Consider the following 63,090-nt stretch of genomic DNA (forward strand, 5'->3'; position numbering starts at 1 on the left):
GTAATTAACACTAAAACTATCGAATTTTAATAAAAATTTTGTATCTAAAGGGAAGAAATCTCATAATAATTCTCCTTTTCATATTTTGCAAATATCTCAAATAAGTTAAAAAAGTTTTGTGAGGCGAAAAAAACTTGAGATTTGAAATTGTAAACGAGAGAATTAAAATTCTGATTTACTTGATATATCTTAACTTTTCCTTAAGGAAATCAATTTCAAAAGACGTGGATTTAATGCCATTTTAAAGATGTCACAATGAGGGCTTTGAATTTTGTTTTCCTTAATATCTATACCAGGATGCACTACTTATTACATCATGATCTATACGATAGCCACGGACTATTAAACAGACTAGTTCATGTACTAGTCAATAAACTAGTTCATAGATTAATCAACAGACTAGTTCATAGACTAGTCAAGAGACTAGCTTATAGATTAGTATAATGTAAAGATCACGAATACGGCATTTCAGCAGACAATCAACTTTCTTAAGGGGTACTATACAAACTCGACTCTGAACTAATTTCCGTGCCCGTAGTGTCTGCTGGCGCATAGTTGTAAACATTTTTCAGAAGTTAAGTTGATTTGAAAGTTTTCTTTGGATTATACATTTTGTTTAATAAGTGCCACTCTTTTATTAGTATTAATAAGAAATTAGTTAGATTAGTTAGTCCATAGACAATTGACTAGTCAACAGACTAAGTATTCTTTCATAAACTTGTGAATGGACTAGTCCATACACAGGACAAACGATTATTATATAGACTGGTCAATAAACTACTACTTAGTTTCATAAATCTAATTCATAACTGATCGATAGACTTGTTCAGGCACTAGTCACAAGACAACAGCCTAGTCAAAAGACTAGTCCATAGAAAACTTAATACACTAGTCAACAGATTAGTTCATAGACTAGTCAAGAGACTAGTTTATAGACTAGTCAGCAGACTTTTCCATATACTAGTTCATGGGCTAGTTCATAGTCTCTCCAACAAACTAGACAACAGACTATTTCATAGATTAGTCAACGAACTATTCATAGACTAGTTCATAGACTACTCCATAGACTAGCTTATAGACTAGTTAGCAGATTAGTCAATAAACTAGTCCATAGACTAGTTCATAGTCTTGTCAACAGACTAGTTCATAGACTTGTACAGAAACTAGATCATAGACTAGTCAACGGACTATTAAATAGTCTAGTTCATGAACTAGTCAATAAACTAGTTCATAGACTAATCAACAGACTAGTTCATATACCATAGACTAGTCAAGATATTAGCTTATAGACTAGTCAGCAGACTTGTCCATATACTAGTTCATAGTCTAGTCCAGAAACTAGTTACAGTCCAGACAGACTATTTCATAGACTAGTCAATGAACTAGTTCATAGACGACTCTATAGATTATAAACTAGTTCATTGACTAGTTCATAGCCTTGTCAACAGCCTAGTTCATAGACTAGTCCAGAAACTAGTTCACTGTCCAGTCAACAGACTATTTCATAGACTAGTTTATAAGCTAGTCAAGAGACAAGCTTATAAACTATCCAGCAGACTAATCCATAGACTAGTTCATAGTCTTGTCAACAGACTAGTTCATAGACTTGTACAGAAACTAGATCATAGACTAGTCAACGGACTATTAAACAGACTAGTTCATAGACTAGTCCATAGACTCGTTCATAGACTATAAACTAGTCGATAGTCCATGGACTAGTTTAGAGCCTTGTCAACAGACTAGTCCATAGACTCGTTCATAGACTATAAACTAGTCGATAGTACATGGACTAGTTCAGAGCCTTGTCAACAGACTAATTCATAGACTAGTCCAGAAACATGTTCATAGTCCAGTCAACAGGCTATTTCATAGTTCACATACTAGTCAAGAGACTATATTATAAACTAGCCAGCAGACTTGTCCATAGACCAGTTCATTGTCTTGTCAATAGACTAGTTCATAGAATTGTCCAGAAACTAAATCATAGACTAGTCAATGGACTATTAAACAGACTACTTAATGGACTAGTCCATAGACTAGATTAATCAACAGGCTAGTTCATAGACTACTCAATAGACTATTCCATAGACCAATCAGCAGACTAGTTCGTAGACAAGGCAGAAGACTAGTTCATAGATAAGACAACACACTAGTCTATAGACTAGTCCACAGACAAGTCCATAGACTACTCAATAGAATAGTTCATATATTAGTTCATAAATTAGTACACAGACTAGACTAGATAATAGAGTAGTCCATAAACTAGGCAATATAATAGTCAATAGACTAGTCCAGAAGAAAAGTAAAATTTGTCATTCAGTTTAAAATGTTATTCTTTTTGTAATTTTTCATAAAAGATTTTGTATTTCAAAATCAAAACCTTGTAAAAATACAATCCAAAATCTGTAGAAACTAAACTAAATTTGATTTGAACAAAAAAAATATAAAACTAAAATCTCGAACTGAATGCATGACAGTGTTTAGTTAGGGAGTTATTGTTAGTTATTCTCAAAACATATTGAATTTTGAGCGCAGAGTTATTAACAATTTTTTTAACTAGAGATAAACTAATTTAAAATTTTGTTATAAAAGTTTTCTTAAAATTTCAAAGCTTTAATTGATAGTTTTAGTGTTAATATTATAATATATTTAAAAATTCTTAAATTAAAATCTTTTTTTTTTAACAAATCATATAATTGAATACATATATGAAAAAAGCAAATTAAAGAAGAAAAAAAAAAATTATTAAAAAAATAAATTTATTCATTAAACAAAGCGTATTTTTTTATACATTTATTTAAAAAATATATATATTTAAATGAGTATTTTTTGTTTGTAGCAATAATTTGAGTAAATAAGGAAAAAAATGAGAAAAAAAAAACTTAAATAAAAATCTCTTAACAAATATAAAACAAAAGTTTTAAATTGAAACTTTTAAAGATAATAATAAAAATGAATTAATAATAAAAAAATAACATAAAATAATGAGTATTTTGTAAATAGTTGCCAAATTAAAGTATAATAATAATTTTTTTCTAAAAAATATAGATTTTTTTTTTATATAAAAATAAGGGCTGCCTTGTTTTTTGCTAAATATTAAATTACAAATAAAATATTTTTTATATAATTTTATATGTTTTTAAACATATGTTTAAAGATTTTTATAATTTTACTTTTTTTTTAATAAAAAAAAAAAACAAAGATTACTTTTACTGTTGCTGAGTAAGAGTGTGTGTGTTGTTAATAAATTTTTAACTTTATTAAACTATTTGTTTAAAAGAAAAATCTTTAAATTTAAAGTTAGTTTTAAATGAATATTTTTTGTTGTTATATTAATTTTCCCAAAAAAAAAAATTTTTTTTTTTTAAGAAAAAGGAAATAATTTTTTTTTAGTTTTAAATCTACTACTGACTGTTTTTCATTTAGTTAAGAGAAGCCCTAGAAATTTTGGTATAAACTTTTGTTTTTGTTTTTTTTTGTATTAAAGAATTAAGGATTGTTTTTTTGTTTAAATTTAATATTAATTCTAGAAATTGTTTTGCAATTATCTTGTTTTTTTTTTTATTAATTTGCTGGACGACATTGAATTTGAACAAAACTACTTGTATTTTTTTTTTAAACTGTTTTGTAATCTAAATATATAATTTCCTTTTCATGTTTCTTTTTTTTAATAAATCTTACTAAAATTCTGTTGAGACTTCTGACTTTCTTTATATAAATATTTTTCTTAATACAACAACGCACTTTAAACGTGTGTTTTTGCTTTTTTTTTATAAAAATGTTTGGTATTTTTTTTTTTTTTTTTTTAAATTATGCGTTTTTTTAAATGAGTATTTTATCATTTCTTTTTAAATTGAGCATTATTTTTTAAGATTTTTGTTGTTTTCTTAGTTCTTTGCAACCCCTGTTCTTGATGATGAGTATTTGAAAATGTTGTTTTGTAATTTTTCCATTAAAATTTATGAGTATTTTGAAAATTATATGTTGATATTTTCAATGATGAAACATTTTATTGAAAATTTAATATGGCGTAAAACGATTGAATCCTCCACGATATATGGTTGCCTAAATGGAAAGATAAAAGGAGATTATTAAAAAACTATTTTTACAAAATAAATATAACAAAGATAACTTTATCAAACAGTTTTTTGAAATTTGAAAAAATTTTTTAAAATTTTCAAAATTTCCAGAATAAGTTGTACAATGAAGTCTGCCACATCTTCTTTCCCCTAATTGTTTTACACATTTGAACTATGTTTATAACTTACCCCATAGCCGGGCACAGGTCCAATACCATGTCCTAAATAAGGATCAGCATATTCTCGGGCATAGCTATTATAATAAAAATTTAAAGCAAAAAAAAAAAAAAAAATATTTCAATTAGTTTTAATTCAATTTTCATTCGTTACTAATCGTTTAATAAATTCGTATCAGTTTGCTTTTTTTGTAGTTGTTATTCAAATCTTGATTAGTAGTGGTAATAGTAGGTTCGGTCCATTAAATTTTTTTTAATTAGTAGATTAGTTTTTGTTTTATGTTATTAATATGTTAGTTATAATTATTAAGCTTCATTAGATATTTGCAAAAGTTTTCAAGTAAAATTTTCAGATTTTCAGTTTTTCTTATTTCGTTTTTTCTAGAAAATAAAAAAAGAAAAATAAAAATGTAAATAAAAGAAAAAAATGTTAAAATTGTAATTATAAATAAAAAGAAAATGAAAATTAAATTTTTAAAAATGAAAGTGAATATTAATACAAAATATAAAACAAATTTTCAAATACTTAAAATAATGTAAATCGAAGTTAATTTTAGAAATTTGATTACAATAAGTATGTTTTCAAAGAAAATTATAATTATAAAATAGACTAGTCCATAGATAAGAAAATAGAGTAGTCCATAGAGGAGTGAATAGACTAGTATATATACTAGTTCATATAATAGGCAATATACTAGTTATTAGGCAAGTCCATATACTATTCTAGAGACTCTGGAATAGACTAGTCCATGAATAAGACAACTTCATAGACTAAACAATAAATTATTCAATAGGCTAGTCCATAGACAAGATAATAGTCCATAGATTAGGAAATACACTAGTTAATAGTCAAGTCCATAGACTAGTCAACAGACAAGTCTATAAACTCTTGAATACAAGAGTATATGGACAAGACAAAAGATAATAGACTAGTTCATAGATTAGGAAATACAATAGCTAATAGGCTAGTCAATAGACTCTATAAACTCTTGAATAGTAAATAGACTAATTCATAGACTAGTACTTAAAGTAGTCAATAGACTAGTTCATAGACTAATCTATAGACTATTCAATGAGTAATCCATATACTAGCCAATATATTAGTCCATAGACTAGACAATACAGTACAGTAGTCAATAGACTAGTGAATAGATTAGGTAATAGATTATTACATAGACTAGTCCATACACTAGTCAGTAGTCTAGTCAATAGACCAAACCATAGACTAGTCCCCAGATTATTGACTAGTTCATATACTAGTTAACAAACAAGTTGACAGATTAGTCCATAGAATACGCAATAGATTAGACCATAGACTAGTACATAGACTAGTCTAAAGACAAGACTATAGACTAGTATATATAATAGTCTATACATTTACTAGTCAATAGTCTAATCCGTATACAAGTCAATAGTCTAGTCTATAGTCTTCTACATAGATTATTCCAAAAACTTTAGAATAGACTAGTCGATGGACTAGTCAATATACTATTCCATAAACTTTTTGAAAAGACTCAATAGACTTTGTCAATTTATTAGTTCACAGACTAGTCAGTAATCTAGTCAATAGACCCATCCATGTACTGGTCAATAGACTATTTCCTAATATTTTTCCGTAGACTAGGCAATAGACTAGTCCACAGGCTAGTCAGTAGTTAACAGACAAGTTAACAGATTAGTATTAATAATAGGCCATAGACTAGTCTAAAGACAAGACTTTAGACTAGGATATATAATAGTCTATAGACTAGTACATATATTAGTCCATAGACTAGTCAATAGTCTAGTCCGTAGACAATTCACTAGTCTAGTCTATAGGCTAGAATATTCTATATACTTAGTAGTTAATAGATTAGAATAGACTGGACTTAAATAGACTAGTTAACTAGTTATTACACTATTCCAAAAACTTTTTGAAAAGTCTAGTCCATAGACAAAACAATAAAACTAGTCTAGAACAGTTAATTATTGTTCAATTTACAAAAATGTTCCGCTTGATAAAAGTTAATTGTTTAAATATTATTATTATTATTATTATTTAATACTCTACACAATTTACAACTTATAATTATTAATAACTAAATATTGTTAACATTAATAATAATTATACACTTCGTAAATAATCGTTCACATACGATCTCCGTAAAACAATATAAATAAGCGGATACATATCGAATCAAAAATAAATTCGTTAAAAAAATGAACAGATTTTTAATAATAGTAACGGTTTTACAAATATTTACAGCAACCAGTGTCAGTGTATTAAAGAAACGAAATCGAAACCTTTCCGATTTTAACTTATTTTTTCATTTCAAATATATTAATTATAGTTCGCTTTTAAATATGGCATTGTTATAAGAGACGAAGAAATATTTTCGCCCTGCAATAACCCGAACTATCATTTTATCGAAGACTATTTAGACATATCCAATTTGAAATATGAAACCTTAGCGAATGGTTCGGTCTATGTTAATGGTGATATCGTATTTATACGGGATATGAAAGGAAATGTGAGAATGTTGTGGTTATATTATTTTACAAAAGATTTTTGACTAATTTATTTTTTTTTATTTAGAATCCCGCTACATTACAAGCGTTTAAGAAACAACGCGGTAATTGGGTCAGTACTGTTTACAATTTAGGACGCCCAGATGCTTGTAAGCATATTTTCGATCACAGCGAAATATGGGCCAGTGTATTGGATGTTATACCGGAGGAGGATCGAAAATGTCCATTTTATAAAGGTGTATGTTTTATTTGCATTTTTATTAGGTATTTTTTAACTAGAAATTTTTATTTTTTTTTTTTTTTTTAGCAAAAGTTGCATTTTGAAGTTGTAGCCGATATGTCAGTCTATGTACCTGATCCTCATGGTGCTGGTGAATATATGCTGCAACTAAAAGTTGAAGTTAAAGAGCACAATGAAACTTTTTGCACCAATTTGTTTGCGGATTTTTATAGAGCCTAATCCATTTGGAATTGAAAGTAAAAGCAATATAATTAGATTTAAATAAAAATATCTCTCAAATTCGCTTCACCTATAAACTAGTTTGTTTTTATAAAAAAAGTCGAATATGTGGGAGCTATGGCCAATATTGATTTGTATAAATAAGAATTGTATTTTGATATCTTAGTTCATGAACAATTTTCGATTAAGTAATTTTCTGAAGTGGACCTAATATGAGATCTACAGGGAGTTATTACCAATTCAATATTTTCTAGCAAATATTACATCTGTATCTTGTGGCAGACTCATCAATAACTATACCCGATCCAGCAGCTGATGGATCTTATAAGGTAGTAATAAAAATAGAATTAAAAGATCTTAATGAAACTTTCTGCACCAATATGTTTATGGATGCTTATAGAGTTTGATTTGTAAATGAAAGTAAGGGAATAAGTAATTAAATACAAATCGGTTAAAGAAATGTAGTGATTTTTGAATTGGTTTTTATATATTAATGATCATTCTTATAAGTTTTTGTCCCGCCAATATTCTAGACAGTATTTCATTGAGGTTTTTGGAGTCATATTACTTAATTGATCGAATCTTATCACGTTATAACAGATCGTAGTTACATTTATTTATAACATCAGAAAGTCCTATATATTCTTTGAGATATTTAATTTAGAGTTTGAAACAACTATTTATTAGAAAATATTGTTTTCACGATATCTCAGCAAATAAATGGGGTATCAAAACAATTCAAAACTCATTTTTATGGGGATAATTAGAACAAGTTGCGACTTATAAGTTTGTCGTGAAATCAAGTAGAAATGTGACAAATAATCGAATTTAATTGTAGCCAATAAGTGGGGCATACAGACGGCATATTTTGCGCTTTTATAATATTGCGTTTTTTTATCCTGATTTATCTCGAAAAACCTGATGTGATGGCTTTCAGATTCGGTATCAATTAAGCTCAATCCTTTAGAAAAGTAATCCCAAATTTTGTACACAAATTGTTAAGATATGAGTAAATTTCCCAAAAACCCATAGATCTTTTCCCCACACAGTATGGATATCAAAGGAAAGGTCTATGAAAAATAATTATATTTAGAACCGTATATTTCGAAATTCATCATATAAATATGATTTCTCTCTCTCTCTCTCTGACATGATTTCGAGCTTCGCTGATGAATGTATTTCGAACTAATTGACAAACTTAAGCCGTTCCGTTAAATATTGTATAATCTTTCTAATAGATTTTGAAAATGTTCCTCAAAAAAATTTCTGATCAAGATTACATTTCTATAAACTATGGATCAGTTTATGCTAAAGGTTATCTTGAATTTATAAGAGATCTTGGAGAATGTGAGATATATATTTTATTTATATTTAATAATATTTTCTAATATTTATAAACCAACATATATTTAGAATCCTGCCACAATTCAAGCATTTAAAAAACAACGCGGCACTTGGGTCAATACTATATACAATATAGATCCGTGTAAGCATATCTTAAATCGCATATCTTTAAAAAATATGCGAAAAATGGACTTAAAGTGACTGCACTAGGGGTTTTTTTTAATCTATTAGAAGTATCTAATTTAAATAATAATACAGAGACTTTCTAAATTTATCGAAATTTAACTAGTTTAAATAAAGTTTTTTCAAGCAATTCCAAAATTTTAATGAAAAACCACTTTAATTTTGTAATAAGTTCGAAAATTTAGAATAAAAAGAGGAGGTTCCAACTTCCGATACCACAATTTTATCTTTGAATTTAGAATAAAACTAACTGTTGAATAACATTTGATAGTCTTTTAAAGATTCGCTAAATAAAGTATACCAGGGATGGTAAATACAGTAGTATTACAATTTAACGTTTTGACATCACAATATTCCACAATATTCATTATGCTAAGAGTAGTATAGTAGACAATTTAATAGACTATACACTAGACTAGTTAAACTGTACCACAGTTAAGTACATATACTAGTCCATACACTAGTTCATAGAATAGTCTATAGACTAGTCCATAGGATAGTCAATAGACTAGTTCATAGAATACGAAGTCTGTAGACTAGTCCATAGACTAGTCTGTACACTAGTTAATATACTAGTCCATAGACTAGTCCGTAGAGCATAGAATAGTCAATAGACTAGTACGGGACTAGTACGATCCGCTACTGAAAATTTATCTTGTATGAGAGGCACATTCTATGTATTAAATATTCTTTGCTAGTATATAAGTAGAATAGTCACAGACTAAGCCATGGAGTAGACTATAGACTAGTCAATAGAATAGTCCACCGACTAGCCTATAGAATAGTCCACAGACTAGTCCATAGAATAGTTCACAGACTGGTCCATAGACTAGTCAAATATAATGACTACTCGTCCATATAATATTGAATATTCAAAAGACAAGTCCAAAGGCTAGTCCATATACTTGTCTACCTTCTAGTTCATAGACTAGTCTATAGTCAAGTCCACAACCTAGTCTATATATTGGTTAACAAACTAGTCAATAGACTAAACTACAGTCAAGTACATACATATGTTTGTTCACTGTCTAGTCTAAATCAAAAAACCGAAAAGTAATTTAGTACTTTTAATCCTAAGAAAGTACTATTTTTTCCATGACCGATAGATAATGCCTTCCTTTTAATGGTCTGAAGAGTAAACAACTTTTAAAAAGTTATACAATGTTGATTTTTTAACATGATTCTTAATAATTCTTTTATTCTTAATAATAATAACAGTTATTAGTTAACAGAATGTCAATTACTTTGTAAAATTTACAATTTATAATTATTATTTACAACTAAACATTTAATATTGTTAACATTGTAAAACTACAATTGTAAATAAATTGTAATGAAATCCACAAACAAATTAACAATTTCTTGTAGCTTGAAATATATATAAAATCAAGCATTTTATAAACATTCCAAAAGTATTTGTTTTCAAAATGATTTTGAAAGTAATTTTAAATTCTGTGGTGATTTTTCAATTTGTGGTATTAATAGTGAGTTAAAAATAAAATAAAAGTAATAGTTTTTAATTATTATCTTTGCAGGTCAGCATTAAATATGATATTGTTCCCAGAAACGAACAAATATTTACACCTTGCGAAAATCCCGATTTTCATTTTCACGATGATTATATTGACCTTTCCAATATGAAATTTGAAACCTTAGCGAATAACTCTATATATGTTAAAGGTGATCTTATATTTATACGAGATCTTGGGATATCAAATGTGGGAAAGTTATTAAGGTTTATTAAAATGTTTTTTTAATTTTTCTAAATTTCTCTAACTGTTTTATTTAGAATCCTGCCACCCTGCGATCGTTTAAAAAGCAACGCAATAATTGGGTCAGTACCATTTATAATCTAGAACGGGAGGATGCTTGTACGTATATATTTCAACCTAATGAAATTTGGTCTAGTGTTCTGGATAGTGTACCGCTAGAATATCGCAAATGTCCTTTTTTTAAAGGGGTAAATTTGATTTGATTTTTATTTAATCTAAAAGTTGTATTTGTTGATTAATTGTTTTTAGCAAAAAATCCATTTTGATGTTGTAACAGACTTGTCATTACATATACCTAATCCACAAGTAGCCGGTGAATATAAGATACAAATACATGTGGAAGCAACAGAACTTAATGAAACTTTCTGCACCAATATATTTATGGAAGTATATAGAGCTTGATTTTATTATTGTAAATAAAATTTTGTGGAAAATGAAGAGGAAAATGCTTATTTTAGAAGTTAAGAATAATTATAACACAAATCTAGACTACAGTCCAGAATATAGACCGTAGTCCAGACAATATATATCGATTATAATTCTGACTGTAGTTCAGACTATAGACTATAATTCGGACTATAGTCCAGACTATAGACTATAGTCCAGACTATAGTCCAAACTAAAGACAATAGTCTAGACTATAGACTATAGCCTAAACTATGGACAATAATTCAGAATAATGTTCAGACTATAGTCCATACTATGGACTACAGACTATAGTCCAGACTACAGATTATAGTCCATGCTATACATTATAGTCCAGACTATAGTCCAAACTAAAGTCCAGACTGTAGACTAAACTATGGGCAATAATTCAGAATAAAGTTTAGACTATAGTCCATACTATGGACTACAGACTATAGTCCATACTATGTACTACAGACTATAGTCCAGACTACAGATTATAATCCAGGTTATAGATTATAGTCCAGACTACAGATTATAGTTCAGACTACAGATTGTAGCCCACACTAGAGACAATAGTCCAGATTATAGCCTAAACTATAGACAATAATTCAGACTATAGTCCTGACTACACACTATAGTCCAGACTACACACTATAGTCCAGACTATAGATTATAGTCCAGACTATGGTCCAGACTGTATACTATAGTCCAAACTATGGACTATGGTCCAGACTAGAGATAATAGTCCAGACTATAGCCTATAGCTTAAACTATGGACAATAATTCAGACTAATGTTTAGACTATAGTCCATACTATGGACTACAGACTATAGTCCAGACTACAGATTATAGTCCATGTTATAGATTATAGTCCAGACTATAGTCCAAACTAAAGACAATAGTCCAGACTATAGACTATAGCCTAAACTATGGGCAATAATTCAGAATAATGTTCAGACTATAGTCGATACTATGGACTACAGACTATAGTCCAGACTACAGATTATAGTCCAGGTTATAGATTATAGTTCAGACTACAGATTGTTGCCCACACTGGAGACAATAGTCCAGACTATAGCCTAAACTATGGGCAATAAGTCAGACTATAGTCCTGACTACACACTATAATCCAGACTATAGACTATATTCCAGACTATAGATTATAGTCCAGACTGTATACTATAGTCCAAACTATGGACTATGGTCCAGACTAGAGATAATAGTCCAGACTATAGCCTATAGCTTAAACTATAGACAATAATTCAGACTATAGTCCATACTATGGACTAGAGACTATAGTCCAAACAAGAGACAATAGTCCAGACTGTAGGCAATAGTCCAGACTATGGATGATTATCCAAACTATAGATTAAAATCTAGACCAACAATTTGTGGAGAATTTCAGCCCTTAGATCTTTCCGTTTTCTTTCGTGCTCTCCACAGAGTGATATGACTAGATTGTCTTAGAATCTAATAAGGATCCAGAATATATAAGCTTTTATGGGTTTAAGACCAATAATTCGATGTGTTATATACCGAATGACAAAGTCAAAATTATATTCTTTTGATGGTGGGTATTTATTTTTTGAACTGTTTTGTTCTTAAAATGTAAATGAAAAAAAAAAAAAAAAATCGGAAAAATTATGAAAAAGAAAACGTTGAATATAAAGAAAATCTGAAGAACTCTAATAGATTAGTAAGTTTTTAGAGGTTAAGGAAACTTTAACAAGTTTTGTTAGTAAAAAGTTCGTTAAGTTTTTAAATCGAAAATTGAGTTTCGAATTACTGTTAATTTGGGTTAGTAAGCCATGTCTTTGTTAATCGTTTATGTACGATGCTGTCAGACTTACCCCGCAACGGTGGCATAACCAGCCAAAGCTGGCTGAGCTGCTGCAGCAGCAGCAGCACCATAAGCTGCTCTAGCTGCCACAGCAGTATATGTAGTTGCAGCAGTAGCATAAGCTTGTTGAGCCTGAGACAAGGGTGTCTTTAACAGAGGACCAGTAGCCTGTAAAATTCGTCGCAAAAAGTAAAGAGAGAAAAAAAAAAAGCAAAAATTAACAAACTTGCAATTCAAATGGCTGCTGGAAAACAACCAAAAGAAAGTTAAATAAACAGAATACGTTTTGTTTTTAGAAAGGTGAGATTTTACAAATAATTTTTTTGCATTATTTTTGAAATATTAGTGTGTGATTTAATCAAACAGTTCATATAAACAAATTTATAAAACATTTTGTATGAACTGACACCTGTCAATTACACAAACATTCTTAAATAAAATGAAACACATTTTCATCTTAAAAGATTTCAGATAATATAAAAAGAGAACATTACACATATGTATGTAACTCTGACAATGACAGTTAAATAAATCCACACTTCATATTCAAAACTGAGGGGGGTGCATTAAACTAGTTTAGATAAATTTTTCCAAAAAAGAAAATTAAATTTTGCTTCAAACAAACAAATCAATCAATCAATATAGACAGACAATACATACATTAACAGTTAAATTTTAGGTGCTTTGTTTAAATATTTTAATAAAATAGTTAAATAATTTCAAAATAATGCGTTTTTTTTTTTAAACATATACTTTTAAATAGAAATTGTAACCAAAACCGTTTTAATTGTTTTAACAGGTTTTTACTTAAGAAATGAAAACAATTTACCAGAAATGAAATAAAATACATGCTAAAATATTTTCAAAATTATTTGAGTTTTTGTTTGCTTTAGATTTCAGTTATTTTTAAACTGAAATTTAATTAAAATACATAATTAATAGTAATTTAATATTATTAAATTAAAGTAAACTAAAATTCCAACACACAGCAACACCTGTAAAATATTTAAGTTTTTAAAAAGAAATCATACAACACATGCTTAATAGAAAACAATTTTAGTAGTTTTTGTTTTAAAAAGCTTAAAAGTAAATCCTTTAAAGGGTGTATGAAAAACAAAAATTATATTACAATAACATTAAGCTATAACAACAACGAAAATAACAGCAACAATTTTAACAATTAGTCTAACACTAAATGATAAAAGTGGTAAAATAACATAAATTCATGTAGATTTCTTTAATTTTTTACCAAAACATTCTGTGGTACCGGTATGCGGTTGATCGTATGTGGGTTACTGTTTAGCGTTGTCACAGTGCGGCGCTGTAAGTTTTTAAGTAAATTTCGTTTCTTATTTTTGGGTATTTTCTATTTCGTTTTTTTTTTTTTTTTATTTTTTTTTTTATAATCAAATAAATGTTAAGTATATTTGTGAAATAAATTTTGGTGTTATTATGAGTATAATGAAGTGTAATGAACATAACTATAAAAAAATTAAGGCTCTAAATGTGTTAATTAACAAACAGAACAAATAATTAAACAAAAATTACAAATCATAGTTTTTGTCTGCAAAAAGCCCTATAGTGTTTTTTAAGAACTTTATGCAAAATTTTAGGATTAAAAAAAGTTTTAAAAAATGGCACATAAGCCCTTTTGCAGACAAGATAATGGACTGTGAAATAAAATTCTGTTAGTCTAGTGAGACAATTAGTGTTATAAATTTTGAAATTTTAAATGAGAAAAAATTATGATTTTAATAAAATTACATAATAAACTATGTTAAGACTTTATTGACCTAACTCGACTTTTCCTGTGTGATAAACTGTGGCTTTAAGTAACTTATCCATTATTCAGACGGAATAGACATTAACGATCTGTTAATAGATCCTTCAATTTTCCTCCATTCTGAATTCTGCATACTTTTTCTAATATCGTATAAAAGATAGAACTGTTAGACATCCATAATTGTTAATCCGATCAAAGTCCAGACTCTTGTCCAAATTATTGACTATAGTCCAGACTGTAGACTATAGTCCAGACTGTAGACTATAGTCCAGACTGTAGACTATAGTCCAGACTGTAGACTATAGTCCAGACTGTAGACTATAGTCCAGACTGTAGACTATAGTCCAGGCTATGGTCCAGACTATAGTCCAGGCTATAGTCCAGACTATAGACTATAGTTCATACTACAGACTATAGTTCAGACTATAGACTATAGTTCAGACTATAGTCCAGACTATAGACTATAGTCCACACTATAGTCTATAGTCCAGGCTATGGTTCAGACTATAGTCTATAGTCCAGACTATAGACTATAGTCCATACTACAGACTATAGTTCAAACTATAGACTATAGTCCAGACTATAGACTGTAGTCCAGACTATATCCTATAGTCCAGACTATAGATTGTAGTTCAATCTATAGATCCAGACTGTTGCCCAAATTATTGACTATAGTCCAGACTGTAGACTATAGTCCAGACTGTAGACTATAGTCCAGACTATAGACTATAGTCCATACTACAGACTATAGTTCAAACTATAGACTATAGTCCAGACTATAGACTGTAGTCCAGACTATATCCTATAGTCCAGACTATAGTCTATAGTCCAGACTATAGTCTATAGTCCAGGCTATAGTGCAGACTATAGACTATAGTCCATACTACAGACTATAGTTCAAACTATAGACTATAGTCCAGACTATAGACTGTAGTCCACACTATATCCTATAGTCCAGACTATAGATTGTAGTCCAATCTATAGATTATAGCCCAGACTACAGTCAATAGACCAGGATGTAGACTATAGTCCAGATTGTAGACTATAGTCCAGACTGTAGACTATAGTCCAGACTGTAGACTATAGTCCAGACTATGGCCTATAGTCCAGACTGTAGACTATTGTCCAGACTATAGACTATAGTCCAGACTATAGACTATTGTACAGGCTAGAAGCTATCGTTCAGACTATAAGCTATAGTCCAGACTATAGACTACAGTCCAGGCTACAGACAAGAGACCAGACTACAGACTATACTCCTGACCATATACTATAGTTCAGACTATAAACTACAGTCCGGACTATAAACTACAGTCATGACTCTAAACTATATTCCAGACTACAGAATATAGCCCAAACTACAGACTATACCCCAGACTATGGACAATAGTCCAGACTAAAGTCTACTTATTGCATCCTAAAGTCTACTTATTGCATTGCATCAAAACCTGTTTCTTATCTTTCAAAATTCAATATTTACAAAAGCACTCTATCTATGTGTTTTTAAGCTAATCGCTACACATTTCCTCTCAATGCACACTCTATTAAAAACAAATTAATATTAAAATATTTCGCTCTACTATAAAAATACATAAAATTTTCTATTCATTTTCGCATTTCTTTAACTCAAGAAGGGTCACTTAATATTCATTACAGTCTTTCTAACGAAAGGGCAAACAATTTCAAGTTTTTCCTTTGACATGAAATTACAAAAATATAGTGAAGAAAGTGGCGGAAAAGTCAAATAAGTAAAACTGCCATCATCATATTTGCATGAAACAAATTGTTTAAAAAAATATTTTAAAGAAATAAAAAAAAATACCGTGAAGTAAAATGTTGTTAAATAAAAAAAAAACGATGTATGGATGGCTGACTAAGTGAAAGATGAAAAAATAAAGTTACAAAAAATAAAGAAAAACAGCATCATGCTTTTAAATGAAATTCGTTACAATACTAAGGAAAATAAAAAAATGCTATATTTTGTACAGAAACCAAAAAGTATTTTTCCTGTACAAGTATTTTTTTCCAAATACTAAAAAAAAAAAAAATTAAATTTAACAGAATTTGTGTAGATGGCATGAAGGAATAAAAATGCGTATGAATGACAGAAAAAACTAAATATATTTTTTTGTTGAAGAAATGCACAATCAAATGGATTTTTTTTTATGTGGTGGTGGTATATATTTTAAAGTGGTACAATTAACACTATATAAACTAGAGAGGAGAGTTTTTTTTCAATTGTAGGGGCTTGTGGTAAAAATTGTAATTTTTAAGAATCAAAATTGAATCAAAAATTAAGTTCGTTCTTCGCAGATGAACCTAAAGCTAATCTGCATATTCTTATTCACGAACTCTCTATCAACCCAATCAACAACTCCAGAACAATTAACCGTTTAGTGTAGTTTACACGATTGATGAATCATGGGACCTTAGTTCTAGTTCCAGTTCAGTTCTAGTTCAGTTCTAGTTCAGTTCTAGTTCAGTTCTAGTTCAATTTTAGTTCAGTTCTAGTTCAGTTCTAGTTCCAGTTCAGTTCTAGTTCAGTTCTAGTTCAGTTCTAGTTCAGTTCTAGTTCAGTTCTAGTTCAGTTCTAGTTCAGTTCTAGTTCAATTCTAGTTCAATTCTAGTTCAATTCTAGTTCAATTCTAGTTCAGTTCTAGTTTAGTTCAGTTCTAGTTTAGTTCAGTTCTAGTTCAGTTCTAGTTCAGTTCTAGTTCAGTTCTAGTTCAGTTCTAGTTCAGTTCTAGTTCAGTTCTAGTTCAGTTCTAGTTCAGTTCTAGTTCAGTTCTAGTTCAGTTCTAGTTCAGTTCTAGTTCAGTTCTAGTTCAGTTCTAGTTCAGTTCTAGTTCAGTTCTAGTTCAGTTCTAGTTCAGTTCTAGTTCAGTTCTAGTTCAGTTCTAGTTCAGTTCTAGTTCATTCTAGTTCAGTTCTAGTTCAGTTCTAGTTCAGTTCTAGTTCAGTTCTAGTTCAGTTCTAGTTCAGTTCTAGTTCAGTTCTAGTTCAGTTCTAGTTCAGTTCTAGTTCAGTTCTAGTTCAGTTCTAGTTCAGTTCTAGTTCAGTTCTAGTTCAGTTCTAGTTCAGTTCTAGTTCAGTTCTAGTTCAGTTCTAGTTCAGTTCTAGTTCAGTTCTAGTTCAGTTCTAGTTCAGTTCTAGTTCAGTTCTAGTTCAGTTCTAGTTCTAGTTCAGTTCTAGTTCAGTTCTAGTTCAGTTCTAGTTCAGTTCTAGTTCAGTTCTAGTTCAGTTCTAGTTCAGTTCTAGTTCAGTTCTAGTTCAGTTTAGTGTCAGTTCTAGTTCAGTTCTAGTTCAGTTCTAGTTAGTTCAGTTCTAGTTCAGTTCTAGTTCAGTTCTAGTTCAGTTCTAGTTCAGTTCTAGTTCAGTTTCTAGTTCAGTTTCTAGTTCAGTTCTAGTTCAGTTCTAGTTCAGTTCTAGTTCAGTTCTAGTTCAGTTCTAGTTCAGTTCTAGTTCAGTCTAGTTCAGTTCTAGTTCAGTTCTAGTTCAGTTTCTAGTTCAGTTCTAGTTCAGTTCTAGTTCAGTTCTAGTTCTAGTTCTAGTTCAGTTTCTAGTTCAGTTTCTAGTTCAGTTCTAGTTCAGTTCTAGTTCAGTTCTAGTTCAGTTCTAGTTCAGTTCTAGTTCAGTTCTAGTTCAGTTCTAGTTCAGTTCTAGTTCAGTTCTAGTTCAGTTTCTAGTCAGTCTAGTTCAGTTCTAGTTCAGTTCTAGTTCAGTTCTAGTTCAGTTCTAGTTCAGTAGTTCAGTTCTAGTTCAGTTCTAGTTCAGTTCTAGTTCAGTTCTAGTTCAGTTCTAGTTCAGTTCTAGTTCAGTTCTAGTTCAGTTCTAGTTCAGTTCTAGTTCAGTTCTAGTTCAGTTCTAGTTCAGTTCTAGTTCAGTTCTAGTTCAGTTCTAGCTTCAGTTCTAGTTCAGTTCTAGTTCAGTTCTAGTTCGTTCTAGTTCAGTTCTAGTTCAGTTCTAGTTCAGTTCTAGTTCAGTTCTAGTCAGTATTCAGTTCTAGTTCAGTTCTAGTTCAGTTCTAGTTCAGTTCTAGTCCGTTCTAGTTCAGTTCTAGTTTACTTCAGTTCTAGTTCAGTTCTAGTCAGTTCTAGTCAGTTCAGTTCTAGTTCAGTCTAGTTCAGTTCTAGTTAGTTCAGTTCTAGTTCAGTTCTAGGTTCAGTTCTAGTTCAGTTCTAGTTCAGTTCTAGTTCAGTTCTAGTTCAGTTCTAGTTCAGTCTAGTTCAGTTCTAGTTCAGTTCTAGTTCATTCTAGTCTAGTTCTAGTTCAGTTCAGTCAGTTCTAATTCAATTCTAATTCAGTTCTAGTTCAGCTCTAGTTCAGTTCTTGTTCTCTCATTTGCTTAGGAGTCTTTTTGGTTAGTTGCAATATTGAGTGTTTCAGATTAATAAAACTTATTATGCAATTTTTTTCAGCGGTGTAATTGTTATTCATGTAAATTCCAAAACCAAATAAAAATAAACCACTTTAGCACCTACAAAATAAATATAAATTTTGTGCGAGTTAAAAAAAATATTTCAATTTATATAGTGTTAAATGTACAAATATTTTCTATGAACGTGTTCACACAGTGTGAGAGTATTTAAATGAGATATGTTTTATTAACAATATACAAAATACATATTGTTATTAACAATATTTAAATATAAGCCAGAATGAAAATAAAAGTTAGAAATATACAAACTAAAATCGATTGAGGCATAATTATCGTTTTATATTATTTTTATAGTTAGAACTAATAAGATAACAACAAATATTGTAGAAAGTTTAGTTCATTTAAAAAAATATTTAATTAAAAATCAATTAAATAAATGTTCGTTTTCGACACTAAGAGTACAAAAGAGCGCGATAGTAAAAGAGAAAGAAGAACAATTATACTCAAACCAAAAAAAAAAAATATATAAAAATCAGGGCAACCAGGGAAAACAATATACATAAAAAAAGAAAAATATATAGTATATTACTAACAAAAACTAGATTTTATACAAGACTTTCAAACGAAAAGAAAATTATGTTAAACAAGAAAAACAAAAGAAAACGAAATTAATCAAAAGAAGAAAATGAAGCATACTCAAGGGGACCAAAGAGGTGAATAAGAAATTAATAAAAATAGTTACAAACAAACAGTAATAAAAATGATAGATGGTAAATAAATATTTAGTTAAATAATTTTTTTTTATATATAATAAAATTATTATTGTTTATAAATTTTATATTAAAATATAAAACAATGATTACATTTATAATTGCGGCTGGCTGTGCTGCTGGAACTTCTGTGACCGGTTTCGCTGCCTGTAAAATTTTATTTTTAGTTTTTTTTCTTATTTATTTTTAATTATTTATTTAATAAACTTAATTTTATTTGCTTAAAACTAATTATATTTTAAATTTTATCATAAATCTAGCCCTTTTCAACTAATTTAAAGAAAAAACATTTGGCTTTTTTTGAAACTAAAAACATATAGAAAATACAAAAATTATCTGTGTCTTACCTGAAAACGTAAATTGGGATCAGCTTGAGCTGCAGCGGCTGCTAAGTAGGGATCAAAGTAAACACTGTGAAAAAGTTCAAGAGAGAGAAAAAGAGAAAATTGTTTTTTGTTGGTTTTACTCATCATAAACTTCTCAACTTAATACGTTATAGTTTTTGTAGACACAAAAAAAGTCTAAAATGATCTGAGTTCTTAAAAGCAAAATTCATTTCAAATTCCGTTTATTTTGGAGATTAACGTTTTTTTTTTTAATTCAATATTTCGCATTTTTTATGTTTAGCTGTTTTAGGAATTTCTTAAATTAAAATCTTAAAACGTAATTTTTTCTCGATCATACATTCATACATTATTATCACACACATTCATACTCATTTAAAAAGAGATTAGCTAGCTGATCACTGCTTCTTAATTTACTAAACTTGACAATATTGTATTTATTGGTCTCATTATAATAATAAACTTAATAGAGATGATATAATCTGAGAGAAAGAGAGCTGTTGGAAATAAAGCTAACGTTCCAACTGATCTTGCTTGTGTTTATGTCATAATTTGGAATATGCTAGGATCTTGTATAATTGGTAATTGAGAGTGATAAATCTGTTTATAATGAAAGAGATTTGATAGGACCAGTATAAGGTATAATTCTCTGTTAATGCAAATTGATCAAGTTTAATGATCATATTTGAAAAATCTACATTTTCAAGCAACATGAAAGATGCTGATTCGAAGTATTTGTGTTTCAAGTGAGTGTAGTTAAACGGGCATCCAGGGAAATTTAATTTCTGAAGAATTTCTAATTACCAAAATAGGTGAGTTATGAGAACGATCGCATCATTGTCAACCGTAGAATTCTCTGTCATTTTGCCTTTGATAAAAACTTGGTTACCTTACACCACCTATGTCTTCTACAACTGGGATAAGACAAGATTCTATCATGATCTGAACAATTTCAGATATTCATTAATATCGAATCATATTAAAAGTTTTCGGATTATGGAGGAAAGTTTATCAAGAAGTTTTTCATAAACAAGATGAATATCAATATTATAAAGATAATGTAATAAATTAAAACTGCTCTCATAGATTAGTAATTCGTCGGAGAAAGGAGAGGCGTTTGTGAACCATGTAGCACAAAAGGTTTCTCGTCGATTGCTGAAGGATATTTGAATATCTAGTTCCATTAAGTTGCATTAGAACAAGATCTGTTGAAAGCAGTCGCAATTCAGACCCGAATTAACGGCGGTCCACAGATTTGCGTCTCACACTGGCATCATTATTACTCCATATTACGTTTTGACTGTTAGAGGCTGTAAAATACTTGCATTATACCCTGGTAAAGACAATGTAAACTCATTGAAACTCTAGAACTTCTAACTGGTGGAATTCCATTAAAAACTCAGGTTCTTATATGAAGATATGGGGCGTCCAGAAGATTTTCTTCGAACCATCGTATAACACACTGGTGTTTCGGTTATGTGACTCAAACATTATTCTAAAATAAAAATAATTTTGTTGAAGGCAAATTTCGTAAATCTGGAAATTAAAACTATGATCAATTGACATCGATATATGTAGAAGAGTAGTGGAATATTGGGTCTAAGGAATTGTTCACTGGTTTCGCGCTTGTTGTATTCAATATGAAAAGATGGAGTCTGACATCTTAATTTAATATAATTTTTTCTTCAGTCTTGCTTTTCGCATAGGGAACTGAACTAGAACTTAACTAGAACTGAACTAGAACTGAACCAGAACTGAAGTAGAACTGAACTAGAACTGAACTAGAACTGAACTAGAACTGAACTAGAACTGAACTAGAACTGAACTAGAACTGAACTAGAACTGAACTAGAACTGAACTAGAACTGAACTAGAACTGAACTAGAACTGAACTAGAACTGAACTAGAACTGAACTAGAACTGAACTAGAACTGAACTAGAACTGAACTAGAACTGAACTAGAACTGAACTAGAACTGAACTAGAACTGAACTAGAACTGAACTAGAACTGAACTAGAACTGAACTAGAACTGAACTAGAACTGAACTAGAACTGAACTAGAACTGAACTAGAACTGAACTAGAACTGAACTAGAACTGAACTAGAACTGAACTAGAACTGAACTAGAACTGAACTAGAACTGAACTAGAACTGAACTAGAACTGAACTAGAACTGAACTAGAACTGAACTAGAACTGAACTAGAACTGAACTAGAACTGAACTAGAACTGAACTAGAACTGAACTAGAACTGAACTAGAACTGAACTAGAACTGAACTAGAACTGAACTAGAACAGAACTGAACTAGAACTGAACTAGAACTGAACTAGACTGAACTAGAACTGAACTAGAACTGAACTAGAACTGAACTAGAACTGAACTAGAACTGAACTAGAACTGAACTAGAACTGAACTAGAACTGAACTAGAACTGAACTAGAACTGAACTAGAACTGAACTAGAACTGAACTAGAACTGAACTAGAACTGAACTAGAACTGAACTAGAACTGAACTAGAACTGAACTAGAACTGAACTAGAACTGAACTAGAACTGAACTAGAACTGAACTAGAACTGAACTAGAACTGAACTAGAACTGAACTAGAACTGAACTAGAACTGAACTAGAACTGAACTAGAACTGAACTAGAACTGAACTGACTGAACTAGAACTGAACTAGAACTGAACTAGAACTGAACTAGACTACTGAACTAGAACTGAACTAGAACTGAACTAGATCTGAACTAGAACTGAACTAGAACTGAACTAGAACTGAACTAGAACTGAACTAGAACTGAACTAGAACTTAACTAGAACTTAACTAGAACTGAACTAGAACTGAATTAGAATTGAACTAGAACTGAACTAGAACTGAACTAGAACTGACCTAGAACTGAACTAGAACTGAACTAGAACTGAACTAGAACTGAACTAGAACTGAACTTGAACTAGAACTATAACCAATTACATATGTCTCTGGTTTCATATTCGAGATCTTAACAAACTTTATTTCCAACAGCTTCTCTCACTCTCCCTGAAAATCCTATAACTCTTAATATCTAACTCAAGATCGATAAGTATGTAAAACTCTGTTCTATTCTCATCCATCGAATAATAAAAAAGATCATTAAAAATTATAACTTAAAATATTAAAAACATTCTAAAAGTATAAAATAAATGCAACTAGAGCGAAGCTGCATGAGACATGAGAGCATAATTTATAGAAAATCGAATACGAGGCCTTTGTAATAACTCACTGATTTTCTTTGGGCGTAAACTAGTGAATTAGCATTAAAAACTTAATTGACAGGTGTTTTAAAAGAGATTAAAGGCTTTAAAATCAATTAAAATATATAAAAAATAATTTATATAACTGAGAGAAAAAAAGAAAACCTTAAAACCGCAATAAATTAAAAAAATAGAAATAAATATAAACAAAAATTTACAAAAACAAAAATAGTAGAGTATAAAACTAAAAATTTCAAAACAAAATGTTTGTTGTTTATAAACATACACTGACATGCGCCTAAAAGTATGCAAAAATATTTATTCAAAATAGAAAACAAAAACCAAAAATAAATAAAAATTTTGCTGTTCCAAAAAAAATTTAAAATTTTTTATAATTTTTATACACAAACAAGAAGGCCATCATCAGCATTCATATTTAGTTTTTAAGAAAATTCTCTTGTATTTTTTTTGTTCTTTTATAAATTATATTCTATTTTTAGGTGTTTTCTTATTTTAAATCATAGAAAGAGCGAGAAAATTTTAACATGCATACGGTGGGTCCCCAAGAAAAATAAATTGAAAATTTTTACACACACACAAAGTAACTTGTCGTTTCTGTTGCCAATAATTAATGTAAAAGAGAAAAATTATAAAAAAAATTAACAATATTACAGCTATTTACAAAAACAATATTATTTTGTCATTATCATTATCAATCAATCAGTATAAATTTTGTTTAAATATGTAGATATGTTTGTACGATATGTTGTATTATTTATTAATAGTTTAAGCCTAAAAAGATGCTTTAGTACAAATGTAGATAATAATTGTATGGTTGGTAACTAAGCTAAACAAATTATTGTTGTTTATATTGAGATATAATCGAAATTATTATAGTTTTTTTTTTTTTTAATTATAAGGGTGTTAAAAGTTTATTTTTTTAAAAAAGGGGAGCGGTGAGCTTTAGTGACTTTATATTTTATGTAACAATACGTAGTTCTAGAACCCCTTTTTTTATAAAATTCAAAAATTCGTTTACCAAACATGCTTTCTGATAGAAAAAACACACATACACACAAAAACCTTTGTAAAATTATTAATTTTTTTATATATATATATATATGATCGCTTTCAATAACCAAACTATATTTACTGGTAATTTTTTCAAATTATTATTTTTTTATAACAAAAAGCTATTATTAAATTTTTTTTAAATGCAGTAATATTTGAGAGAAAAAAATTAATGGTTATTTTGTTTTTAGCATTGAAAATGTGCTAAATATTAAATTACATTGAAAAAAAGAACCCAAAAACATTTCTTTTTAAAGACTACAAAACAAATAAATATTAGTAAAGCAAACTACAAACTAAAAAAAAATTAAAAATGTTAGTAGAGAGAGAAAATGTAAAGTTTTTGTTTTTTTGGCGGGAGGCATTTTTTTATTATTTAATATAAAAAGGATGAAATTTATTTTAATTCATAAACAACTGTTTGATCTTAGACTTGAACCACTCTTTTTATATCACTGATCTTAATTTAGCCTAGACTCAAGCCTTAAACTCTTAACCCTATTTTTCGTATCAGAGACTTGTCATTACGATTTTACATATTTTTTCTAAGCATTTATACGAATGGAGCTTCGGTGGTAACCGAGGACTAGAAGATTTGATCTTCATAAGAATAAAATCGTGATACTCATGTGCAAGACTAGACTATAGGCTAGACTATAGAGCAGACTATAGACTAAACTACAGCCTAGCCTAAACTATAGACTTAACTATAGACTAAACTATAGACTAAATTATAGACTAAACTATAGACTAGACTATACTCTATACTATACTCTATACTATAGACTAGACTTTAGACTATAGTATAGACTAGACTATATACTATATTATAGACTTTATTATAGACTAGAATATAGACTAGACTATAGACTAGACTAGACTAAAGACTACACTATAGACTAGACTATAGACTAGACTATAGACTAGACTATAGACTAGACTATAGACTAGACTATAGACTAGACTATAGACTAGACTATAGACTAGACTATAGACTAGACTATAGACTAGACTATAGACTAGACTATAGACTAGACTATAGACTAGACTATAGACTAGACTATAGACTAGACTATAGACTAGACTATAGACTAGACTATAGACTAGACTATAGACTAGACTATAGACTAGACTATAGACTAGACTATAGACTAGACTATAGACTAGACTATAGACTAGACTATAGACTAGACTATAGACTAGACTATAGACTAGACTATAGACTAGACTAGACTATAGACTAGACTAGACAGACTATAGACTAGACTATAGACTAGACTATAGACTAGACTATAGACTAGACTATAGACTACACTATAGACTAGACTATAGACTAGACTAGACTATAGACTACACTATAGACTAGACTATAGACTAGACTATAGACTAGACTATAGACTAGACTATAGACTAGACTATAGACTAGACTATAGACTAGACTAGACTATAGACTAGACTATAGACTAGACTATAGTCTAGACTATAGACTAGACTATAGACTAGACTATAGACTAGACTAGACTATATACTAGATTATAGACTAGACTATAGACTAGATTATAGACTAGACTATAGACTAGATTATAGACTAGACTATAGACTAGATTATAGACTAGACTATAGACTAGACTATAGACTAGACTATAGACTAGACTATAGACTAGACTATAGACTAGACTATAGACTAGACTATAGACTAGACTATAGACTAGACTATAGACTAGACCATAGACTAGACTATAGACTAGACTATAGACTAGACTATAGACTAGACTATAGACTAGACTATAGACTAGACTATAGACTAGACTATAGACTACACTAGACTATAGACTAGACTATAGACTAGACTATAGATTAGACTATAGACTATACTATAGACTAGACTATAGACTAGACTATAGACTAGACTATAGACTAGACTATAGACTAGACTATAGACTAGACTATAGACTAGACTATAGACTAGACTATAGACTAGACTATAGACTAGACTATAGACTAGACTATAGACTAGACTATAGACTAGACTATAGACTAGACTATAGACTAGACTATAGACTAGACTATAGACTAGACTATAGACTAGACTATAGACTAGACTATAGACTAGACTATAGACTAGACTATAGACTAGACTATAGACTAGACTATAGACTAGACTATAGACTAGACTATAGACTAGACTATAGACTAGACTATAGACTAGACTATAGACTAGACTATAGACTAGACTATAGACTAGACTATAGACTAGACTAAACTTACGATATACAGAGATTATGAAAGTCCAAAAAATGTCTTAAAGCGGACATCTCGAGTTTGGTAGTCGAGAAATCGGTCCAATTTCCTACAAATTTTGTGGTATTAAAAGGTTAAAAACCGGACTAGACTATAGACTAGTCTTACGTTATACAGAGATTATTAAAGTCGAAGTTTGGTAGTCGAGAAATCGGTCCGATTTCTAACAAATTTTGTGGTATTAAAAGGCTAAAAACAGGAGAAGACTTGCTCAAGTCTTTCGATCCGATGAAGATCTTGTTATTTTCTATTTCAAGAGATAAGACTGTTGAGATTGGACATTGACTGGTCAGGACTTCTTCAAGCCAATTAGTGCGAAGGATTCTCTGTATAGACAGACTTATAAAAGGAATATCAGAGTAATGAATCTTGTTATGTTCTTAATTAAGTGATAAGACTGTTGAGGTTGGATATTGCTGAAGGCGAAAATCGATTAAGAGGTATTGAAAAACTGAAATAGGAAGTAATGTTGTTAAAGTAGTCGTGTCATACAAATACTAATCAATACGTGATCAAATAACTCGAAAACTTTTGGCAAATTCTCGAATCGTCCAGGGACATGGTGTTATATGCTACACCCGATTAACGGATTTCAAATCTATTTATAAGTGTTATTATAATCAAACTTTTAGTATTATCCTTGAAAGAAGTGATCTATAGTTTAAATATATAGAAATTACGTTCTGAAAACTTTGTATTTTTTCCTAAAAATCTTAAAGTTTTTCCATAGTCTCAGAACTAAAACAGTTGTAAACTTTAAAATGACCTTTACTATATTACAAAATTTCATTACAAACTGTGGTCATTACAGAAAAAAAGTTTAAATTTCATTTCCTATTTCCCTTTCATTCCAACACCAAAAAAGAAAAACTTTACATATTCCTCCATTTTCTTTTGCATGTTTTTTTTTTGTTGTTCATTTAAATGTTTCAAATAGTTTTTCTTTTTTTTTTTAATTTGTTGAATAAATGCAATTACTTACGGTGCATATCCATGCAATGTGGTACCAGCTGCCGCGGCATTAGCAGCTGCTGCATTGGCAGCTGCAGCCATTGAGGCGGCTGTGGGTTGAGCTGGTGGAGCGGTGGAAAGACGTGCTGCATACGCTACGGCAGCAGCCGAAGGAGCTGTCTGTGCTGTGGCCGTTTGAGCGAGGCTTTGTAATTGTTGTTGGGCACTGGGTTGCATGGCGGCGGCTGCAGCAGCATTTGCTGCATTAGCATTAGATTGTGCCTGTAGGGCCTGTTGTAAACCCAAGTGTTGTTGTTGCTGTTGGTGCTGCTGGTGGGCAGCCACGGCGGCGACTGCAGCTGCATGACGTTGTTGCTGTTGTTGAGCGGCTACAGCAGCAGCTAAAGCTGGATTGAAGGGAGCACCAACGACACCGACATGTCCACGTTGTATGGCCACACCGCGCATAGCAGCAGCGGCTACAGCAGCTATTTTAAGTGTTTTCAATTTTATTGTTTATATATTTCCGTTTCCGTTTAACATTGTTGTCGTGGTATTGATGGTGCAGTGTAAGTGTATTTTATGTGTGGGTGAGCGTACACATTTTTTAAATTAGGATTTTTTTTAATCGTTACAACAATAAACAAAGATTTTCATCACAAAATTTCATTCGACAATAATTAAAAAGTTTTTTTTTTTTTTTTAAAACACATTTAGTGGGTTTTATAATTTAATTAATTCATTAATTTAATTGTTTTTGTTGTTTTTATTATGTTGTAGGCCACATTTGAAATGTATGTGTTTGAGGTGTTTTGTTGTTGATTTTTATCAAGTTTTTAAGATTTTTTTTTTTAGGCAAAAACAATGTCATAGATATTTCAAGTATAAAATGGAAAGAAAAGAAAAAAAGAGAACATAAAATGCATGCGGTTAGTTTTATATAGTATATTTCAATTCTTTTTTTTTTTGTATAATATATAAAACTTCTAAAGTAAATATGTTATGTAAATAATAATAATAATAAAAAACTTCTTCCTAGCAACTAGACCTTTTGTTCTGTAAATAATGATTTTTATTTAAAGAAATATTTACATGTATAAAATTTCATAAGTTTTTTTTTTTTTTTGGTTTCAATTTTAGAGAAATACATACATACATACTTAATTAAACACACAGAGAATTCCATAGAAAAACACAATACTTTTGTTAAACAAAAGAAGAACGAAATTAAACATTCTACTAAAAACTATCAATATATAAACCAGCAACATTTTTTCTAAAAAGATATCTTTCTAAAACTTTAATAGGTTAAAAATTTCTTTAAAAAAATCTTGCTGGTTTATTTTGCAAATTTTATTTGAATATAATTTCCTGAAAAAGGATTTTTATTTTGTTATAAATTTCATAAGAAAACATGTAATTTTTTTTTATAAAAACTTTGTAACAAGCACATACATACATATATTTTAAATATTTTCTAAATATTCTTAAAATTTGTATAAAAACTAGAAACATTTATTATAAAAAAGGATGCTATTTTACTTTAGTTTTCTAAATTAATGATTGCTAATTTAAAAAAAAAATACGTATATAAAATAAATTTTTTAAAACTAAAGTTTTTTATATAAAGTTTTATGCAATAAATAAATATAAACATGAAATATTTGCATACTTTTAGGAGTTTTAATATTTTAAATAATGTAGCCTATAGTTAAGGATGATTTTATATTTTCAAAATATCTATAGGTCCAAAATTGTTTAAAATTTTTGATATCTAATGTATCAGATGTATTTTACTAGTTACGGTTGAACTTAGAAGCTGAAGGTACGTACACACCTATCAAATATTTGAGGTAAATTATACACTAGTTTCTCGATGAAATTCTGTATAAATAACTTCAATGTTAAAGAATAGGTCCATATTTATCTTTGCCCCCATATAAGCACTCTTTTAGAAGAACACTTCTTTAGTCAGCAATTTGTTCAAATATTTCGGAATTGAGGTAAAAAATAACTTAAATGTTTTATTATTAAAAATAATCCTCATTTTTACCACAATCACTGATGTAGGGTATCATATGGTTGATCAAAACCGACTATATATTCTTATTTGTTTTTATAATGAATTTTAATTGAATTTTTGGTCTCAAGTCTGGTAAGTTGTAGGGTCAAAGGTCAACTTTTCAAATATTATTATTATATTTTTTTTTATACTAAACTATATTCTTCATGAAATTTTTTAAAAATAAGACCTTTAGTCTTTTCAAGGTTATTTTTTTGAAGTGCTCAAAACACTTCAGGGCCAAAGGTCAAATTTTTGAAACCTAATTATCTGTTTTTATAAAAAGTTGAAGAATTATTATAACCAATTTGTTTATAATTCTTTAATATTTTCATATAATCAAATCTTAACGAAACTTTAGAAAAGACAAATAATCCCTTTGTTTTACATGGGGTCAAAAAAGGACCAATTTCTTTCTATATGAAAACTATAGGTGTTTGAAAGCCTTTTTAAGATACAATTTAAATGAAAATTAAACCGTTTGTGGCCAAAAGCAAAGGTCAAAGGTCAAATTATTATATATTGAGATTTTTTAATAAAATATTGAAGAATTATTATTTATTTATTAACACGATTGAATAAAACTTTGGAGAATTATTACATGAGTTTTTAAAATAAAATTTTACGAAAAATTAACTCTTTGCTTTACTTAAAGTCAAAATAGGGCCAAAGGTCAAATCATTAAATTTTGAGAATTTTTTATATAAAATGTTGCAAAATTATTATTCATTTGTTCTAAAGATTTAATAAATCTTTGGAGAAATGTTACATGAGCTTACTAAATTAAATTTTACGAAAAATTAAGCCTTTGCTTTACATAAAGTCAAAATTAGGTCAAAGGTCAAATTTTGAGTTTTTTTATATAAAATGTTGCAGAATTATTATTCATTTGTTCTGAAGTTTGAACATTTCAAATTTAAATTTTACTAATTTTACTAAGAATTAACTCTTTGCTTTACATAAGGTCAATTCAGGGTCAAAGGTCAAAATGTTAAATATTGAGATTTTTTCATAAAATTTTACAGAATTGTTATTGATTTGCTATCAAGATTGAATAAAACTTCAAAGAAATATTCTTAAAATTATATAAATAAATAAAAATAAATAAATAAATAATGTCTAAATAGGGTCAAACGGTCAAATATTCAGATTTTTCATATAATGTAACAGAATTGTTATTCGTTTGTTCTGAAGATTGAATAAAACTTTGGAGAAATTTTACACGAGTTGTCAAAATTTAATTTTACGAAAAATTAACCTTTTTCTTCGCATAAGGTCAAATTAGGGTCAAAGGTCAAATTAAATATTGAGATTTTTTTTATAATGTTTTGAAGAATTATTATTTATTTCTTATCAAGATTGTATAAAACTTTGGATAAATCTTATATACGTTTTCAAAATTAAATTTTACGATAACATAACCCTTTGCTTTATATGGAATCTAAATAGGCCCAATTTGTTTTGAAAAGACTAAAAACCATTATTATCTTTTAAAATATATATCAAATTAACATTTTTTGAAAGTAAAGAGAAATTGCATTGTATTTTCTTTAGGTATTTGGTAGAAAAAAGGGTTAATTTTCTTATTTTACTTTTCAGTCTCATTTGAAGTTTTATAAAAATTCAGTAATAAGTAATAATGTTTAATAGTTTTATTTTTGACAGCGACCTTAAAAGGGTTAATATTTCTTGAAGTGAAATAGTTGCAAACAAATCATTACAAACAAATAAGAAATGCTTTGAAAAAATGTCATCAATATTGAGGACAGGTCGTGAAAGGGTTAATACCTTTCAATTATACACGCTTTTAATCGATTTCAAAAACCACAACTATTTGAATACCAATTAAAAATATTCAAATTACTAACATTTATATTAATTTTTGCAAAGATTAATGTAAATATAACGATAATTATAATCATTTTTATATTTATATTTAAATATGTTCATACAAAATAACATTTATTTTCCATTAATGACAAAAATAACCATAAATAGTCGTCAACTAACAATAACATACAAATTTATTTAAATGATTTTTAAAATGCTGTTAAATAAAAATTAATTTGTAGTTAAAATGAAAATACTAAAAATTTAAAAAAACAATTCTAACATAAACTATAATAAATGACAAAAATAATATAAAAAATTTTTGCATATCATATGCTGCTCAATACGTTTGTGTGTGTATTTATAATCACATTTAGTTGCAAGTAATTTATTTAGTAAAACTAATTACTATTAAATACATTATTAAATATTGCCCTAAAATAAAACCACAATATAATATTAATATTTAATAAAAAAGCTTAAAAAATTTACTATTGTTTTTTATCTCTATGAGTATTAACTATTTATAATTAATGAAGGAATATATTTTATTGTGATTTTCAGAAAAAAAAAATATGATATATTTTTCTCACAACAAATTGTTATTATATTTGTTGTAATAGTAAATTAAACATATTAAAAACTAATCAGTGATAAAGTAAATGTTTGTCATTGCTATTATTTAAAATGAATAACTAATTATGTAATTAGTTTTTTTTAATAATTATTGTGGTTTAATTTCAATTGAATTTGAAAAATAGAACAAAACGGAAAAAAAACTTTGACAAATTTAAATAAATGAATGTTTTTTTTGTTGTTTTAAGTATAATTTTTAAATTGTAATAAATATGAATTTAAATTTGATTAACGAGCATAAGAAAGAAATTGTTCAAGTTAAAAAATAATTATAAAAATTACACTGTTTTACTTTTGCTTCGGGGATGGTTTTTCAACAATTATTTTTTACTGCTTAAAGTAAAAACTTTTGATTCGCATCAGATCCTTCAAAATTTTTGACCAGTTCCGGAAGGAGTACAGTTTCTAACGAGAACACGTGTAACTTTAACGAAATCGGACTATTTACCTTTCAGAAATATATTTCTCATTTTCCCATTGATTGAGTCCGGTATGAAGTCGAGTGCTTTACGAGAACACCTGCCCTGTTGGAATAATTCACGGTGGTCTTTTTCAACCACTGGTTGAGCTTTTGTGATGACTCACCACTTCCCCATTGTGTTTCTTACGGACGGATGAGATCCGTACAACCCTACATTTATTCTGTATCATATACAACTCATTTCCAAGGCTTAGTCCCCAGTCACTCCTCTTAGGAGTATCTGTTGTCAGCACCGAACTTATCCCGAAATATAGATTCACCGTGCATCTGTCTTTTAACCGAATCTTACTCTTCCCGCGAATCTTGGTTAAAACCACAGTCACTATGTGAATCCCGAAGGAACCTCAACCAACTGACCAGTCAAGACAAGTCTTGGGGGCAATTGACCACCCGTAGTACCAAATTGTGGTTCTCTAGTTAGACCCCATGTCAAATCATTCCAAGGACTAGCCGAGGAGTGAAATAACATCACCAGTTTATAGTCCCGGCAGACTAGAGGTACTGGTAGCACCTCTTTAACCCGGGATTTCATCATATGCCTGGGGGGTGTCTGGCATGTCTGCGAGATCCGAATTTTGAATGATTCTATCAGATATGCGTTCGGGAAGAACGCTATTTAAAATCAGCAAAAGTGATATTTTTGGTACTTTTACCTTCTACAAAAGGTACTTTTGGAATTTTCTATAATATTGAACCTATAAACATAAAATTAAGCATGTAGGTTCAGGTGTAAATGAGATCCTTATTAGATCTTCAAAAGGTACCTTTTGAATTTTCTTGGTACCTTTTCGTTCTTCAAAAGATAGCTTTTGAATTTTCTATAGTATTGAACATAGAAACATGAAATTAAGCAATTAAGCCCGGAGTAAGTGAGAACCAATAAAGGGGATTTTTTGGTACTTTCTCGTTCTTGAAAAGGCACTTTTTGAATTTTCTATAATATTGAACCTTAAGACATGAAATTAGGCAGATCTCGGAGTAATTTAGAACATATGAAAAGGGACTTTTTGGTAGTTTTTCCTTCATCAAAGGGAACTTTTTCAATTTTCTATAATATTGAACCCTGACACATGAAATTAAGCATTCTACATTTCATGCCAGGAGTAAGTGAGAACCAACAAAAGGGGACATTTTAGAAAAGGATATAGGAAATGATTTTTGGTACTTTTTTCATTCTATGACTGGTACTTTTTGGTTTTTATGCACTTTTAATGAAAATCTGTAGGAAAGGATTATTGGTACTTTTTCGTCCTATGGATTGGTACTTTTTGTTTTTTTTTTTGCCCACACGCGACACCCTGATTGAATGAAAATCTATAAAAGGACACTTTCTGTTACTTTTTTAATGGTGAAGGGTAAAAAAGACTATTACTTGTTTGAAAATAAATTCGGCAAAAGCCAGCCTTCCTTCTTACTAGTACTTTGTGGCAAATTAGTACTTTTTGAACCATCTAAATATGTGGTCCCGTCTAATGTACATACAGGCAAAATGCCATTTTTTGCCATATATGTTGAAAAATTTAAACCATTGTCATTATCTCTACTTATCTCATCATTTAATCATAATTAGGGATGTCATTTGTAATACTTTAGCATATTAATAATTAGGGTTATCATTGTTCCATAATGACCTTATGATGATTTTTTCTCTTCTGGCAGACGTTGAGAAAAAACAAAGCACAGTTTTTGAATTATGACGGTTTATGTAAAAAAAAAAATTCATTTGGGAAAAACAACAAAATGTTTGGGAGGACAGAAGGAATGTTTGCTATTTACAGTAAGTGGCGAAATATGTACATTGCTTCATATATGAAGGAAGAGAGCTAAAGTTATAGATATTTCCATTTAGAGTTATATTAACAGTTAGAAAATTAAAAGCATTTTTACTTTTTTAGGATTTATTTACTGTAGAATTGGTATAAATTTAACATATTTTCACTCTATTAGATCTTCAAGGCTCCCTAAATTTAACATTGAAAATATTTAAAAAAAATTTTGCAACAAAGTGTACACTTCCTTTTATAACATACTGTATGTAAATCAACACAGATAGGCCAACATATACATATGTATTTATCCTTACATAAATAATAAACATAAATAAAATAAACATACATACATATGTATGTTAAAGGATATTAAAATATATGTATATGTATGTGTAGGCTAATGAATGCAGTATTCAATTAGTAACATTTAGCCCTGGATAATTTGTCAGAAGAAAAATTACACAAAAGGATGTTTAAAAACACACACAGACATAAACAAACCAACATACAGACATGCTTTTTGTAAAAAAAAAAAAATTATGAAAAACAAAAGAAATCTTAAGACATTTATCAAAATTATTATTATATGTTTTAAATTATATGGAAAATTACATACACTTAAAAGACACACTTTAATAAGTTGAATAATTTCTTTTAAAATATTAGAAATAATGCCTAAAAGCATGCTTTTAAATTAAAAATTGTGTGAAAAACATAAATAAGAATATTTTGTTTAATTTATGAAAATAATAAATTAAAACAAACAAAAAATTGATTTTTTTTTGAAAAAGTAATGTACAATAATAAAAAAACCAACAAAAATGTTTTAATAAAGATTCAGGGGGAGGGGGGGTCAAATATACTGTAATAGGTTTAAAAATGCTACTAAATTTTGTATTTAACTAAAATGTTTCTTTAGTTTTTTATTTTTATAATATATAAAAATACCTTAATATTTTATATATTTAAAAATACTTGCACATAACATTTTATAAATATTTTGTAAAAAATATATTACATTAAATTAGTAATAAAATTCAAATCGATCATATCACATCACCAGTTTTTGTTTAAAAAAAGTTAAGAACAACTAATTAACCATCCTTTTTTTAATTCAAAATTTTGTTTAAGTTTCTTTCCAAAAAAAAAAAATGCACAAAACATTAATTATAATTTATAAATAACTAGCTAATTTTTTCGAGTGTATGACAATTTTACATTTTTTCTGTAAATTCAATTTTTTTTTATGAATTGTGCTTTTAAGCCTCTCTTTTCCCTCATTTTTTTTTTAAAGGGATTTTACAGCATTTAAATACCTTCGCCTTTGTGCTGCTGGACGTGGTGCTAAGACAATAGGGGCGGGTGCTGGTGCTAAAGTGGTAGCGTTGGCTGCTGTCGCCCCAGCTGGTACGGGCGTTATAGGTGTGGCACCAATAGGTGCCCCCAAAAATGGCCATGTAGCCACTGGCAGGCGATAACCTTGATAATATAATTATTGTTGTTTCATGTTTAATAATGATTGTTTTTGAGGCTTTAATGATACTTAATTTAGTTTAATTTTAAATTTAATATAAATGTTAATTAAATTGAACAAATATAAACATAAAACCAAATTAATTACAAAAGTATGGAAGTTATAAATTAAATAATTGAAATAATGCACAAATTAAATCCCAAGATCATTAAAAATATCTTTAAGTCTATATAAAAGTCTTTTTTGAAGATTTTAAAGCAACATTCAATCGGTTCGTAGGACCAATTTCATGCAAAATATCAAATAATAAACTTTTTTTTTTAATTATTACAAATCTTTTCTAAACAACGGTTCAAAGTTCAAGATTTAGTTTATTTAAATTTCTGCGTAAAAATATAACTTTATGATTTGGAATGTGTTAAATTTTACAAAATATAATATTTGGAGAAGTTGAAACCTATTTCAACTGTTTTTTAATAAGCAGGCTCGAAGGACCCATAATTTAATACAAGCAATTAAATGTTGAACTTTTTAAGTCTTTAGTCAATAGTTACTGATGACGTAAAGATTATTAACTAATAACTGACATTAACTGACTTTTAACATATCAAACTGTCAAAATAACTTTAAATACAATTTGGTCATATTTTAGTTTAACTGATTGCTATCAATAAAGTCACGCTAACTAAATAAAACAAGCAAGAGTTCTATATTCGACTGTGCCGAATCTTATATACCCTTCACTATGATGTGTTAAACAAAAAAAAACGAGTTTTATTACAAAAAACTCAAAAAATAACATTTGTAAAACGAAAATGTACCAGAAAGCCCCCTTTTATAGAGTTTCATTTAAACAGGGTTCAGCTTGAGTGCATAAAAAGTACCAGTCATAGAACGAAAAAGTACCATAAATCCTTTCCTACAGATTTTCATTAACTTAGGTCTCTTAATGTTTAATTTTACGCGTCTAGGTTCAATATTATAGAAAATTCAAAAAGTACCTTTTGAAGTAGGAAAAAGTACCAAAAAGTCCCCTTTTATTTGTTTTTATTTACTCCGGATTCTCTCTATATGTTAAATTTCATGTTTCTAGATTCAATATTATAGAAAATTCAAAAAGTACTTTTTGAAAAAGGAAAAACTACCAAAAAGTCCCATTTAATAGGACTGCGGAAGCTACATTCTTAATTTCTCGTTTCTAGGCAATAGCAATACACAGCTTCATTCGTAACGTATTCCTCAGCTTTGTTTTTATATTTTTGACTCAGCATGCACCAGAAATCTAAATTGTTGATGAAAATTTCAGAGGTTGTCTTGAATTTTTGTTCATATCTCCTTTATTTATGAACCGATTTTGCTGATTTTAAATAGGAAACTTGGATTTTTGTTGATATCTCCTTTATTTATGAAGCGATTTTGCTGAGTTTAAATAGGAAACTTCTCGACAGCATGTTTGATAGAATTGTTGAAGATTTGGGTCCCAAAAATATTTGGGGTCCTCAGAAAATTAATTGCAACAAACATACAGACGGACGAACAGATAGACAGACAGACGGACATAGCTTAATCGACTTAATCGACCGCTATCTATAAGGATCACCAAGGTTAAGGGTATCAAAATTAACATGCTTAGACCTGGTCCATACTAGGAAACTTTTGTTGAGAAACTTTTTCTTAATTCTCTTTTGAAGTTTCCTTAATGTCCACACATAGAAACTTTTGTTTCAGAAACTACGTATTAATTGCATTGATTTGTTGTTGTACGAATGAGAAGAATAACAAAACAAAACAAGTTTCCGAGTACGAGAAACTCCGTACCGCGAGAGATATGAATGATATTCTTTCTCTTTCTCTCTCACGTAAAATCAAAAGTTTCCCAAAAAAAGAGTCCTAGTGTGGACCGGCAGTTACACAACAAAATAAAAAGGTGACCGAAAAATGTAGTACCAAAACGTTTCTCAAACATAGTTATCAAATTTTCGAAATAAATTGATAGAAGCTATAGTGGATGACAGATTTGAAATTTTCTGATTAATGGTGAAATACCGATTCGTTTGGTATACGAAACTATCCGCTTCGATATCTCTCAATTTTCCAATTCATGGGGGTTTTAAGTCTTGATGTCGTGCTAATAGGTTACAGATTCCGAGAGAAATATGACTACGACAGATTTTCGCAAAAAACATCGCCCTCTTATTTCTTTTCTTTTAGGTTTTTGAGTCCAGATTTCTCCTAAATAAATCTCGATTTCCCGTCAATACATCAGAGATTCTGCGAAAAAACAAAATGCGAGAACTTTTCGTCATAACGATTACAAAGATTATTCACTTGAGAATGATCTCAAAATATCGCGCATTTGGATAATTTGATACCACTTAAAAGTGCGCAAATTTAACTTATGTCTTAAATCGTTCGGATCGTTAAGTCTTAATCGTGGAAATCAGTACGATTGAATGACCGCGATCATTGCAACAACGAAAATTGTGTCATTTGATGGTACAGTCCTAAACCTACCCCTAGCTACCGACTGCCCAGGTGACTAGCTATTTTAACGTGTTCTTGTCCTACAAGGAAGTTAATCGTCACCACATAGAGTACGAAGAGACAGACAAAAAGCTTAAGTTTGTTTTTAAGTGTCCACTCTTTCTTTTACCAAGACTACATCCAACCAGGTAATAAGATGTTAGTGGAAATCACTGTCTTTTTCGGATGCATTGACTCTTTGTCGAACTGCTGGGTACTTATAAGTAATGAAATAAATTCTTCTATACTGTTTCGTAAATAGAATGTACTGCTTCATTAATAAAATGAAAAGGGAAATAATGCACTCTTAACAACACAGGAGATCCAACTCGTATGAGGATATAGTGATCTTACGGTAATAGAATCGAAAAAAGTTTATAGTATATTTTATTACAAACGATATTAAATGATTTGTATGCAAAAATTAATTCTTTTAACCGCTTTTTTACAATGTAATTAACAGAATGATAAAAAAAAATCAATCAATAAACATCATTAAAAAATTAACTTTAGTATTTTATATAAATTTTTTTCAATCTTTCAATCAATATTTAAATTAAAAAAATATTATACAATCATTAAGCCTGTTAAAATGCTTGTTTCATAATAATAATAGTTTATTTAAAAAAAAACAAAAAAAATGTTATTGTTAATGTTAACTCAAACCTGGGCCATTATTAATTGTTTACAACTATTTTGCAATATTTTTGTTATTTACTCTTTGATTGGGTAGGAAGTTAAATTAAAAACAACATAAATATGTTAATCAGTTGCAGATATTTTTCTATATATTATTATAGATTTTTTTTATATAAAATAATAATAATAAATACGTATTAACAATCATTGAACCAAACATTAAACAATTACAATTTGAATGTTAATACTCATTAAAAAAAGAGGTTATATTTTATTTAAAATGCTACAAATTCAATTCAATTATTTTATATCTTTTTCGAAATCAAGGCACAATGTCAGTCACAATAGTTATTTAAGTTGATATATAATTGTTCATTTGACACTAGGTTATAGTTTTATTGTAATTATAACCTTTACGCAAAAGTTAAGTTATAATAAGAACAAAATAAAATTTAATTCAATTATAGACAAATTTAAAAGAAAAAAAATTTTAGAAAATTTTCAGTGATTACTTTCATTTCTAGCAATAAATAGGAAAAAATTATAAAAAAAATCCATTCACTTTATTAGTTTCTTTTTCAAACCACAACATAAACTGTTTAAGTTTTTAACCAATTTTTTTCTTTGGTTATTGCTTACAAAAATTCATAGTTAATTTAACCAAACAAACAAAAATTTTATATACTTTTTTTGTTTAAAGGGGGGTGGATTTCACAAACTATTGATTGCATTGCTTCATTAAAGTAAGTAAACAGTTATTAATCAAACAGGGACCACCTACCACAAATAATCAAAATAATCTTTAGTACTTTAGCGTAAACAAAATCCTCGATTAAAGAATAATACAAATTCAAAGGAAAACTATAGAAAGAAGAAAGAAAGTATAACATACAATTAGGAGAGTTGGTGGGGAAAGTAGAAAGTTTTAAAGAAAAAGTTTGTTATTACAAAAAGTAAATTATAAGAGAAACAAATATTAAAGAAAATGAAAAAGTTTTTTTTTTTTTGAAAAGCATAATTTCCTTAGAAAATTGTATAAAAAAGTATTAAAAGGGATATTGAATCAATAAACTTTATACATTTAAGTTTATAAAGGTTTAAAATTGTGTGTTTTTTTAGAATTCTAAAATAGTTATTAAATTTCTTAAATTTAACTTATAGTCTATAAATAAGTATATTTCTTAATTAAAGTAATATTTTAGTTTTATTGCAGTGTTTTTATCTTAATAAACTTTAGCATACCTTGAAGCTTTTACAGTTTAAACAAAATTAAGCATACCTTTAGGTGCTTTAAAGTATATTTGTTACTTTATAACTCAACTTATTTAACTAAACCATACTAGATGTTTTTTGAATAAAGATCTAAAATTTCGAAATATCTGGTCCTATTGGAGGCAAAAGTTTACATGGGAGTAGTCAAGGATTATTTGAGTTTTTAAAATTTAATATAAATCCTTCAGTTTCCCCATAGTGCGATGCGTTACATACATTTTGGAAATTTTGGACTTAGAAGAACAAAATTATATATAAATGCAGGGGCTTTATTGGAATCTAAGGCAACCTATGCAAGTCCAGAAGGTTAAAATGTTCTACAAATAATCTTTATTAATAAATTATGTTTGATATTTAACATGGTTAATATCGGTCTACGTTTCGAGCTAGTCTTAATACAACTGGCTCCCGAAATTCAGCTTTGTTTGATAATTAAAACGGTTAATATAGGTCTACGATTCGACCTGGGCCCCGGAATTCAGTTTAAACTGTCTGTAATATTTCGACCAATCGTAAGTTAGGTTTTAATTATAATACAAAGTATTACAAAATATTGAGCCACATTTGAGCCTAGACCCCATTTAAGGTTACAGAAATCATATTGCAAAATATGACGAAAATCGGACTACAGTTGACCTCAGCCCCCATATAAATTTATTGAAATTTTTCTATAAAAAAGAAAAATTATTGATAATTTTCTATAAAAAAGAAAATTTGTTGAAATTTTCTATAAAAAGAAAATTCGTTGAAAATTTTCTATGAAAAGAAGATTTTTTGAAAATTTTCTATAAAAAAGAAAATTTATTGAAAATTTTCTATAAAAATGAAAATTTATTGAAAATTTTCTATAAAAAGAAAATTTGTTGAAAGTTTTCTATTCATCGAAAATTTTCTATAAAAAGAAAATTCATCGAAAATTTTCTATAAAAAGAAAATTCATCGAAAATTTTCTATAAAAAGAAAATTCATCGAAAATTTTCTATAAAAAGAAAATTTATCGAAAATTTTCTATAAAAAGAAAATTTATCGAAAATTTTCTATAAAAAGAAAATTTATCGAAAATTTTCTATAAAAAGAAAATTTATCGAAAATTTTCTATAAAAAGAAAATTTATCGAAAATTTTCTATAAAAAGAAAATTTATCGAAAATTATCTATAAAAAGAAAATTTATCGAAAATTATCTATAAAAAGAAAATTTATCGAAAATTATCTATAAAAAGAAAATTTATCGAAAATTTTCTATAAAAAGAAAATTTATCGAAAATTATCTATAAAAAGAAAATTTATCGGAAATTTTCTATAAAAAGAAAATTTATCGGAAATTTTCTATAAAAAGAAAATTTATAGAAAATTTTCTATAAAAAGAAAATGTACCGAAAATTTTCTATAAAATGAAAATGTATCGAAAATTTTCTCTAAAAAGAAAATGTATTGAAAATTTTCTATAAAAAGAAAATTTATCGAAAATTTTTTATATAAAGAAAATTTATTGAAAATTTTCAATAAAAAGAAAATTTATGAAAATTTTTCTATAAAAAGAAAATTTATTGAAATTTTTCTATAAAAAAAGGAAAATTTATGGAAATTGTTCTATAAAAGAAAATTTATTGAAATTTATCAATAAGAAGATTTCAATAAAAGATTTTCAATAAAATTTTATCAAAAATTTTTTACAAAAAGAAAATTTTATTAAAAATATTCTATAAAAAGATACATTTTTAAAAAATTTTCTATAAAAAGTAAATGTTATCAAAAATTTTCGAAAAATTTTTAAAGAAAAATTTTTAATAAATTTTCTTTTTATAGAAAATTTTCAGTAAATTTTCATTTTATAGAAAATTTTCAGTAAATTTTCATTTTATAGAAAATTACGAAACTCACAATCGGTAACAACATACAACATCTTATGAATTTAATTCAAAATTAAGTCTTTCTTATATATAAAACTATTTTAATATTACTTAAATACATATTTATTACAAAAATATTTTATAAACATTAAATTTTGTTAATAAAATTTTATGTTTTTTATGGAAATCAGTTTTAAAACAATACTTTTCTATAGCATGAAACTAATAAATGTAAATATTTCATTAACAAAAATCACAATTATACACGATATTATAATAAAACAAAACCAAAAAATCTTGTTGAAATAATTATAAAAAAAATAAAATTTTATATTAAAAGCTTTTAAATGTATGGTTTTTAAAAACATACTTTTATAACAAATAGCATAAAATAATTAAAACAATTTAGCACAGAGAAAAATATGCAAACAACACTTACCTTCAGGCCATTGTACACAAACTGTTGTTGTGAAATGTATAACAAGTTGAGTTGATTTGAATTTTGAATTCATGAATGATGAGTTTACAATAAAAATTAGGCGTTGACAGGCATCGATATCAGGCGTATATATTAAAGCACGATAGTAGTAGATCATAAAAAAATAAAGGAAAAAATATATATTTTTTGTTAGAATTATGTAATAGCAATAATTATTAAAGTTAAATTATAAATATTTTTTGGACACATATGTATACAAATGTGTGGAACTAAGGCCAGTTGTCGAAACAGCTTAAAACGGATTTTGAATACATACATAACACGCTTTAAACTGCTTCCCAATAAAGTCTTAGTGTTAGATATTTTAAAATTATTATTTTTTTGTTGTTTGATTTTGTTTTATAAGGTTTAATATTATGTTTTTTGTAAATTGACAATCATGCTGTGTTTAACATTATATCATGCGATTTCAAGTTACACAAGACATTTTAGAATAATTTTATTTGATTAATTTGTTTTTTTTTAAAATTGTTGTTTAAATTTTTTAAGATACTAAGTATTTCTCAAAAAGTAGACATTGATGTAGGCTATAGAAAAAAAAAAAAAAAACAAAATTGCCCCAAATAGTCCGAAATTTCGAACGAAATTATATTTTGGTCTCAATCTTAACAATTTCACACAAAATTCGTGATATAGAAACTGTTTCCCAGAACTGCTCCAGAAAATTTTCTATTAAAAAAAAGTTTCAGGAACAATCTGTATAAAAAAGAAAGTTTCTATAAAAAGTAAATTTATCGACAATTTTTTATGATAAAGAGAATGTATCCAAAACTTTTTATTAAAAAGAAAATTTATCGAATTTTTTTTTTTATTTAAAAGAAAATTTTCTATAAGAAAATTTATCGAAATTTTTCTATAATAAGAAAATTTATCGAAATTTTTCTATAATAAGAAAATTTATCGAAATTTTTCTATAAAAAGAAAATTTATCGAAATTTTTCTATAATAAGAAAATTTATCGAAATTTTTCTATAATAAGAAAATTTATCGAAATTTTTCTATAATAAGAAAATTTATCGAAATTTTTCTATAATAAGAAAATTTATCGAAATTTTTCTATAATAAGAAAATTTATCGAAATTTTTCTATAATAAGAAAATTTATCGAAAATTTTCTATAATAAGAAAATTTATCGAAAATTTTCTATAATAAGAAAATTTATCGAAAATTTTCTATAATAAGAAAATTTATCGAAAATTTTCTATAATAAGAAAATTTATCGAAAATTTTCTATAATAAGAAAATTTATCGAAAATTTTCTATAATAAGAAAATTTATCGACAATTTTCTATAATAAGAAAATTTATCGACAGTTTTCTATAATAAGAAAATTTATCGACAATTTTCTATAATAAGAAAATTTATCGAAAATTTTCTATAATAAGAAAATTTATCGAAAATTTTCTATAATAAGAAAATTTATCGAAAATTTTCTATATTAAGAAAATTTATCGAAAATTTTCTATAATAAGAAAATTTATCGAAAATTTTCTATAATAAGAAAATTTATCGAAAATTTTCTATAATAAGAAAATTTATCGAAAATTTTCTATAATAAGAAAATTTATTGAAAATTTTCTATAATAAGAAAATTTATTGAAAATTTTCTATAAGAAGAAAATTTATTGAAAATTTTCTATAAGAAGAAAATTTATTGAAAATTTTCTATAAGAAGAAAATTTATTGAAAATTTTCTATAAAAAGAAAATCTATTGAAAATTTTCTATAAAAAGAAAATGTATTGAAAATTTTCTATAAAAAGAAAATCTATTGAAAATTTTCTATAAAAAAGAAATCTATTGAAAATTTTCTATATAAAGAAAATTTATCGAAAATTTTCTATAAAAAGAAAATTTATCGAAAAAAAATATATAAAAAGAAAATTTATTGAAAAAAAATATATAAAAAGAAAATTTATTGAAAAAAAATATATAAAAAGAAAATTTATTGAAAAAAAATATATAAAAAGAAAATTTATTGAAAATTTTCTATAAAAAGAAAATTTATTGAAAATTTTCTATAAAAAGAAAATTTATTGAAAATTTTCTATAAAAAGAAAATTTATTGAAAATTTTCTATAAAAAGAAAATTTATTGAAAATTTTCTATAAAAAGAAAATTTATTGAAAATTTTCTATAAAAAGAAAATTTATTGAAAATTTTCTATAAAAAGAAAATTTATTGAAAATTTTCTATAAAAAGAAAATTTATTGAAAATTTTCTATAAAAAGAAAATTTCCCTTCATCCTGTAGAAGTTTATCAGCCCGGTTTGCGTTAAGACCACTACATAATAATCATAAACAAGGTATTATAACCACCGTAATAATGGAGAATATTTAAATCAGATTAAAGCGATGACACAATAAGTAATATACTACAACTACATAATACGATATCATAACTTTATAATCAGTAGTGGGTAATTTTGCAAATCCTTCGAAAGAAGTAAAAAGTAATTTTGATGTCCAGTTTCACTATGCTAAATAACACATAAGAAATTTGTTTCGTAAACAATTATAAAACTAAAATTACCTATGTATGTGTGTTGCCCATTACTGCACTTTGTCTTCTCCTTAATCTCCTATTGAACTTTAGTCATTTATACACATTTCTCCTATAAAAATATTTACTTTATCGTCTAAAGTTGAATAACTTACACCGAATGTTTATTTAGTAAGAAAAGTATTGATGATTCCTCCATAAAAATTAAGTAAATAAGAATATTTATAGAATAAGAATATAAATGGCAATATTTTTTTTTTGCAATAAAAATCGATTGGCTCTACTTGACTGGAAAACAAAAATAAAGTATTTAACCAGGGATATATAAACATAAACAGTACACATGTGTGGCCTCTAAATGCAATAATTTTTACTAAAATGTGAATTTATTACTTAAAATTATTGTTCTTTTTTATACGACAGCACTTTTCTAAAGTTATAGGTAAAAGAAGAAGATGAAGAAGAACAACAAAAAAGTACTTAACTTAAAACTTAAACTGAATAAACTACTGTCATTTATCTCTGAAATGAAGCTAAATACAAAGTAGAGAATGTAAAGTAAAAACAACTGTTGGGGTATTAAATACACAAAAAAAGGTGCACATCCTGCATTAGACATTAAAAAAAAGATGTAAAAGACACATAGATTTTATTTAGTTAAACAGTAGATACTTGATAAAAGGTACACTTTTTATAACATATCATTTTTTCCTTTTTTACTTAACTATAGCTTTAGAAATGGTAATAGTTTTTCTTTACTTAAACTATTTAGTTTTGTTTTATTTAATTCTTATTATCGAGAGTCTACTGTACTTCCTTATATATTTAAATCTGTATGCTCTTACCGCTTTTAAAGTGTAGGTGGGTATCTATGTAGTCACTACCATTATTGCACATAAACTTAGACATGTGTGTTCAAGTACTTTTAAGAGATTTGAAAAAAGAAGTAGTATTTATTTAAGAGGCTTTTCAATATATGTACCTAACTCAAGTAAATATATGTATGTAGATTAGAGTGCTCCAAAAAAACGAAGTTGCGAATTTTGCCCGTCCCCCCCTCTAGAATTGTTCTATGGGTTGTAAAACTATGTCATACAAAAAATTAGGCTGATAGGATAACGTTAACAGGTGCCGCAACGGCACTAAAGTTTCCAAGTGCATTTACAAGGGGAAAAAATCGATTTTTTCAGTTTTTGCTAAAATTTTGCCACTTAATAATAAACTTTACAATGTATTGTGATGGAATCGCAATGTACACATAATAAGCTTTTCGGAAAGATATAAAACACAAAAATTGGTTGAAAATTTTTAAAGTTATTGCAAATTCCCCAGGCCATTAACGTGTCTCACAGCACATGAATTCGAAATGTGACAAAAAAATTAAAATTTTTTAGGACATATTGTAAAAAAACCATTTTGTTACTTAAAATATACTAAAAATTACTTGAATACTAGCTTTTGTCCTTATACGATAACGCAAACTTGTTCTCAGCTATGGTCAAAAAAGTTTGATTTTTTCAACGGCCGTTTCAAATCTCCAATTTCAGTTTTTTTGAAACTTTGTTAAACAAATTTTAAAATTTTTAGAAGATCTCATAGGAATTTATGGACAATAGATAAGGGAATAAAACGGTAAAAAATTAGATCAATAATTCTTACAGTTTAGCTGTACCTGCGATTTGAACTCGGCGGATTTCGGGAAAATCGCATTTTTTTGTAATATATTAGAGAATACGTATTAATTTTTTACTGTTGTACATTTTAAACAAAGTATTTTCAGAGTATTATAGACCAGATAATATAAAATATATATTCCAAGTTTTATTTAATTCGGACATTCTTAACCCATAAAATGTGGAGTTCAAAGGTCAAATTTTGCTATATTTGGGAATTCTCAGTGTACCATATCGAAATATTATGTATTTGTCGGTCATATTTAATAAAGATGACTTGAATTTTTAGTATAAAGTCTTATGTTTAAAATAGCAGCGAAAAAAAGTAAAATTAACCCTTTAAAACACATGGGAAAAATTTAACCCCGAAGATCAAAAAATCGTAAAAACACTATCCATTTGAATAATGCTCTATATAATTAGAGGAATAACATAAATAAAACAAAAAAATATATATTAGGTATAAAAACTTATGAATTAACCCTTTTTGAACCTATAAAGTTTGTATTTTTAGACATATTATGTCGAAAATGGTCCGAAAAAATGGACTACATAAATTATCAGTTTTAAAAACAAAATTTTTCTTTTAAAAATGTACACCTATAGTTTACTCCATAGTCGAAAAGGGTTAAAGTATAATTTTTTATACTTAATATATACGTTTTTGTTATATTTCTGCTATTTCTCTAATTATAAAGAGCTTTATTCAAATGGATAGTGCTTTTTCAAATTTTTGAACTTTGGTGTTAAATTGTTCCCAAGTGCCTTAAAGTGTTAATGTACCTTTTTTTCACTCTATTTTAAATATCGGACTTTATACGATAAATTCCAGTAATTTTTGGTAAATATGGCCAACAAATAAATAATATTTTAATATGGTGCACTGAGAATTCCCAAATATAGCAAAATTTAACCTTTGAACTCCACATTTTATGGGTTAAGAATGTCCGATTTGAATAAAACTTGGAATATATATTTTATATTATCTGGTCTATAATACTCTGAAAATACTTTGTTTAAAATGTACAACAGTAAAAAATTAATACGTATTCTCTAATATATTACAAAAAAATGCGATTTTCCCGAAATCCGCCGAGTTCAAATCGCAGGTACAGCTAAACTGTAAGAATTATTGATCTAATTTTTTACCGTTTTATTCCCTTATCTATTGTCCATAAATTCCTATGAGATCTTCTAAAAATTTTAAAATTTGTTTAACAAAGTTTCAAAAAAACTGAAATTGGAGATTTGAAACGGCCGTTGAAAAAATTAAACTTTTTTGACCATAGCTGAGAACAAGTTTGCGTTATCGTATAAGGACAAAAGCTAGTATTCAAGTAATTTTTAGTATATTTTAAGTAACAAAATGGTTTTTTTTACAATATGTCCTAAAAAATTTTAATTTTTTTGTCACATTTCGAATTCATGTGCTGTGAGACACGTTAATGGCCTGGGGAATTTGCAATAACTTTAAAAATTTTCAACCAATTTTTGTGTTTTATATCTTTCTGAAATGCTTATTCTGTGCACATTACGATTCCTTTACAATAAAGTGCAAAGTTTATTATTAAGTTGCAAAATTTGAGCAAAAACTGAAAAAAATCGATTTTTTCCCCTTGTAAATGCACTTGGAAACTTCTGAGCCGTTGCGGCACCTGTTAACGTTATCCTATCAGCCTAATTTTTTGCATGACATAGTTTTACAACCCATAGAACAATTCCAGAGGGGGGGACGGCCTGTCGGATAAATTTTTTTTTCCTTCATACAAGCTTGGAGCACTCTAATGTAGATTTCTAATGCTGCAGTAGTTAGTTTACTACTATGTGGCATATATATTGAAGATAAAAATGTTAATGTACGACGAGTGCAATTCTCCTGTTATTCTTTCCAAGTATCAAGGTCAGAAACACAGTGCTTATATGAAATGAATTTTAAAAAGATCGTAGAAACGTTTGTGTTATTCCTTAAGGTAACAATGAGGAGGAAAGGTTTTAAAATGTGGTTTAAATGAAAGTGAGTAGTAAACAAAAAGCTCTAAAGAAGAGCTAAAATTTCATTGTACGCCTGGAGTAACTATACTGAAATGATTCTGAATTTAAATATTTTAAATATATCGAATTTGCTGTAGTGATCGCAGCTAGACATTACCATAAGCCATAACCGATTAATATTCCTATTAAAGTTTTGACATCAGACGCCTCAGTTCCTTTAGAGGCGGAACGGCACTCACACACAGAGGTTCTTTACTAAGACACTTTAGAATGTTTCACTTGATAGTTTTGATGTATCTTTGTGTGTGTTTTTTTTTTTTAAATCGGAATAGGGAACTGTAAACTTCCGAATAACTGAATTTTAGAACTTGGTCCTATGTGGGTCTAAAGTCAATTATGGAAGGATTTTCACGACTTACATAAGTTTATTTTAAATCATAACACAAGCATCCAGGCAATAACGGAATGTGTAAATTGGATTAGAATAAATATGACGCCCACAACCCTTAATATATTTACCAACAACCAGAAGGCAATTAGGGCGATATCAGGAGATAGAATTAAATCTAAGACCTTATTGGATTGTAAGAAAGCTTTAACTGAATAATCTCCCAGAGTTAAGGTTTACATCATATGGGTACCAGGCCACTCGGGAGTAGTCGGCAATGAAAGGGCGAATGTAATAGCTTTAAAGGGAAGGGATATCGAGGTTGTTAACCTGACAAACGCAAAACCATTCGACGCAACAAAAGCTGAATTAAAAATATGGGTGAGTGAATCCCATAATTCTTCTTGGAATAATGAAACGGTGGGTAGAACCACAAAGATCCTATAGGGTGACCCTGATGAGAACAAGACGAGAAATCTCCTTAAAATGAGCAAGTCTGAAGTTAGTATGATGAGTATTCACACAGGACGGCCAATTTTGTCTAGATGTGCTCGTAATCTATACAAAATTGGCCGTGCGGATTCAGATGAATGTAGAGCATGTGGAGAGGACAGTGAAACTCTCCGATTTTCGCCATATTAGAAACATTATTCAAAATGGTCCTATGTGGGAACGATGCCAATTGTGGAACGATTTATTAGTATCTATATTTATTATGAAATATATTGCGATATAAAGTTTTATATAGCGAAATGTTTAAGATATTATTGGAGGCCTTATTGTTCGATACCACTTCGAATTTCACAGAATGATTAAAACTAACTTCTTATCACAATAATGATATTAATACGAAATGTATAAGCATCAGTGCGCCATTGACTGAGCGTTACTTTTTTGAAAATCAGAAATTCTCTATCTTATCAGGTTTTCCAGATATTTTAACTTAAAAGTTGAAAAAACTCAGATTTTTGCCATATTGAAGACTTTATTCAAAATTTGGAGGTCCAGAGACTTGAGTAAACTGTTTTAATGGTTTAAATTAAGTTATATTTCAAATATGACCTCAGATTTTCTCCAACACGTCAGATTTTTGAGATATATTTACATAAAATTTTATGAAAATCTGTCATATTCAAGAAATTCATTAAAAAGTTATATCATCTGAAAGTCCTATATATTGGCCTTAACTCTTCTTACTTCTTTGAGATATTTTAAACTAACGTTTAAATAAAACTTTTTTTCCGCGTCAGACAGACAATTGGACTTTGTTCAATCGAAAGTAATTCGATCCAATCGGTACAGGGTAAGACCTTAATTATTAAAGTTAAAACAAATTATAGATTTTAATTACAAATTATACTTTTTAAAACTCGATTTACTAAACTATAATGCTGTTGTAGTGAAAGAGAGAAGAGTCTCTGTTGGGAATCGAACCTGTAACCTCCAGACAGAGAGACTATCGGGTCAACTTGCATATAATACAAAATATATCGTTTTACTTTTAAATTAAGATTTAAAAAGAAATTCAAAAGTTATCATCTTCCAACAAAAGTACAAGGATTTACTTTTAACTTAAATTAAGACAATTTTATTTTTAACCTAAATTTTCTTTTAAATTAACTTTTTCTCAAGAATTCTCTACAATATGTTTGTTGTTAATTAAAGATTTTGTATTCTTTTTTTGTTTTACTTACAACATGCAAAATAACATGCCTGTAATATTCTTAATTTATATTTACAATAAATACACACACACACACAATCAAACAAAATATATGTATAAAAAAACAACACATTCCTTTTTTAATGAAAAAAAAATCTTTTGTTTAAATTTATAGTTTTTTTTACATTTCATATTGTTTTTTTGACTTGCAAAGACAATAACAAAAATGCAATTAATAATAAGGGGAGGAGTAGGAGGAAACAACGACAACAAAAGATCAATAGGAAGTTAAAACAAGGAAGAGAGTATTAAAATTCAAACAAACGAATACAATTGTGGGAGTAAGTGTGTGTGTAATAGTAAATAGTAATAAGTAGCAGTAAAAGAGTAGCAGCATTCAAGGGATATTTAACATTTAATAAAGTATACTATTTGTGTTGTTTTTTTTTTAGTAGTAAAAATAGTAAAATTATTGAGTTGTGGTAGTTTGTAGTAAGTAAGTAGTAAATACTTTTTTTTTTCGTTTGGTTAACACCAAGAAGAAATTGTTAAAATAGTTTCAACAAAACTAAAACATGCATAGAGTTTTATGCATTTAATATTATTATATTCTTAATATAGAATATTAGTTGTTGCTACTTTTTATTTTGGCAAACACTTAAGAAAAATAACATAAAATAGTTAACAGAAAATGTTGGTTAAAGAGTAGTATATTATAACTATATAGTTTACTAGGTTTTTTAGTAATATTTTGTTATAAATATTTTATTGTTTTAATGTAAAAGCTCACCTAGAGCTGGAGCCGGTATGGCACCATCTTTTGTCAGTACAACTAATCATTTATTTGCATTGATCAAGTTTATTTTGGTTTTGTTTTGGTACATGTTTGAAGTGGATAGTTTTTTTTTTTCATATAACGGGTTATAAAATTGGTGTATTTGGTAAAAATGGAAAAAAAGAAAGAAAAATAAATTTATTTTATTAAGTAACTTTTAAATTTACTATTTTTTATGTAAATTTTGTTAATTTAATTTATTAGCATAGAGTTAATGCAGTTTGTTATCATAAACATTTTATTAGCTTATGACTTAATTTCTAAAATATTTAAAGTTTTTGAAAAATTTAAAGGGGAGGGGAACAGTTTTTTTCATTAGTAGAAAAATTAAACTTAAAAGTTATTGTTGTAAGTAAAATTTAACATTTAAACTTTCTGTTTTAGATAAGTGTTCGAGTACATGTGGACGTGATGTAATCAGTTTTTCAAAAACTCTCTAAAAATAATTATCTAAAAATATACATCTGTCTATATCCTATAAAAATTGCCTTCATAGTACTGGTTAGAATGGAGACAATAGTGGGCTTGATATTTACATATGAGTCTCACCTAAGCGTTTCTTGAACTCAAAGTGTATAGCTCACTGAGGCATAATCGTAGTGATCATACAATTATCTCTCCGACCAGTTGGACATAATGCCCGAAATACCTCTACAAGAATTTGAATGATCAGCTTATCAAATCTTAACTCAATGAGTCATGTTCACAGCACGAGAATTATATACCGATAGGATATGTCAACCTTGCATTAAGATTTCCATCTGCACTGACAGTTTAAAAACATCTATATATTTTTTTTCTGATTTCTACTTAGATGTAGGTCTAGTTTCTGTTCATGTTACTGTCCAGATATAGGACCATTTATTAGACATATTATACATATGTATATGGGGCCGAATGCTGATCATAAAATAAATGGTCTTATTTTTGTTCAGATATAGTGCTAGTTACTGTCTCCATTGCTTGCTAGATATAGGACTAGATACTGGTCATACTTCTATCTAGATAAAGGGCAGGTACTGGACATATTTCAGACTCGATATATTAAAAGTTTCTAGTCAAAAAAGTCCATATTTCTGCCCAGATATACATAGATCCAGTTACTAGTCATACCTCTATCCAGATATAGACCGGTCTAGATATAAGGTCAGTTTCTAGTCTATATAGAACACGTTAATAGTCCTATCTTTATCTAGATATAGACCGGCCTAGATATAAGGTCAGTTTCTAATCATATAAGGCTTTTACACATACGTTGTCTAAATGTTAACAAACGTGGTAAGTTCACTATTGCAAACAATCCGTTGCCAATAGTGAGCTTACCACGTTTGTTAACATTTAGACAACGTATGTGTAAAAAATTTAGATTTCGACAACGAATTGTTGCAATGTTGACAACGTTGCGACATAGTGTTGTCGTACGTATGTATATACTTTGACAACGGTTGTTATTGAAAAATTACAAACTCTTTGGTGCCAATTTGGTACCAAGCGTGTATATTTCTTTTTCCCTCTGTGTACTTCTGCGTAGATATAGAAGCAGTTACTAGTCGTACCTCTATCTAGATATAGACCCAATCACAGATCACAAATATAGTATCAGATATGTTAGATATATGATAAAATTTCTGTCAAGATAAAGGGTCAGTTACTATCCATATTGCTGTCTAGATATAAGGACAGTTACTGACCATATTACTTTCTAGACCATAGGACAAGTTACTATCCAAATACCAAGTTACTGTTGATTATATTTCGGTCTAGATATAGGGACAGTTACTGACTATATATATAGCGTTAGATAAGTTAGATACAATATGATATTTCTACCTATATGTAGGGTCAGCTAGCAACTTATTGTCCACATTGCTATAGGACCATATAGGACCAGTTACTTGCTACCATACTCCTGTCTAGATATAGGGACTTGATATATTACCAAATACTAGACACATACTTAGGGCCTTATTTCTGTCCAGATAAAGAATCAGTTACTTTAGTCTGTCTGAGTATGAATATCCACAGATATAGGACCAAATAGGTTAGATATATGATCCAATTTCTATCTAGATAAAGGGTCAGTTACTATACATCTCGCTGTCTAGATATGGGGCAAGTTACTGACCAAATGTCTGACTAGATAAGGGGCAAGTTACTGACCAAATGTTTGACTAGATAAAGGGCCATTTACTATCCAAATATATGTCTACATTTAGGACTAGTTTTTGGTCATATTTCTGTCCAAGTAGCAACCAAAAACTTGACCTCTAATTCTCTCTCAATATTTGATAACAGCATCGAGTTTCAGCCCAAATTTTATATCATCAATGAGGCCACATGAAAACATGAATAGTTCGGCATGAATGTAGTAACGCTCTCAACTACAACTCATTGCTCAAGCTCAGACATCACTTTCTTTCAGAATATGAGGCCATGTCGATGAAGGCTCAGTAAGCATAGTATTCCTGGAAGGATTTATTGGGCTATACTTATGAACATATTCTTCTAATATCTACAACATTGAACTTATCTATCTAATTATCAAAATCTAGACTTACATACTTGAATGGTCTCTGTACGGTTCAAAAGTTTATAATTGCTTCACAGTCTAAAATATCTTAAAACAGATTTTATAATCACCTTACATATTGCGGTTCAAAACCTTTAAAAATACTATATATTTTCCAATTACTCTTCCCACTATCGCTCCATTCTGTTTTAAACTTTTATTAAATCAATTTCATAATACCTTAACTTTAATTCTGTTGAAAATAATCCTACTATATTACTTTGTTCTTATAAACTCCCTAAAATATGCTACAAAAATTTTTGTTTAATTTATTAACATGCAACGTATTAAATTTATCTCAATTTCTAGCAATTTATTAAAAAAGTTAATAATCCCTGCATAAATAATCAAATTTTACAAATCGTTTATTACATGTTACAAATATAAATTTATAAAATGAAAAACATAATTTACACTTTTCATGTTTCTTTTCATGGGAATAAAAAGAAACAACCTTTAACGCTGAATAAAATTATTTCGTTGAGTTTCATTTAATAATATTATATTTCAATAAAAACTTTCCCAAAAAAAAAAAACTTTTATACATTTATTTGTATGTAAAATATAATGAAATTACTGACAGATAAAAAACGAAAAACGCAACCAACAAAAAATCTATATAATCAAATTGTAATCATCAAAAATTCATCATTAAAATCAATCAGTAATAAAAATTCTTGCAGGCAGATTAGTGGGAGTAAAATACAAGTTAAAAATAATAAATATTCAATTACAGATTTCAATTGGTTTGGGGATTTGATGTAACTAAAAGATCAAATTTTGTATAAATTTATAATTAATAATGAACCAAAAAAACGTGGCATTAGATTTTCATAATTAAGCAAAAAAAAAAAAGAGGATAATTTTGTTAAAAATTAAATAGTGAAAAAGAAATGAAAAATTTCACCAACAAACACTCACTAATGACCTAACGACCTTATGGAGTGTGCTTTAAGCATTATCAATTTTTTATTGTATTGAAGTTTTTTATTTAACGGTGGTAAAAACTTGATACTACATAACTAACATATTTTCTAACCTAAAATAATAATAGTAATTATATATAGAAATTTATGAATCATGAAGATTAATACTTCATGTTCAAATAAAAAAAAAAGTTAGTTATGTATGATCAACCTTTCACCTTAGGTTATTTGTTTAATATTTAGTTGATTACAGAAAATTTTTTTGTAATTTAATTTTTGTGGTTTAAACTTCTATTTTATTTTTACAATTTTCTATTGTTCACATTTTACTTACCATTTGGAACGGTGGTCACTTTTTTGGTTTGTACACGTGCCGTTGCATTATTAACCTTTATAGAATATAGAAAAATATATAATGAATAAAATTTTATCAAAAAACATATTTTATATTAAAATAAAATTTGTCAATATTTTAAAACATTTGCTGCTCTTTTATTAATATATATAAAATGTATGAAAATCTCATTAGGAAACATATTGTGTGAAGCTTTGACATGTTTTGTTTAATTTGATTTTAAGGGTTTGAGTTAGTGTGTGTGTGAGTGTTTTTCGGCCAACTCATAATTATGTTTGGTAGTTTTATCTGCAAAATGTTTATTTTTATTTAAAAAAGTTTATAATTAAAAATTAAATTACATTAACTATATTAGAGGGGAAAGGTATATTTAGATACACATACTTATATGAGTACTGAACTGCTGCAGCTGATAAAATAATTAAAATTTAAATTAGATAATAAGTTTTCGGTTTACGGCATTATGTATTTAAATAATATTTCAATGTTAAAGGTACGCAGAGTTAATGGAATTGCAGTAAAGAGGGATCAAGTGAGGTTCATAGGCTTTTTAATGATACTTAATTATATACTGCTGCACTTAGCGAAATAAAATAATTATGAACTAGAACTGAACTGAACTAGATCTGAACTAGAACTGAACTAGAACTGAACTAGAACTGAACTAGAATTGAACTAGAACTGAACTAGAACTGAACTAGAACTGAACTAGAGCTGAACTAGAACTGAACTAGATCTGAAGTAGAACTGAACAAGAACTGAACTAGAACTGAACTAGAACTGAACTAGAAATGAACTAGAACTGAACTAGAACTGAACTAGAACTGAACTAGAACTGAACTAGAACTGAACTAGAACTGAACTAGAACTGAACTAGAACTGAACTAGAACTGAACTAGAACTGAACTAGAACTAGAACTAGAACTGAACTAGAACTGAACTAGAACTGAACTAGAACTGAACTAGAACTGAACTAGAACTGAACTAGAACTGAACTAGAACTGAACTAGAACTGAACTAGAACTGAACTAGAACTGAACTAGAACTGAAAGAACTGAACTAGAACTGAACTAGAACTGAACTAGAACTGAACTAGAACTGAACTAGAACTGAACTAGAACTGAACTAGAACTGAACTAGAACTGAACTAGAACTGAACTAGAACTGAACTAGAACTGAACTAGAACTGAACTAGAACTGACTAGAACTGAACTAGAACTGAACTAGAACTGAACTAGAACTGAACTAACTGAACTAGAACTGAACTAGAACTGAACTAGAACTGAACTAGAACTGAACTAGAACTGAACTAGAACTGAACTAGAACTGAACTAGAACTGAACTAGAACTGAACTAGAACTGAACTAGAACTGAACTAGAACTGAACTAGAACTGAACTAGAACTGAACTAGAACTGAACTAGAACTGAACTAGAACTGAACTAGAACTGAACTAGAACTGAACTAGAACTGAACTAGAACTGAACTAGAACTGAACTAGAACTGAACTAGAACTGAACTAGAACTGAACTAGAACTGAACTAGAACTGAACTAGAACTGAACTAGAACTGAACTAGAACTGAACTAGAATTGAACTAGAACTGAACTAGAACTGAACTAGAACTGAACTAGAACTGAACTAGAACTGAACTAGAACTGAACTAGAACTGAACTAGAACTGAACTAGAACTGAACTAGAACTGAACTAGAACTGAACTAGAACTGAACTAGAACTGAACTAGAACTGAACTAGAACTGAGCTAGACTGAACTAGAACTGAACTAGAACTGAACTAGAACTGAACTAGAACTGAACTAGAACTGAACTAGAACTGAACTAGAACTGAACTAGAACTGAACTAGAACTGAACTAGAACTGAACTAGAACTGAACTAGAACTGAACTAGAACTGAACTAGAACTGAACTAGAACTGAACTAGAACTGAACTAGAACTGAACTAGAACTGAACTAGAACTGAACTAGAACTGAACTAGAACTGAACTAGAACTGAACTAGAACTGAACTAGAACTGAACTAGAACTGAACTAGAACTGAACTAGAACTGAACTAGAACTGAACTAGAACTGAACTAGAACTGAACTAGAACTGAACTAGATCTGAACTATTTTAACAATTAATTCTAGGGGTTTAATTTCAAGATTACAAAGTTGGCTCTGAATAGTTAATTGCCTTTTCTAATAAATGCCCAAATGTAGCTTTTAAGATTAACTTTTATTGGGTTTTAGGCTGTATTCTAATATTTATAGCAAAAAAATCTAAAATAGTTATAAGCAGCCATTAAATATTTGTTGTTATTTAATACCATGAAATAAAATAAACCACATACTACAATAAAATACTTAAATAAAAGCTAAATGAGGACTAATATAAGTTAAATCCTTAAAAGGAGGAAAATTAACATAAAGACTTGGACTAAGACTTGGCACTTTAACGTTGGAATCAATGTAGAAAGCGATTACATCATCATTAGTAGTTTGTTTTATCAATTAGTTATAAGCAATTACAGTGAGTCCATAATTTTTGGAATATTCATTAGTCATTGCAATTAGACAGCCTATTAAAGTTTGACTGAAGTCAATCTTTAGCAACAACGATAGAAAACTAAATACCTCGACAAAATCTGCTAAGTAATAGTTGTAGCTAAACACATACAAAAAGGAGTCATAACAAAAGAAACGGAAAGTCCTTAAATAAAATTAAAACTTGCAATCAACCAACCAACAACAGAAGTAGCAGCGGCTGTAGCAAACAACAAACTGAGTTTTTATTATGGCCTTAAATTTCACTTAGCAAGTCGGGTAATTAACTTTCTTTGTACATTTTTACCACCATTCCTAATGGAGGCCATTAACACAAACTCAAACACTCACATACACAGACATACGCGCAAACCCCAACCCATATAAAAGACCACAACAACAATAGTTTCCCTAGTAATGTTGGTTAAAATAAATTGAAAAAAAAGGAAGACGTAGAAAAAGCCAGTCAGTCCATGCCTCAAATATTACTTACTACCAAGAGCAGCAGCAAAAGAGAAAACAACAACATACATACCACATATTCGCATGAGTTACTTATGGCTAAAAGCAGATTGCAACTTAGTTAAATGATTTTTTCTCCACATTTCTTTTCTGTTCTTATTATACTTTTCTATAATTTTGCAATCATTACTTCGTAGGATAATATGAAGAGGAACAGTAGTTCCCTGCAATACAGGAAGACTGTGACATATTTTACACATTTAGTCACTATACTCATGATTACAAAAAGCAAAAAAACATTTGAAAAAATATTATCTACAACGGAGACTATGTCCACCTTTAAAAGTGCTGGGTTGTATGCTATGTGTTGCTTGTGTGTTGTCATCCTCATTTGCTTTAATTTGTGCCATAATAAGCTTTAGGAATAGTAAATGTTAAAAAAAGACTCAAGCTCAAAAACAAAACTTTTCTTTCATTATACCCAACACATAATATTGCCTTCTTTATTATCCTTAAAGTAGGCAAAAGATAATAACAATTTGAAATTTAAACGCTTATGTAAAGAAAAAACTACAACAAAAACTTTTCCATGAATAAGTTGTTGTATCATAAAAAACTGAGACTTTAAAGCTGCAGTTTATGACATTATTAAAAAAAATAAACTGAAAACAATACATTTATAAGGATTTTTTAAAAATTATCGGGATTTAGTTTATTAGCTGCCTGAAGCCGTAAAGAAAAAAAAGTTTTAAACTATTTTAAGCTGTTGGTAGATTGTTTGGCATTAAGAGCGAAGCAGACACAGATATTGAAAGTTTTTGGTAGCAGGTTGTTGAAATATTTGTTATTAAATAAAATTTTTTGCTAAAACAAATTAAAAGAAACAAATTACTTTCTATTAAATTAAAATAATATTTTTTAGTTTTAAAGAACTGATCGATATTTCTAACGCTTATAATAAAATTATTATACCTTTCATCTCCTGTTAGTGCAAGTGGGTGAAGCTTGAGGACGATCTAATCTTTCAGTTTGAAAAAAGCACCCATTTCTATTAAATCATTGAGTCGATAATACCTTAAGCAAATCTTCGACTAACTTCATTTCACTTTGGTCTTTATAAGTTTTAATCTTTGTTTAATTGAGCCAATGATTTTAAAGTTTCTAATACGATTACCTTTAACTAGTAATTGGTCTAAGTAGTACTAACAGGATTTTGAACATTAAGGAAAAACAAGCTGATTAAACAAAATCTAATTAAATCAAACCAATTCTCAACTCAAGTATTATTTGGTATTCACCCTTTACACCTTCGCTTTACTAACACAAATTAATTTTATATATTAAAATATGCACTTGTTTAGAAAACAGTCATGGGCAGTTTTTCACAAGTGTCATCTGCAAGAAAATTTTAGATAAAATTTCTTTTTATAGAAAATTTTTGACGAATTTTCTTTCTATAGAATACTTTTGATAAATTTTATTTTATAGAATATTTTTAATAATTATTTTTTTTTATATAAAATTTTTGATAAATTTTCTTTTTATAGAAAATTTTTGATAAATTTTCTTTTTATAGAAAATTTTTGATAAATTTTCCTTTTATAGAAAATTTTTGATAAATTTTCCTTTTATAGAAAATTTTTGATAAATTTTCTTTTTATAAGAAATTTTTGATAAATTTTCTTTTTATAAGAAATTTTTGATAAATTTTCTTTTTATAAGAAATTTTTGATAAATTTTCTTTTAATAGAAAATTTTTTATAAATTTTCTTTTATAGGAAATTTTTGATAAATTTTATTTTTATTGAAAATCTTTAATAAATTTTCTTTTTATAGAAAATTTTTGATAAATTTTCTTTTAGAGAAAATTTTGATAAATTTTCTTTTAGAGAAAATTTTTGATAAATTTTCTTTTAGAGAAAATTTTTGATAAATTTTCTTTTAGAGAAAATTTTTGATAAATTTTCTTTTAGAGAAAATTTTTGATAAATTTTCTTTTTATAGAAAATTTTTGATAAATTCTCTTTTTATAGAAAATTTTTGATAAATTTTCTTTTTATAGAAAATTTTTGATAAATTTTCTTTTTATAGAAAATTTCCGATAAATTTTCTTTTTATAGAAAATTTCCGATAAATTTTCTTTTTATAGAAAATTTTCGATAAATTTTCTTTTTATAGAAAATTTTCAATAAATTTTCTTTTATAGAAAATTTCAATAAATTTTCTTTTTATAGAAAATTTTCAATAAATTTTCTTTTTATAGAAAATTTTCAATAAATTTTCTTTTTATAGAAAATTTTCAATAAATTTTCTTTTTATAGAAATTTTCAATAAATTTTCTTTTATAGAAAATTTTCAATAAATTTTCTTTTTATAGAAAATTTTCAATAAATTTTCTTTTTATAGAAAATTTTCAATAAATTTTCTTTTTATAGAAAATTTTCAAATAAATTTTCTTTTTATAGAAATTTTCAATAAATTTTCTTTTTATAGAAAATTTTCAATAAATTTTCTTCTTATAGAAAATTTTCAATAAATTTTCTTCTTATAGAAAATTTTCAATAAATTTTCTTCTTATAGAAAATTTTCAATAAATTTTCTTCTTATAGAAAATTTTCAATAAATTTCTTTTTATAGAAAATTTTCAATAAATTTTCTTTTTATAGAAAATTTCAATAAATTTTCTTTTATAAAAATTTCATAAGTTTGTTTTATAGAATTTTCAATAAATTTTCTTTTTATAGAAAATTTTCAATAAATTTCTTTTTTTTATAGAAAGTGTTCAATAAATTTTCTTTTTATAGAAAATTTCAATAAATTTTCTTTTTATAGAAAATTTTCAATAAATTTTCTTTTTATAGAAAAATTTTCAATAAATTTTTCTTTTATAGAAATTTTCAATAAATTTTCTTTTATAGAAAATTTTCAATAATTTTCTTTTTATAGAAAATTTTCAATAAATTTTCTTTTTATAGAAAATTTTCAATAAATTTTCTTTTTATAGAAAATTTTCAATAAATTTTCTTTTTATAGAAAATTTTCAATAAATTTACTTTTTTATAGAAAATTTTCAATAATTTTCTTTTTATAGAAAATTTTCAATAAATTTTCTTTTTATAGAAAATTTTCAATAAATTTTCTTTTATAGAATTTTCCATAAATTTTCTTTTTAGAAAATTTTCAATAAATTTTCTTTTATAGAAAATTTTCAATAAACTTTCTTTTTATAGAAAATTTTCAATAAACTTTCTTTTTATAGAAAATTTTCAATAAACTTTCTTTTTATAGAAAATTTTCCATAAATTTTCTTTTTATAGCAAATTTTCCATAAATTTTCTTTTTATAAAAAATTTTCCATAGATTTTCTTTTTATAAAAATTTTCCACAGATTTTCTTTTTATAGAAAATTTTCAATAGATTTTCTTTTTATAGAAAATTATCCATAAATTTTCTTTTTACAGAAAATTATCCATAAATTTTCTTTTTACAGAAAATTTTCCATAAATTTTCTTTTTATTACTTTACTTTCTTTTATATAAATGTTTGATAAAGGATATCTGTATTATGTTCCTGCACACATAAATATTGATATGTTTTGTTGCCCATCACTGTTATTAACACATCCAATGAACGAGATTTATGTCCTTAGTGTGTAGAATTTATAATGGACAAAATTATTGTAACCTCAATCACAGTCTATGTATGTATATAATGGACAAATACCAAAGTTACTCAGGAGGATAAATACAAAAAATATGCATACAATTGAAACGTAATCTAGGAGTTGAAAAAGCTCCTAACAATATACATATTCCTGAATTTATTCAACAATCATCAAAAAACCCACCAGGAGATGAAGTAAGAGAATGTTGGCATTAATGTTAACTAGGTGAATTATAATTTAGGAAAATAATATGCAAATCTAAATTTAACTATGCAAATACAAATGAATAAATTTACAAAATTTATGCTAACCTCAGTTAAAATTAAACTTAGAAATTTAATATCATTTTTAATAAAAATGTAAATGAGAAAAACCCTCAATTACATTTAAACACAATTAACAAGTACAAGTGTATGTTGGCAAAGATTACATTTGGTAGATTTTAATATGAATATAATTATTAGCCTTAACCACCTTTTGTTAACCCCCCATAAGTACAACACAACTATGACCCTGATCTAGGTAAGTGAGTTGGAAACTTTAAGTACATTAAATGACACTCACATAGTCAGTGCTTAGTTGATTGTAGTTGTTGTTTTAAGATATTGATGGCATTTTGTCTACAACAATTGTTGAGCTACTCTGCGGACATTAAGGCGAATGTTAAGACCTTGTTAAACTCTTAGATAGAGACACAGAACATAGACCAAAAACATTTATAATAATTATTATAGAGAAATTGTATAAATATTTGCTAATACTAGTTAAGCTTAAGTAGAGTATTAACCCATTAAAGGTAAAAATGTTAATGTTCTTTTTATATAAAAATTATATGTTAATATGTTTAGGGTATAAAGATGGAAAACGGATGGGACCAGGAAGCAAGGAAGG

At 27.6% G+C, this 63,090-nt stretch overlaps 2 protein-coding genes across 6 annotated transcripts; one reads left to right on the forward strand and one right to left on the reverse strand.

The window, feature by feature from the left end:
- Positions 1-3,804: 3,804 nt before the first annotated feature.
- LOC119606760 (antifreeze protein Maxi-like) lies at positions 3,805-55,570 on the reverse strand. Of its 5 annotated transcripts, XM_037960328.1 has the most exons (10): positions 55,513-55,567; positions 51,639-51,680; positions 42,571-42,591; positions 27,626-28,082; positions 20,049-20,112; positions 19,795-19,848; positions 14,020-14,091; positions 12,781-12,938; positions 4,269-4,332; positions 3,805-4,065 (listed from the first exon to the last, which is right to left on the reverse strand). In XM_037960328.1, exons 4-10 carry the CDS (start codon positions 28,060-28,062, stop codon positions 4,021-4,023), a joined length of 894 nt encoding a protein of 297 aa, XP_037816256.1. In that variant the 5' UTR covers positions 28,063-28,082; positions 42,571-42,591; positions 51,639-51,680; positions 55,513-55,567; the 3' UTR covers positions 3,805-4,020. The 5 variants fall into 5 exon arrangements, with proteins under 5 accessions (XP_037816256.1, XP_037816255.1, XP_037816259.1 ...); XM_037960327.1 differs by lacking the exon at positions 51,639-51,680 and having other exon boundaries at positions 55,513-55,570; XM_037960331.1 differs by lacking the exon at positions 14,020-14,091.
- On the forward strand, positions 6,422-7,223 carry LOC119606761. The gene is made up of 3 exons (XM_037960332.1): positions 6,422-6,765; positions 6,831-7,001; positions 7,071-7,223. The coding sequence occupies exons 1-3, from the start codon at positions 6,754-6,756 to the stop codon at positions 7,221-7,223; spliced, it is 336 nt and encodes a 111-aa protein (XP_037816260.1). The 5' UTR covers positions 6,422-6,753.
- Positions 55,571-63,090: the final 7,520 nt, after the last annotated feature.

This window comes from Lucilia sericata, unplaced genomic scaffold (assembly GCF_015586225.1).
Source record: "Lucilia sericata isolate MDLA Ls3-8-SP2 unplaced genomic scaffold, ASM1558622v1 Contig000620F_arrow, whole genome shotgun sequence".
Classification (NCBI taxonomy): domain Eukaryota; kingdom Metazoa; phylum Arthropoda; class Insecta; order Diptera; family Calliphoridae; genus Lucilia; species Lucilia sericata.

Coding starts and splice junctions, on each gene's coding strand:
- LOC119606761 (XM_037960332.1), top strand. Junction 7,002..7,070: donor AATGTCCATTTTATAAAGGT/GTATGTTTTATT, acceptor TTTTTTTTTTAG/CAAAAGTTGCATTTTGAAGT.
- LOC119606760 (XM_037960327.1), bottom strand. CDS start 28,062: ATGCGCGGTGTGGCCATACAACGTGGACATGTCGGTGTCGTTGGTGCT. Junction 14,092..19,794: donor AGCCAGCCGCAATTATAAAT/GTAATCATTGTT, acceptor AAAAACTTACAG/CGCCGCACTGTGACAACGCT. Junction 4,333..12,780: donor GGTTATGCCACCGTTGCGGG/GTAAGTCTGACA, acceptor TTATTATAATAG/CTATGCCCGAGAATATGCTG.